The sequence below is a fragment of the Saccostrea cucullata genome, unplaced genomic scaffold (assembly GCF_032062105.1).
Source record: "Saccostrea cucullata isolate Sc308-1 unplaced genomic scaffold, CSIRO_AGI_Scuc_v1 ctg8986, whole genome shotgun sequence".
Taxonomy (NCBI): domain Eukaryota; kingdom Metazoa; phylum Mollusca; class Bivalvia; order Ostreida; family Ostreidae; genus Saccostrea; species Saccostrea cuccullata.
The window spans coordinates 3896-75984 of NW_026937255.1; the positions used below are offsets into that span (position 1 = coordinate 3896).

Genomic DNA, 72089 nt, shown 5'->3' on the forward strand with positions numbered 1-72089 from the left:
ATTTCATACAGAAATACCTTAAATGTATAGACTTATTGTACTTATAGATTAAATATATAGATTAACCCCTTTGTAGTAAAACATTTTTAACCTCATTTTCTTGCCTATTCTCTCATACATTTTCTAATTTGAGTATTCTCAAATTATTGATTACATAAGCAAACAAATTTAAGACAAAACCACAATATATGCTGAATACCCTGAAATGAAAATATGCAAGATGTGTAACACATCATGTACAACTTTAAAGTCTACAAGATTTTAAGCTAACCCTATTATACAATAAGACTACTTTTTTTCAAAAATATAAAAAAATCTCCACAAAAAAAAGTATTTATGCAAAAGATGAATGTTATGCTACACTTTTAAAATACATTTTACATGAATCACATAAAGAACATAACATCTTTTCTTTGTGGTTGTTTTCCTTTGGAACATCTGTGAACAGATATTCTGTTTTGTCTTTTTGATACATAAAAAAGCGTCCAAAATCATTTGAAATTGTTATGTACTGTTAAACCCTGAGACTCAGATTGAACAGTAGAGATCATTTTAAGAGTTTCTGGTGTATGCTCTACTTAGAATTTTTTAATAATGTAACAAAGATGAAACTCATAATTTGATTTTTAATCAGAAATGATAAAGTCATTAGGTTTCCACATGCTTTTCTGACACATCATATACATTTATTACTCTACTAGTATGTCTTTGGTAGGAAATCAACAGAACTTATCATTCCATGTAACAAAAATGAAACATGTTAGAAATTGAAAGATATTTTTGTGTACCAATGCATTATATTATACAAGACAATCTCTTTCTTTCCCTGTGATGAAAAATTCTCTCCTACATATAAAATGTAGATGAACTTATTTGGATGATGCCATTTTCACATGCTAATAAGAAACTAGTTCAACTAAACTAAAAAGACAATCATTAAATTTTACAGATAATAAAGGAAAATATCAAGACAGAAAGTCCAGGAATTGAAATAACTAGTTATCATCTAAAGATGTATATGTTTGAATTTATTTTAAATTCACATGCAAATGATATGCTGACATTTAATCTTTCAAACTTAAAAACTTTCCATACTTTTGAATGAAGATCTTAAAATCTATAGGAGTCTACCCCATGCCTACATGTATCTATTTATGACTGCAGGTATGTAAATCACCATGAAATGTTTCAAGTCAGTAATATTATCTTGTAGGAAAATGATCCAAAAATCTATAGAAAATCTCCTATCCATTCTTCACTTAAGATGTAAAGTTTGAAGGTTACAAATTATTGACAAAGGTAGTTATCTCAATAATCTCATGCTTTGACCTTGAATATTGTCCTATACAACTAAGTGCATTACTCCAAACACTATATGTGTAGTAAGAATAAAATTTATGGAATAATAAAAATATTCAACATATTATCACAGATTATAGGACACTTGCATCTTTATGGGGGTCCTATTGAGACCTATTAAATTCAAAATAGGACAAACACAAACAAAATGTATTTACAGTTCCAGGAAAGTAAAAAAAAATACACCAAAGCTAGCTTCTGAATGTGTCATTTTTAGGGGGTTGACTTTTAAGATGTCACCGTCTTATAAAACGTATTCTTGAAAGTAACCCCTACGAGAACCCCTAGCAGAGGGTCGGACCCCTCCTTTAGGGAAGAGAGCTTTTTTTGTTGGGAGGAGCCATGGCTGCAACGAAACAAGGAAGATAACTTATGGTGTTGTTGTTATGGAAACCTGACGCAATCATATTACGTCACCGGAGTGGAATTTCCCGTACTTTCTCTTTATGAATGAAAATAATGCATTCCGAGTAGACGTTCGGGAATTCTCTACTATGTCAAATCAATTCTTGTATGAAATGTTGACTATCTTGTATGAAAGTGACTGAAATTATGCTTTTAATATGAATATTGACTCAAAATAATATAAGTTTCATACATGTTTCATAGAAGAAAATGAACTTTTCATTCAGGAAATGAATTTGACTGAATTATGACGTCATTATGACGTCATGACACCTGTCAATCAAAGCAGACGACAGAATTTCGCTTTGTCATCATGTCAAATCAATTCTTGTATGAAATGTTGACTATCTTGTATGAAAGTGACTGAAATTATGCTTTTAATATGAATATTGACTCAAAATAATATAAGTTTCATACATGTTTCATAAAAGAAAATGAACTTTTCACTCAGGAAATGAATTTGACTGAATTATGACGTCATGACACCTGTCAATCAAAGCAGACGACAGAATTTCGCTTTGTCATCATGTCAAATCAATTCTTGTATGAAATGTTGACTATCTTGTATGAAAGTGACTGAAATTATGCTTTTAATATGAATATTGACTCAAAATAATATAAGTTTCATACATGTTTCATAGAAGAAAATGAACTTTTCATTCAGGAAATGAATTTGACTGAATTATGACGTCATTATGACGTCATGACACCTGTCAATCAAAGCAGACGACAGAATTTCGCTTTGTCATCATGTCAAATCAATTCTTGTATGAAATGTTGACTATCTTGTATGAAAGTGACTGAAATTATGCTTTTAATATGAATATTGACTCAAAATAATATAAGTTTCATACATGTTTCATAGAAGAAAATGAACTTTTCATTCAGGAATTGAATTTGACTGAATTATGACGTCATTATGACGTCATGACACCTGTCAATCAAAGCAGACGACAGAATTTCGCTTTGTCATCATGTCAAATCAATTCTTGTATGAAATGTTGACTATCTTGTATGAAAGTGACTGAAATTATGCTTTTAATATGAATATTGACTCAAAATAATATAAGTTTCATACATGTTTCATAGAAGAAAATGAACTTTTCATTCAGGAAATGAATTTGACTGAATTATGACGTCATTATGACGTCATGACACCTGTCAATCAAAGCAGACGACAGAATTTCGCTTTGTCATCATGTCAAATCAATTCTTGTATGAAATGTTGACTATCTTGTATGAAAGTGACTGAAATTATGCTTTTAATATGAATATTGACTCAAAATAATATAAGTTTCATACATGTTTCATAGAAGAAAATGAACTTTTCATTCAAAAGTTGATGACTCGTGTCAATCCATGACCGACTTGTTTTGACACCTCACAAGACACATGATTTTAGCCCACAAAACCAATGGAGTAGATACAAGGATTAATGGAGGAAGTCCAAACTAAACTCTTGGAAGACATTAAGGCTCATTATGAGAGTAACTTTCTAGTGTTTGTTTATTACAAAATTATGTATTATGATAAAAAAAAAGATTTCACTTTCATTTGTTGTGCCTTACTGTCCCTCACTCAGATCAGAAATGATCTGTTGGTTTTGTAGGTCTCCTTTTTATATAGACTCTCAGGTGTAATTATTTTTTAACTTGCAGAGGAAAAAACCAATAGAGAATTTTGAATTAGGAATAATTCAAAAATCTCGTTCTTTATCACTGAAAAAAAAAAATCTAGGTCTGAGGAGCTTGCTTAACAATAGAAAACACCAAATTTGGGTTTTGTCTTTTTTATTTATAGTTAACACAGAAATATCCGTTTGGACTGTTGAATCTCGCCTCGACAGATGGGGCAAAACTGAAAGGAAGGAGCACACAAGGCACAGCAGCATACGTGTCCACAAGGTAGAAAAACGATTTGTAATTCCTCGTCTAAACAAATGTGACATTTTCCTCGAGCCTGGACGTCTGGTTCTGGGTTCAGTAGAGGTTTAATCTCAGGTAAAGGTTTATATCCCTGCTTCTCTAAGTCCCCGACAAATATACTCATCACCCAGCTTCGTCCTTTATACTGATTGATGTAAGGACAATTGGGGTTCCAATAAGCATGTTCTGCATAAGGATCCTCCTCAAGATCCCAATTCTCTAAAGTCATTCCACAATGAAAACAGGTAGCGTTATCTTTCACTCCCCTGTAGTAAAACCCAGCTCGAGCTAGGTCTGGTATTTTTCCTGAGAGAAGTTCAGGCCACCCCTGCTCAAAAGTAGCTTCTCTCTTTGAGAGCTGAGCATACTGGGGAAAACGCATGGGTTGGTCTGGCTCGCGATTCCCCATGATTAGAAATGACCTTTGATTTTGAATAAGAATACCTTTTATAGAGAAGAAAAAACAACAACACATAAAACAACAATTCAATTTTTTATTTAAAAAAGTCAAACATATCAACATATCAATAACCATAAGGTAAAGTGTTATAATTCTCTACAATTTGTCTCTTGTCATATACAATTTTAACTATTTTCTCTGAAGGTTTATTCACGACCTCATAATCACGGGTCCTCTGGATTTTGCTGGGATAGGGGACTTTTACTTCCTCTATTTCTCCCTTGAGCATTTTTTCTAAAGTCTCTGGGCACACCAACTGAGAGGTTCGATGGTTGAGAGTGACCCCTTTGCATTTAAGGGTCTCGGTTCCTTTGTCCGTTCGGAAACCATAATTTTTAGGACCTGCCGACATGAATTTGGTGATGTGATCCCCGTCTAATTCGTCGGTCCATTCTCCTTAACTATGACCCAAGGTAGGATTAAAAGCTCCTTCCTTATGTTGGTAAATGATACTGTCCGTATCGAAATAAAGGCCCCGTTCTTCTAAAGGTTGTAAAGTCTCGTAGAGATGTAAGCGGGCATAGGCGGTGGTAAAACAAGCCAGGATCACGTTTCCAAAGGGACATTCTTCGACGAATTCCTGTTTGTCTTGAAAATTCACTAGAATCTTGTCTTCAATGGAATCTTCTTTATTGACTAAGAGTCGCACACCCTTGATGTTGAGAGTCGAATTTTGTAAGAGTTGATGTAATTCCTCTACTTCGTCCAAGTATCTGACTTTGGGTAATAACAATCGTTGAGCAAATTTTCCCCACAGACAATTTAAAAAGAGTTTAGCAATGGTTCTTCTCACTGGATTCTTCTCGATACTGATCCTATCCATCATGAATCCTTCTTTGTCGTAGATTTGTCGAATGTAATCTTGTTCTTGTTCTGAGGTCTTACAGTCGGGGGGAAATCCGGACGCTTCCTGTTTGATCTTGAGGAAGGTATTGATGTACTTTTTAAATAAGTCTTGACTGCTTTCTTTGAAATGCCACACTTCGTAGATTCCCTCTAAGGTATACCCCATGTCCAGGGCTTTATGTAATTCGCTCGTCACCCAAGTACCCGTGAGACTACGTTCCCGGTCGGTGTGTTGACATGGGTGTTGAGACGTAGAGTCTTGTTGTTGGGCACACGTGCGACATAAGGGAAATAATAACTTACCTCCCGTCCGATAAGGTAATACGGGGTGAAAGAGGCCTCGGGGTGGTAAGACCCGGCAGTGAATGAGACCGAAATAACTTCTCACGTCCTGGAAGTCGTCTGTGATGATCTCGGGATGCCCTAGGGGAAAAGGTCTGTGTTTCAACACGTAAGGGTATAAGGAACACACGTCCACGTATCTCATGTCCCCTTCTTCACAATATAATTTAGTGGCATTGGTCCGGCCTCCGTACAGGGCTTCTCGAGGTTTCAAAGGATCCGGAATGTCCAGATCTCGTACAAATTGCTGTAAACTCTCATCTTGTTGCACTTCGAAATCGTGCTCCCAGATACTACACACGTTGTACCCCATGTCCTTTAAATCCGCAGTCCTTCTGAGGGTTTTCTCGTGTAATTGTTGGTAAGTAAATTGGGTCCGGTGAGGATGAGTTTCCGTCTGTAAACTGGGATAGCAAGTGGGGCATCCGTGCCAATAACATCCGTAAAATTCGTAGACGGTACGAGTCGCTTCCTGGTATCCGTCGACGGTATAATTTCCGATCGGGACTTCGCCTCCGTTTCTGGCATGTCGTATGTGACATCCATTCTGATGACTCATCCAGGTGAGCCATCGACAGGCTTTGGCCGAATATTGTCGTGCCGGTTCATACCCGAGGTTCGGAATGATGGCAATGGTGTCTTTAGGCATGAAATTTCGACGGTAGGCTAAATTAACAGCACTGGCAAACGTGAATGGATTCCTGGAAAGGGTCCACGTTGACCAACTTCTTGAGGGTGCTTCTAAAATGTGCACAGCATTGGCGTAAAATGTCGACGTCCGAGATACAATACCCTACAAACTCTTTCTGGAAATCAAACACTTTTCCCCTCTGTTGGTCGTACCATTCGTAAAGAGCTTTTCGTCCACTGGTAGTCATTTCGTCCGGTTTGTAGAAAGCTGCCGGTGGATAAGGTCCCACGTAATTCTGGTTCTGTTCCGTATTAAAAAAGTGAGGGAAATAACCTTTCTTCAATTCGTTCAATTCGAAAGCGGAGGGCATCTTGGCCAAAGGAAACGTTAAGAAACTATACGAGTCGATGAATTTGAGTCCACATATTTCCATGGACAAGATCTTACTCCCGTTCATGATCACGTTAGGTTTCAGGGGAGAAGAATGCACTATGTAATTCAAAATGAATTGTCCGTCGTATCCTTTGAAGTTATGGGCGATGACGATGGCCCCGTCGTGTACTAAAGTGGAATTCTTAGTACCTGTAGTGGGTTGAAATAACCAGTCCATGAACTTCTTTAAGGTGTCTGGGCCTTGAAATAGGTGCTGACGGGGTCCCATGTGATGACAATGAGGACAAGGTCGGTCTATGTCTAAGCCATCGCAATGTTGACAGACGCGATGTGCCACACACAGATTAGGAACGTGAATGCCCGATTCCTGAGTGCATTCGAAATCGAAATAAATGGTAAACTCTAAGGTGCCTTTTCCCTTCTTCTTCTTCTTGGGCTTCAGTTGTACGTAGCACCGATGATCGGCATCGACGATTTTCTTACAGATCTTACACTGTTTCTGATCTCCGCATTTGTGATGAGGAAATAATTTCTTAGGCATCCAGGACTGACACTTCTCGCATAACCCCATTAAATTGCAGACAGTAGTGGTGGTTTTCTTACCATGAGGTTTTAAATGATTTTCGTAGCAGGTCCTGTTCTTAAACATTCCATGGCATTCCTGGCATTTAATCTTGATCCCTTCATCGGGACAATTAGGGTGATGTCCTTAACAAAAGGTACAGCGATGAGGGCATTTGGAGCGATGGTCTGTGACATTCCTGTACCCCACGTCACAATGATCACAGTAATATTGGTTCCCCGTTACTCCCGGCATCGATATGATGGCATCGCAATGACGGTTGTCTAACAAAATGTTCAAACAAGTTCCATCTCCCCAGCCTTTGAAGATGCGCTCTAAACAGAGTTTAGTCGAAGTAGATTTGAACTGAAATATTTTCAATCGATACTGAGGAGCTAATACCTGTTGTAATTTCGTCCACTCTGCAGATCCACAAGCTTGAGTGATATCACACCCGGCCTGTTCCATGAGGGCTATGGCTTCTCGATTCTGATCTAAGGATTCCTTATCTCCTTTCCGCATACGGAGCCAACGTTTTTCCCATTCCGGGTCTGGATGATCGGGTTTCTGACTGTGTAATCGAGTGACGACGATGGCTCTAGCCAAACAAAATTTATCATGGGGATTGACGATCCGAACGATGGATTGTTTATTTTTCTTGAAAGTTTCTTTATCCACTTGTAAATGTTTGGTTCTGTCTCCACCACTCCCATGGGGATTCTCGATGTGTAACAGATCGAATTCCGTGGAGCCGTCGCCGATTTTGAACTCCTTTTTGGATTGTTGCACGTCTTGTATTTCTTTTAAAATGACGTCTTCGTTTAAATCTTTACATTGCATAAACTCGTACGAAATGTCTGATTCCAGAGAATCGTGATGAAGGTTCAGACGGAGGTAATCGTTAGGATCACACTGCATTTTCGATTTGAAGTCTTGTAACATGTTTTTGAATAATCGCCGAAGGAAAGCTGTGTTTTCTTCTTCTTCTGGAAATTCATCGAAATGATCGACATGTCTATTTTCATGCGCTTTAAATTTTGGAGAGGTCCTTTTTTCAGCTAGTCTCATGTGATAATACTCAGAAATGGGTTTAGGTGGCAAATCTATTTCTCTCTCGGTACTTTTTCGTTTCAATATTCGTCGAGCCTGTACCTGTTTTTCTCTAGTAGAATCCATGTCTATCAGATGATGGCTCTGAGGGTAAAATGAACCCAAAGTCGGAGAAAAACCGTATTTATACAGTGGATGACGTCATAATGCACAGGTAAGTTTTTTGCACACGGCACTTTATAGAGGATGCAAACAGGTATATAAGAAAACACAGGTAAAACGTATATTTCTTTTGCACACGACCCTAATTTTTTGCACACGGCACTTTATAGAGGATGCAAACAGGTATATATATAAGAAAACGCAGGTAAAACGTATTTTTGCACACGGCCCTAAAATATTCCTATAGTATATAAACCAGCGCTGGACATTGAGGATCATTCTGTGTGAGTACTAGGAAGTGAACACAGGTAAAAAAATGGAGCACGCAAAAAATGTGATAGAGGAAACGGAGTATCGTTGGTTTATTGAGACTTTAAATGGTATTGACAAGGAAGGACATTGGATGATAACGCCACAAGAAGTCATACAGGATTTTATGAATTTTAAATTCCATTCCACAGAATCTAAGCAAAGAAAACTTGGTGAAAGTTTTTGGTTTGAAAGCAGAAATAAGTTTCATGCTGCAGATTGTCCTAAGACAACAAACTTACACTTCACTTTTATTCAGGGGATGGATGGTACTACAAAATACAGCTGGTCAATCGAGGGTGATCATGGAATTGTGGATAGAAGTTTCTGGTAGAGAAATTCAGAAGACTGTCTTCAAAATTTGTTCGAGGGACCCTGGAAAAATAGAAAACTTCCAGCCAGTTATGAATTCTACCTGAATGCTCGTATGCCTTTTAAGACTGTCTTCAATATTACTTGTCAAATTTGGGGTATAACAAGTGATTGATTACAGATCCCTGAAAAGGCACAGAAGAAGAAACAGAAAATGTAAATTGTATGTATTTTTTTTCATTGTGAATAAAAATTGAATAAAAATCAAAATCTGTGTTCTTGTTTTCAGTAAAAATCCAGGTTGTTATTGTTTTCAGTAAAAATCCAGTTTGAACCGGTTATAGGGCTGTCTAGACTGTGAAGCGTGACGTCATAATCACATTCTTGTAATGTTTTGCACACGGCGCATTTACCTGTGTCCATAAACAAAACGTAGTACCAACGTACCAATGTAAACACAGTGTAAACAACTCCGTATTTAGGGGATAGGTTAGGGAATAGGGTTAGAGGGCTAAGGGGGTTAGGGTTAGGGGTTAGGGATAGGGATAGGGGGTTAGGGTTAGTTAGGGCTAGGGTTAGGGGGTTAGGGTTAGTTAGGGGGTTAGGGTTAGGGTTAGTTAGGGCTAAGGGGGATAGGGATAGTTAGGGTTAGTTAGGGTTAAGGTTAGGGTTAGGGGGTAAGGGGCTAGGGTTAGGATTAGGGTTAGGGTTAAGGCTAGGGGGCTAGGGTTAGAGGGGTTAGGGATTAGGGCTAGGGTTAGGGGGAATTAGGGTTAGGACTGCACTCAGTTGACCCCCTTATCCCCTCCACCAATCAGAACTGATCACGTGATTTCTCTCAGCCAATCAGAATCTTCCCCTATCTAGGCCCCTTATACTACTTTCCTATCTGGTTTTCTTCTCTCCCAAGTACTTCTCCTTGGTAAAACTGGTACAGGTTCTTCTTCTTTATCGTCAGAACTGGACTACTAGCTTCAGCATTTTCCGGCGGTTGCTCCGCCTCTGCCTGTACTGGCTGTTGTTTTATTACTCTCCTCTGCATCATGATGCTGTATTTCTTCTCTTTCCTGTCTCTGTTCTATCTGATCCATCTGTTCTATGGGTCTCTGTACTGTCTGCTCTCTAGGGCTATGTACAATCTGCTCTTTAGGGCTCTGTACTCTCTGCCAGCTCTCCTGATCTCTGTACTCTCTGCTTTCCTGGGTGTTTACTAACATCTTCTTGGATGCTAACCTCAGGGATCATTGGACCGGTACCGGAATAAATTCAGTTACCGACTCTTCATCAGAACCAGCATCTCTGTCATCTTCTAATTCTCTAATCTCGGGTGTTTTTCTTGACCCTGTTCTTGTTTCTTCCATGTTTGCCTTGTCCTTGGTCTAGGAGTAGATTTGGAAGGTGATGATGATGATTCTGCTAAACTGGCTTTATATGAATCTAGATGTCCAATTGGGAGTTGGTTTCTGTGTAATGTCCGAGTTTTTCCTTTTGTCATTTCTTTCTGTACTTTACTTACTGGAAATTTTGGATTAGGATGTTCAGTCACTCTTCTTCCCATTTATCGGCAATTTTGTGTTTTCCATCAAAAGCTACAATCTTTACTAGTACTCTTATCATCTATCTGCATTTCTACATTTGTTTTTCTTCTATCATAAGTGTCTTTCTGTCTTTCCTGCGATTTTTTGGTAATTCTGTTCACTAGTTTGTAAACTGCTTTCATATTTTCTTTCAAGTTACTGATGTATTTGGATACAGATTTCTTTTCTTCCTTCTGTAAGCAAAGTCGATGTCTATCGGTATTTTTTGTTCACGTCCAAACATAAGGAAATATGGGGAAACGCCATTTGACTCGTTCTTGATGGAGTTATACGCATGTACTAATGGGTTAATATACAGCTTCCAGTTCTGTTTCTTTGATGGTTTCAGGGTTCATAGCATGTTCAGTAAATTTAAAGTTCTGTTATACCTCTCACATTGACCGTTGCCCATGGCATGGTAAGGGGTTGTCCTTGACTTTTTCATCCCTGTAATCTGGCATAATTCTTTTATAATCTGGCTCTCGAAATTTGCTCCTTTGTCCGAGTGTACTCAGGTTGAATTCCATAGTAGGTGATAATATTGTTGTTTAACGCCTGTGTTGGAATCGCATGCACAAAACGACTGAAGTAATCAGTTATGACAAGTACATGTTGATACCCTCCTTTACTTATTTCAAATGTCAAGAAATCCATGCAGTTCTTATGGATAAGAATTGATGTTAACTAATGGTGTCTTTTGGTTTGTTGCTTTCGTATGCAAACATCTGTTATAGTTCTTGATCCAGTTTTCAATGTCTCAGTACATATCTACTCAACAGAACCTGTCTTTGACTAGAGATTATGTTCTTTCTCTGCCTGGATACAAACTTGTTATGTAATTCCATCAAAACTTTGAATGTTCTGGGTATTACTAATTGCTGATTCAAGTTGTTTCCCTGTAAAGAATATTATTGATTAGTCCAAGTTTGTTGAAATTTCTAACTGATGCCTGTGAGTCAGGATGAAATGGCAAATCTTCAAGTCTAGGTTTCTTTCGCAGTTTTACAAGATGAATCCAGGATTTTAGAGTTGGGCCACTTCTCTGAACACTGTACCGATGTTAAATGAAAAGTAGTATTTAAATTGTATCTTTTATCTTGTTTGCTAGTTTAAGTAGTTGGAACTATGTTGCACGAGACTTTTCCATCTACTGTAAACAAAATCTGTTCTTTGTAGACGAATTTTTAGAGTAACTTGTTTAAACGGATTTTAACTTAGTATAAATAAGACGAATCCGTGAGTTTTAAAGAAGATTATATTTGAAGATGTAAATTTATCTATTCATTTGGAATTTAATTAGGTTAAAACTGTTTGAAATTGTTAAGAACTTTAAGTGATTTAGTTTGATCACATATTTCCATAATTTGGGAATCTGATCATATTAATTTTTGATTATCGAAAGTAATTTATTCAAAAAGTCACATATCCAGGGTTAATCTCTGAGTCAGACTTATTTGAGTTCTGATTTTAATTTGGGAGAAATTGTTAAAAAAAAACAGAAGGAATTAATTTTATGTTATTTTGAGGAGGTTATGAATTTATTATCTTGTTAAAAGGGACTATCGAATTCAATAAATTGTGGAACTTAAAACAGACTCTTTAATTTTGTTTCTTTGGTACCTGTATAGTACTTGGTGTCCAAAAATTAATTAAATAAAAATAAATTAATTTAAACGTCAATATCTGAACTGCACTATCCTGACATCCGACAGTTCAGAGTATAGCGTCAGCACGTTACAATATCATTTGAAGAAGACCCACATTTCAAAAGCAACATTGCTTGAACAGAATATTCTTAGATGTTCTTCAAATCTTTCCCAACCTAAAACCTTTTTTTTTATGAATTAAAGAGGCTATTGCATAGATTATTATACCTTATAAATAGTAAAATCAATTATCTAGTCATCCTTCTTTTATGTATTTACATACATTCATTGATCTATTTAACTTCTATTCATAACATTTATTTTATTTTTTCAGCATTTTTGTTAATAATACCCTTTATCATTTTCAACGCGTTTTATAGCAATCAGCTAGAAGTTTGAAACAAAATTCTTAATGTTTCAAGGGAGCATCTTGAGATCATCTTCTCAAAGTCATTTTAAAATGGAGTAAATGTGAGGGGAACTAAGAGAAAAAAAAAGACCTTCTGGAAATGCAAGCTATTGGAAAACAGGAATACCAAATACCAAGAGAAATCCTTGCAACAGCAACCAGGCTCAGCAAAAGGTTTTCAAAAACATCATATAAAAGAAAATTTTATTTTATTTCTTTAAGAGATATGACCCCAGTTTACAAAAGTTTGGGACAACCCTCGTACATTGACAATAAAACCGATGCCAGGACTTTTGAACCAAGGGATATAGACGTTGGTCCACAGGAAAGATTTTAAGCTGTGGAGTAAAAACCTCAAACAGCTAACATCAGAAAGAAATTCAGATATTCCTGACAAGCTTGTTATATTAAGTACAACAATTTCAATCAATGCATTTAAGAAATTTTCATCTTACATTAAATAATTGAATAACAAATAATTTTTTAGCTACAGGCCAATGCTTTCAAATCAATATAGTTAGGGGCTATTCCGGGAAAAAAATGCATGGGCAGGGTGGACGACACATTTTATATTTTTTCGTAGTTGGGACTGGGTTGTCCTAACCCGATATATTTTATTCAGATCAGTGATTGCATTTACCCTCAAAAATAATAAATTGCAATGGACTTTTTCATTTCGCAAAAATTAGTTTTTTTTTTGTTTTTTTTTTTTTTTAATCAAATAATCCTAAACAATATAGTGATTTTTATTATTTGGTCTTAGTTCAATCCACATTTCAGAAGTCAATATACGAGAATAAGTGGAATAAATATCTTAACATAGATGATAAATCATTATGGAAGAATATAGTATACATTTCAAAAATTTTCAATATGTATGACAAAAAGATTACAGAATTCAATTATAAACTGCTTAATTGTCTGTTAAATACTAATATAAGTGTTAGTCAGTGGGATAAAGATGTATCACCAATGTGTGAGTTACGCAATGTATCAGAAGATAGTGAACATCTTTTATTTTCTTGTACAATAACAACTTATTTGTGGAGAAAAATTAGTATATTTTTAAAATTTAACGTTTCATGGAAACGTATTATGTTGGGATTCTATGGTGAATTAACAGAGAAACATGTATTTTGAATAATCTTATCGCATTTATTTGTTTTACAATCTATAAAATCCTAAACAATTGTAAAAATATTTTGATTTAAAGTAAATGTAGAACGTAGAATCAACCAACCGGAGACAACTATAAAGACTTTTGGAGAAGAAGTCAAAACATTAAAGCCAACAGACGGACATACAGGCGGACTACAGACAAAATGCGCTCAGAAAAGCTCAGGTGAATTTAGAACAGATATAAATTACTGTATGCAAACGTTGGAATATATACCATATCTAAGTGAACCTTTCTTCATTATTTCAGAACAACTCTTTACACATATTTCATATCCCTGAAGGACAACCATTAACCGTCAGGTGACGTGAAGTTCCATCTGATTCAGCTCTTTTCCTATGCCCATTTCAAGTTTACATAGTATGGCTTCCTCCAGAAAATGTGCTCTGCAATTGCTTTAGAAGAGGGTTTAACATGAAATCAATTTGGGTCATCATCGGAACATACTATTATGGATGCCACCACGTTTGCCCACAGGAAAGATTTCAAGCTCTGGAGAAAAAAACCTCAAACAGCTTACGTCGAAAAGAAATTCAAATATTCCTAACAGGTTTGTTATATTTAGTACAACATTTCAATCAATGCATATTAAAAATTACTTTTACAATCGCAAAGAATGTGAAGAATGAAAGTAAATGTCGAAACGATCAAACCAGAGACAAGGGTAAACAGCTATATAAGACTTCTGGAGAAGTCAAAATAGTGAAAAATTTACAGACGGACAACAGACTTTCAAATGTGATCAGAAAAATCACTTGAGCGTTTATCTCAGATGAACTTATTAATACTCAACCCATTCCCACTTTTACAAACCATTTAACAGATAAATCTCTTATTTTTGTGTATTAAAGTAAACGCACGGAACGAATATTCTTATTTACGATCACTATTTGAGTTTTTTACTAAAAAGATAAGCTGGAGATCAATCTCCTTTTACCGATCAGGAGTTTACCAAAATGACAGAGCTTACTTTCACAGCTCGAAGCTGCAGTCTTTAATGAGATCATTTGATACATCAACAGCAACACCACATCCTTACAGAGACCTATTGAGAAATATTGGTTTGGACAGTCCAATTTGTGGAATGATCCATCCACGCATGGCTTTAGTGGATATGCTAAGCAAAGATTCGAGAACGTTTCCAGACATTCTGGAAGAACTGCATGTACAATTTTCTATTACCAATAATGATGAGAAAAAAAAATGCCATAATAAAACAAATTCACCCCCACCCCACCTTTATCAAAGAATTATTGCAATTTTCACTATACATGTATTATCAAAAGAGCCCGATCCTAAAATCTAGAACCCCTGACCCCGGGTTCTAGAAAATCTCAGTTTTGGAATAGGCAACCTTGCTCATCATCGTTACATTGATGTTTTTAAATTAAAATACTAAGGAGCAGAGGTTTTTTTTAATCTATAGAGCCATAACCCAGGAGCAGAGAAGATTTTCGAAGAAATAATGCATTTTCACTATATACTCTCTTAAAGAATTTTGAATTTCTTGTTTAGTAACCATGGCAACACCTTACATAAAAAACTGGTGCACTACATTTTGCATCTTGGTTTAGACAATTTGTGTGCCAAGACATTAGGTATATTGAATTCGGATCGAAACAGTAGGAAAAGTAGCTTTTCAAGGAATTTACAGTCGATTCTATTTTAGTAACGATAAAATTCCTAACACAGTCTTCCTAACCCCCTAGAAAACACTAGAAAAGGGACTTAATGGAAAATTAAAATGATATAATTGATGAATAACCCCACCCCCTCTCCTCCCCAAAAAAGCTCTGGGATCTGGGAAAAAATTAAGACACCAGAACAAAAAAAAAAAGAACAAAATAAGAATTAAGGTACGCAATAGATAACGGTCCTGAGAAAGCTGCAAAATATTTTTCAGAAAAAAATGTAGCGTACAGGTAAAAATAAATGAATGTTCGATAACAAAAATTCGCCAGCAGAATTGACGGAAACTTTCTATATAGCCCTTGAATGAAGTTCTCCCTAATTAAACAAGCTAATTCAGAGAATTCGTGTCCCCCGCTTAGGGAAAAAGTCGGCTCCCCCTGACTGAATTTGTAGAATTATTAAATGTATACATGTATACTGAAGCAAATAAAATACATGTATGTCAATATGTATATAAAGATGCTTATTCTTCATTATGTGCATAGAAGATTTTTTTATATGGAATTTTTATAACACTGTAATGATGATTTTATAACCTAATAAATTTTTCATTTCACATGCTGAATACTATCATTTAGTAAAAAAAAAAAAGTATTTGAAAAAAAAAAGAAAAGAAAAAGAAAGGCTCGACCGAGAACGATCCCGGGACCTCTCACATTTGAAGCGAGAGACATAACCACTGGACCACGGAATCGCTTTACCTGGTGTGAAGTATATGCGGAAGTGAAGTCACATACATGTATATATTCATGTTTTCATGTTCAGTATTCTCAAAATTTTACACAATTCATGGTGTTTGATTTATTTAGCCTTTATTAAACAGTTCTAATAGATGTAATAAGAACATAAAGTCCGCCGAGAACCTGTTTTATACGCAATAACTCTCCTCATGCCCCTGCGCTAAAAATAGCGACATGTAATTAATACTATAAATACTAATAAAACAAACGGGGCGGGGCACTTTGAGAGGGGCGAGAGACGTCCTAGGGAGTTTTGATATAAATTACATTGCATAAGCTCAAAATCTTCTTGAAATATCGCCCGGAAATTATAGTATTACACACAGACAGAATGTATAAATTTACGACCTTGAACTTTGACCTTTTGACCTCAAAATCAATAGGGGTCTTTATTAGGCCACAGGGAGTTGTTATATAAAATTTCATTGCAATAGCTCAAATGGTTCTTGAGATATCGTGTGGAAACGAAAGTGTTTTAACAGACAGAATTTGCTTATTTATGACCTTGACCTTTGACCTTTTGACCTCAAAATCAATAGGGGTATTCTTTAGTCCATAGGGAGTTGCTATGCTAAATTTCATTGCAAAAGCTCAAAGGGTTCTCGAGATATCGTGTGGAAACGAAAGCGTTACAGACAGACAGAAAGACGGACGGACGGACAGACGGACGGACGGACGGACGGACAAACCCAAATTAATATCCCCCACTTTTCAAGCGGGGGACAAAAACAAAGTTGGCCAAAATTACCTTTTTGATTTGGATCAAACTTTGTGTAAACATAAAAAAATTGAGAGAATAAGGTGGTGTATTTATTATTAACTTTCCGCAATAGAACGTTTAAACTTTTATGATCCGCTGACGTTGTGCAACGCGGGCAAGGAAACACTTGTGGCCTTTAACTCGACATTTAGATATATATATTTTGACAACATTTTAATTGTAAATTAACAATTTTATATCGATTCATATGTCAACCGGATACATCTCACCGAGATACACAGTCTTATACATCTGTTTCATATTTAAGATTTTTTATTATGTTAATTGTATTCTTACAAAAAGTGTTATGATAAACGTAATGACCTTAACTTTTCAATCGTCAACTTTCAAAAAAAGAGAGTCCTACTAAACAGAGAACCAGCACCTTATGGGTCTCTGAATAACCAAAAAAGAACTCTGAGGGTTTTTATTTATTTTCTATGAATTTAAAATAGCAATTATTAACGTTCAAAAAAAATTTAAAAAGGACTACTTTGTCACGTTTTATGTTTAATTTCTACGGATTACTATCGCCCGCATGGCGCAGTGGGTACAACGTCCGCTTCGGAGTTGCTTAGTGTTTGGTTGATCCTTACGTCACGGGTTCGAACCCCACTGTTCAACATGGAGACATATCCTTCGGATGAGTCCATGTAGACCGAGGTCCTGTGTCGCAGAAGTTGCTGGCACGAAAAAGATCCCTTACTAATGCAGAGTAGAGGACACAATTCGCAGTTCTCCCCAGGTAGCGTTTCTATGAGAGTGAAAAATTCGAAAGAGGGATGTTAAACAACATATAAACAAACATCAACGGATTACTTAAGTCTGAAGACTTTTTGAAATAAGTGTAATAAGAAATTTATGTTATTACCATGTTCATATCAGACTGAATAATTAAGAGTTGTACATAGATTAAGAATTAAAATTGAATAATTTAAATTTGTTTGTATTCTCTCCTCTCATTGGTTGATTTCCAAAAAGGAACGCAAATTATTTTGTATAATCTGGTTTGGTATGGGGTCACACCCCCTTGACGACCAGCTTAATCATCTTATCCATGCAATTCATTTCCAGTCCTCGGAATCCATGGAAAATTACAGATTTAATAAATGTACCTTGAACTTCAAACAGTTACTCGATCATACCTAATGTAAATAAACATCATGGCTGCTAGATCTGTGCATCATTTATTACCTCCCCTCGCTTTCCATCACTTCCGTTACTACGGTTGTATTATTGCGCGGTAAATTTGAACTCATAAAAAGCAACACACTTTTATATCCAAAGTTGTTTAATTATTTTGAAATTAAATTATGAAGAATGACTCTAATTCTTGGCAAAATTATCGAGTATAATCTGATTTGGATAAGTTTACGCCTTTTTTTATATTCCGCTTCGCGGATTATAAAGCGTAAACAGGCCCAAACTAGATTATACTCGATAATTTGGACTAGAATTAGAGTCATTCCTTAATTAAATGCGAAGCGAGAAATATTTCTAAAATCGAGCGATTACATTATTTTGCTGCTAAGCAACGCTTCAGAAATTCGTTTCGTTTATTTTGTTAAGATTTTCAGCAATATTGTCAATGGAAAACACTCCGAGAATAACCCTCTTTGTGATTTTATTAATAAATAGAATACTATAAACAAAGAAATAATGAATTCAATAATGCATATAATTAATTTTAATTAACTAAATAAAGATTGTGTTCTTTGGGGATCCTTTAAGTTGGGCCGTTGCATGTTGATCATGTCATCATGACAGGGTGTTCACGTGAGCAGCCATCTGAGGAAGAAATTTCATGTTCAGTGTAAAATAAAAAGAACATGCTCATAGAGAAGTGAATGTTCTTCGAAAATACAAACTTACATCTACTTGTGAACAGACACAAGTTTAAACAAGAGGCCCACGGGCCTTATAGGTCATCTGAGTATCATGCAACATTCTAGGAACTGAATTTGGTTCGTGTTTTAATCCAAAAGCTATGAAATTCACAATTTTAAAAGAGGCACCACTGCTTACCAAAGAGCAGATTTCAAAGCATTAATTTATTTTTTAGACAAAGTACCCCCCCCCCCCGGGTACCCCTGAGCCAGGGGCCCTGAAATTATCCATTTTGATAAAGGTACCTTTCTTCATCATGAGGCCAGCATTTTTCTTATTTATAAATTTACTTACGAACATCAGAATGAAAAAGTCGCGGAGGAGGAGGAAATAAAAAGATTTTTTTTTGGATAAATTAATTATTGACATTTGTACATTCATCTTTGCTTCTTTTTATATGCTATATAAAACAAGCTCCTTGCCACTGGACACATAATGTTTACAAATAGGAACATTTAATTGTTTATTTCATCATATGCCAGTTTGGGCCAGTGATATAAACTTTGTGATGTTGATCAAAATATATTTTTAAATTTAATTCTTTACAACTCTTTCAATACATCTTCATATATTAATATGTGTTAGGTGAATGTGTAGACATTGTTCTTAAATATACCTGATGCCTAAAAATTATAATTCCTTTCAAAAAAATAGACAGGGAATATATTGGGGAATAGGGTAAACATTTTTTCAATTAAGTGTAAAGTAATTTTTCTGGCTGTTACAAACGATATAACTGCTTTTTAATAGCTGGTTTTTATTTATTTCTTTAGGCTATTTTTTATTTCTTCCTCAAATGAACTTAACTTCTCCCATAGTTTTATTCATTACATCTGATGCATAAGCAACCCTTTTCTGAAGAATGGTGCTTAGACCTGTAAGCTAAAACAGAGATCTAAACAATGTCGCTGGCAATAGCTACCACGGGCAGTTTTAAACCTGTGGGAGGAAAATAATTTACAGACAGATACTTTTGAGTACGAATAGATATTTATCTCACCAGCATGTCATTGTGCAACAAAGTCGTCAGCATTTTATTTGTCCTCTGAACGGGTGAAACGTTTTGAATGGCACTCCTATCGATAAATTTTTATACCAAACCAAGCTATGGTGCTGCTATGAACTTTGCAGATCTATTTACCCGCCATGTTCAACTTAAAACCGGAAGTACGAGTTCGTAAATTTGAAATCTCGATCCCGACTCAAATTTGACATGGGAAAGAAAGAAATGTTTTATTTTTTTTTCCTGAAAATTCATAAGCTTTGGTGGCGGGTTTGTAAACCTAAAAATAAAGAAATACTGGCCTTAATTATGTAATTAGATCATTGGCATATTCTCCAGGAGCAAAGGAAAATATGTTCAAAGAATTCATGCATTTCACTGTATAATCATTAGAGCCCCACCCTAACACCAGAAACCCTGACCCAGGGGCCCTGAAATTCACAAATTGGCAAGAGGCATCCTTATTCAACATAACTATGTACATGGTTAGTTTATTTAATGCCCAGGAGTAGAGAAGACGATTTTTAAAGAATTAATGCATTTTCACTATATAATCATTAGAGCCCCTACCCTAGCACCTCAGAACCCCTGACCCCAGGGACATGAAATTCACAATTTTGGTAGAGGCAGCCTTATTCAACATAACTATATACTTTAGTTTATTTAATGCCCAGGAGCAGAGAAGAAGATTTTCAAAGAAAGAAAGCAATTTCACTAAATATTTTATTTAGCCCCGCCCTAGTACTAGAGCCTTGACCCCAGGACCATGAATTTTACAATTTTAGTAGAGGACTCAAAGCTGATTATAATCATGCAAACAGTTTAACTACTTGATGTCCAAGAGTAAAGAAGAATATATTTAAAGATTACATTAATTTTCGTGGTTTTGGCCCCATCCCTCAGGCCCCAGGGGGGCAGGGACCATGAAATACACACTTTTTTCCCCTTTACCCATAGATGATTTGTGCCAAATTTGGTTGAAATTGGTTCAGAGGTTTCAGAGAAGAAGCCGAAAATGTTCAAATGTTAACACACGACACCGGACGAAAACAGATAGCAATAGGTCACTTGAGTGACCTAAGAGTAGAGAGTGACCTAAAAAATAGGTCTAAATGGAAAGAAGTCGACATAGAAGGCTTGCGAATATACAACGACCAAGCTTCTGTACCACTTTACTTACATTGCACGAAGAAAACAGGTTGCGTAAAGGGGACAAATAAACCGAATGACAACTTCACCAGACTATTCACAAACTCTTTGTGTCGCCTCTGGGGCAGAGAGGCACCAAGGGATCAATTTTCCCGGCGTCTGTCTGTCTGTCTGTCCGTGTGTCACACCTTGTATCTCAAGAACTGTAAGAGATATGGACATGATAATTTGCACATTTATTGGCTGGCACTATGGCATTTGTAAATTGCCATGATTACCAACCTCATGACCCTTGTCCTTTGACCTACTTAAAATGCTTATATACACTATATTGTTGATACATAAGGGGTAGTTCTATACTATTTAGCATGTGCAGATTTTCATAAAACCTGATGAAAAAATACAAGCGTTACAATTCACTTGACCTTGACTAGTAACCTACTTTACAGAGAAAACCCCGGACAATTTCATTGAACTAAAGACTTTTTAATTTTGAATATCATAAAGGCATCTATATCATATAAATGCCTTTTTCTTAATGTGAGGAAAATTTTTGCAGTCGGGTTCGGTATACTCATCCTTTTTTATATGCACTTCAAACGGAAAGGTAGCATTCATTTTTACTCTTAAAAATTTCAAAAAAATAATCACAATCCTGATTTAATTTTTTTTTTTTAATTGTGACATTTTTCAGGGTTAATAACGAAACACACAACATTTTTGGATCATAATAAGAAAACTTAATAAAAATGTTATTTATAGTGTTGTTACGGTAAGTCAAAGATCGAAAAATGGATGAAAGATAGTGTTAATGGAAGAAAAGTACGTAAAAGCTTTCAACTGGGTTCTGAAAGAGTTGATGGAACTTATGGAAGTGGTGAAGAAAGAATCTAGACCTTCCTACATGTAAGCAGAACAGATGAATATTTTATCAAGAATCTTGTGTTGGAAATATTTACCGAAGAAATAAAAACATACCGGTATCCTGAGGAAGCTATTAAAAAAATCAATGCATGGAATATTGTTGAAAAGACGAGAGGCATTTACAATGGAGCCAACAAATTTAAGAGTTAAAACTATAATGCTACTTCAAAAAGTCAAATATGGATGTAAATATGAGCTCGGAAAACGCAATGAATTGCGACAGTTCATTCTGTTAAAAAAAAGGAAGGTAATTACGCTGATTTGAATCACACTGAAAAAGAAGCTTTGAAAATTCATCATATACATGTATTATAGTTTGAGCAAAAAGTCTATTGTAGTATTTGTATAATTTGCTTTAAAGTGTGAAAAATTGGCACTTTCCTATATAATCCTATAGTAAATGTGCCTGTAATTTGAGACGGTCCCTTAGATTTCCCCCAAACTTGGCATGCACACTGAAGTCAATGCAAGTTATATATGGTATGAAAATAGAGTTTTTCTACTGTAGTTTTCACACAATAAAACCCCAGCGAGTGTAATTTTTAGGTCACCTGAGTAACTCAGGTGACCTATTCTATCCGTTTTTGTCCACCGTCGTCCATCGTGTGTTAACATTTGAACATTTTCAGCTTCTTCTCTGAAACCATTGAACCAATTTCAGTCAAATTTGGTATACAGCATCTATGGGTGGAGGGGAACAAAAATTGTGAATTTCATGGTCCCCGCCCCCCTGGGGCCTGAGGGGTGGGGCCAAAACCACTAAAATTAATGAAATCTTTAAAAATCTTCTTCTTTACTCCTGGACATCAAGCAGGCAAACTATTGGCATGAATGTAATGAGCAGTGACTCCTCTACCAAAATTATGAAATTCATGGCCCCAGGGTCAGGGGTTCTAGGCTAGGGCGGGGCTCTATAGATTATATAGTGAAAATGCATTATTTCTTTGAAAATCTTCTCTGCTCCTAGGTATTAAATACACTAACTAAGCATATAGTTATGATGAGCAAGAGTGCCTCTTCCAGATTTGTGAATTTCATGGCCCCAGGGTCAGGGGTTCTGGTGTTAGGGCGGGGCTCTATAGATTATATCGTGAAAATGCATTATTTCTTTGAAAATCTTCTTCTCTGCTCCTGGGTATTAAATACACTAACTAAGCACATAGTTATGATGAGCAAGAGTGCCTCTTTCAGATTTGTGAATTTTATGGCCCCAGGGTCAGGGGTTCTGGTGTTAGGGCGGGGCTCTATACATAATATAGTGAAAATGCATTATTTCTTTGAAAATCTTCTTCTCTGCTCCTGGGTATTAAATACACTAAATAAGCACATAGTTATGATGAGCAAGAGTGCCTCTTCCAAAATTGTGAGTTTTATGGCCCCAGGGTCAGGGGTTCTGGTGTTAGGGCGGGGCTCAATAGATTATATAGTGAAAATGCATTATTTCTTTGAAAATCTTCTTCTCTGCTCCTGGGTATTAGATAAACTAACTAAGCACATAGTTATGATGAGCAAGAGTGCCTCTTCCAGATTTGTGAATTTTATGGCCCCAGGGTCAGGGGTTCTGGTGTTAGGGCGGGGCTCTATACATAATATAGTGAAAATGCATTATTTCTTTGAAAATCTTCTTCTCTGCTCCTGGGTATAGTCCGATTCCGCAATGGTTATTTTGCGTAAAAAACCGTTTTCGAGTTTGTTATTTATAATGCGCATGACGCTTCCGGGGAGTTCACGCTTTAGTGCACTGTAGGAAAACACAGGTAAGATCAACGCTATTTATAGATAATAATGACATGGGACGTTTAAATATTATCGACCTACGTCGAGGCAGAGGGTTTCATACCTTGCCGACCTGATATTTTCGGGATTTATAAATCATTGTTTAGTTTAAGAAAAGTATTGTATGTACATCACTACATGTGTATTCATCATATTATAATTTTTTTCAGCATGGGTAAAAAGTATTGCTGCATTTCACTCTGTCACAACACGTCAAATACCGTCCAACAGGACGGTACTAAAGTAATTCTGCACAGATTCCCAATGTCACATAAAAAATTGCACATCAGACGTCAGTGGGTAATGAAAGTGAAAACTGTCAGGGCCAATTTTACCTTAAATGATAGTTCCAGAATTTGCAGTGCCCATTTTGAAACCCCTTTCACGGGTGAATCAATTCCAACCATTTTTCCATCAAAACCAACAAAAGAAGTGAAAGAAAGAAGACCACTGACAAGGCACACCAATTCTACTAGCAACATTACTAATTCAGAGATTGGTTCCAGTGACAGTCCTTATCCTGATGAAAAAGGTACATCAGTTGACTGCAATGAAAATGAACTTGTTAAAGAAAATACCTTTGAACACAATATTTTAGCTGAAACAACAAACAAAGCACATAAAAGTACCAGTACAAGTCCCTACAACATAACATTGGATGTGGGAGTACAAGCAGGTCACTCGTTCTGCTCAACCAATGATGCTGCTGTTCAGTGTGATTTGCCTCGAATGGTTTATGAGGACATCAGGGACAGTGATGAAAAAGTTCGCTTTTATACAGGCTTCCCTACATTCCAAGTTTTATGGCTCTTCTTTTTAACCCTTCTGAAACATGGGGCAGATAAACTAAACTACTGGGAAGGGGAAAGACGCTCAATGGGGGACAAAAATTATCATCAAGATGGCCATCAAAAACCAGGGAAAAAAAGATTTCTACGGCCCATAGATGAATTCCTACTAACATGCATGAGACTCCGACTCGGACTGAATCAAGAACTTTTAGCCGATATTTTTAGAACTTCAAAAACTAGTGTATCAAGAATATTCAATACATGGGTGAACTTTATATATGATCATACCAGAGGTTTAATTGCATGGCCTACAAGGGAGCAGATACTTGCTAATTTACCTAGACACTTTAATGATCACTCAGATACTCGTCTAGTAGTTGATTGCACTGAATTTTTTGTGGAAAGGCCATCATCTCTTGTAGCTCAGTGGTTAACTTGGTCCGAGTATAAGCATCATAATACGTTCAAAATACTTGTAGGGGTAACACCTAATGGGATGGTATCATTTCTATCTAGGTTATGGGGAGGGAATGCATCAGATAGGCACATAGTTCAAAATGATGACTTAATACCTAAATTGTCCCCGGGTGATGTTATAATGGCAGACAAGGGCTTTACCATAGAAGATTTACTGCCTGCAGATATTGGTTTGAATGTTCCTCCTCGGGTGTCAACTAAAAGTCAAATGTCTTCATCAGAGTTTTTTAAAACTGCTCATATTGCCTCAGCTAGAATAGTAGTAGAGATGAAAATGGAGCAAATTAAGAATTTTCAAATTCTAAATTCTGTATTACCACTCTCAGAGGCACATCTGTCAGAACAAATAATTGTTATATGTGTGTCGTTAACTAACTTGCTACCACCTCTTCTACAGTAAAAATAAATTTAATATGCAGTTACTGTTCCATACTTGTACAGAATATTTTTGCCTATGATACATTCAATACAGCAGTTGTGAAAAGTTTTTTATTTACTAGGTAAATTCAATATGAGGCTTTAGGATTATTTGTTATACATCATGAGCTTATATATCATCTTTATTTATATTATAATATGTGTAAATTGAGCTAAAGAAATTAAAGTTCAACTGTCCAACATATAAATGTTTAAATATGCAACATTGTTCAACATTGCATCACAAAACTTCTATTCATTATATCAGTTTAGTTCAAAATTATCTTAAAATTGGTGTAAATTTGTAATCAAGTGTAAATCTGTTCATTTCTGTTCAACATATGGAGAGCTCTGCTGTGTTCTGTACAAGTTTAGAATTCGAGTAATAAAGATGACAAAATGTTGTTTTTTTGTTTTAATTTAACATATATCCAACTTCATGCAATCAATATAAAGAAATACCACGTTTAACTCTACTGGTAAACAGTTCTGGTACAATTCCACTAAGATAGAATGCTTTCAATTTTGGTAACATATATTTCCAAATTTCAGGTGAAAAAGTTATTCTTTGAACACTAATTCCTCTCTTTGTCCATACAACAAAGTCAACCCATTCAAGTTCATAAATAGCTAATTGTCCTTGTATTTGATACATGTAATTATGTTTTTCTTTCAGAAACAGTTTTTCATTGCTTTCTGTACAAAAAAATTTTTCATCCTTGCCACATTCTGTAGGTTTCATATGCCTCCATGGATTTTCACTTTTTAACGACCCGTATGGACATTTAACTTCAAGTAACCCAGTCCCACAATCATTACAAATGACAAGGCCATCAATACTTGCACCTATATAAGGATATTTTGGATTAACAAGCAGACCTCTTGATTCAATCTGAACTTTCTTGCACTTTTCCATATGATTCTGAACATAATGTTCCACAGCCACAGGTTCATATTTACGACCATACTTTAAGCTTTTTACAGTATCTGGAATGCTTACATACCCTCGGATTTTTTTAACAAGATTGTCAGGCCTGGTAGTTAAACGTTTCACAACCTCACCCATAACTGAGGCTGTAACGAGACAACTTCTTGCCTCTCTCCAGTTTTGGTTGATATGTTGACCCCTTGTTCCTTTTTCCAAATTCAAACTTACTTCATCAGTAACCATTAAATTTGAAAGAAAATTATTAAAAGTATCTATACAGTTCTTGGAATTTAAGTCCACATGATCTGCGTACATGAAATTTGGAATGAAAAGATTTAGAAAAGAACTTATATCTGCTGGTTTTGCAGTAAGAGTTTGATAAATCACACTTTGGGGATATAGATCTTTCAAACCATTTAAAATCTCGGTTTAAAAAGATTTCACTGTCATCTTGGCATGGTCCAGCTTGGTAAACACCAGGATAAGGCTTCACTTTTTCCACCGGGTTTTCTTTATCAGTTTTATAAAAGCTGATATCACATACTCGCTTTGGACTAGGTTTCCTCAACAGCGGTCTGGGCCGATCCCATCTGCATTCATTACTTGTGCATGCCCTTTTAGTTTTTACTAATGTGTGCAATAAGGCACCAATATGCGCACAAAGTCCTGCTGCTCCTGCTTTACAATTACACTCAGCCTGAAGAATATGCCCTGATGTTTTCACAGTACAAATATGTAATGAATAAAAATTTGCAGTTTTACCAAAGTTTCCAATAATAACATTTTGTCTCATTGAAGGCATACAGTTGCATCTAATATAACAATATTTACATTCTTTGTTTACTTCATTAAATTCAATGTCCTTGACGAATCCTTCATTACTCAATTTCTTTGCCTTCTTCATTTGACGTTCAAAATTTGTTGTTCCTCCGGTTGGATTTTTATGGTATAAAAAGTAGGCATCAATATCTTTGATTGAAATATCAGGAATGTCTTCACTTTCAATAGATTTCCAGTCTTTGGACAATGTTTGCACTGGAACAATAGATTCATCACTCTTTGAAGGAAAATCATTGGTATCGCTAGCTTCATCCGAGTCTATACCATTACTCATTGCCCTGTAGACTCTGTTTATAAGAACATCTTTGTTTCCAGACCTCTTCAGTCCTCTTTGTGATAACCATTCCTTCAGTTCTGCCACTCTTAATGACTTCAACTCATCCAATGAGAGATGCTTATCTGCATCATGGTACTCACTCTCTACGTCTGATTCTGAATCAGATGACATGACTAAAAAAAAAAAAACACACATTGAATTAACATGGTTTTTCTTCATTTTCAACCCTGTATCTTCTGACAGAGTTCAATCAGGAAATTGAAACAAATAACATTTTTTTGTGTATTTATTTACCATCTATATGTTTTTGAGAAATTTTTTCCAGGTTTACACAGTGTTATCTACTTTGTATTTACTACATTTAGACTAATTTAAGGACAGGAAAACACTTTTTACAAGTTTTCTGGTTTCATAAATTTTCACAATTGAATGACTAATCAGTTAATCAATTATATATTTGATGATTTTATATAACTTCTACGCATAAAATAAACAACTTGGAATTAACATTTCTTATGCAAACTGCGTTAAAACATGTAACCAGAATCCTTTCTTTTCAGCATCGACCCCCCCCCCCCATTCGTCGTTTCAAACAAACGAAGCTTCTTTTGATCAACACCATATGAAATGCTTAAATACACTTTTATTTAAAGGAAAATAGGAAAAACTCACCTGTATTTCAAGCCAGTGAGCCGCTTTGTTAATTTGCACCTGATAAACACATGGCTACATAGAAATTGGAACTCCCCGGAAGTAAATATTGCGTCAAAAGTAACATCTAAACTGTCGACGGAAATTTTTACGGAATAGGTATTGCGGAATCGGGCTATTAAATACACTAAATAAGCACATAGTTATGATGAGCAAGAGTGCCTCTTCCAAAGTAATGAATTTTATGGCCCCAGGGTCAGGGGTTCTGGTGTTAGGGCGGGGCTCTATAGATTATATAGTGAAAATGCATTATTTCTTTGAAAATCTTCTTCTCTGCTCCTGGGTATTAGATAAACTAAATAAGCACATAGTAATGATGAGCAAGAGTGCCTCTTCCAAAATTGTGAATTTTATGGCCCCAGGGTCAGGGGTTCTGGTGTTAAGTCGGGGCTCTATTGATTATATAGTAAAAATACATTTATTCTTTGTAAATATTTTTCTTTGCTTCTGGGTTTTAAGCCAATGATCCAAGTATATATATATTTATGATGAAGAAAGGTGCATCTAGCAAAGTGGTTTTTAATGCCCCCAGGGTCAAAGGGGGGGGGGGTCGTTACATAGCCTGAAAATAAATTAAAGCTTTGAAATCTGCTCTTTGGTATTAATCAACCATTTTATGATAAAATTTGCAAAATTTTGAAATATATGGCCCTGGGTCAGTGGTTCCTTTGGGGTGACGTACACAACTGGTTATAAAGTGGAAGTGCATTTTCTCTTTGTTACTCTGATCTACCTCTGGGTATTAAGTAAATAGAGTAAGCATGCTAAGTTAATAATTATGATAAGCAATGGTGCCTCTTTCAAAATTGTAAATTGTGAATTTCATGGCCTCAAGTTTAAACACGAACCAAATTTAATTGTTTGAAAGTTGTTACACAATACTCAGGTGACCTAGAAGGCCCGTGGGCCTCTTGTTGTAATTTGCCTCGCGTTGCTCTGTGAGACGTTGTATAGTTACCACATATTCCAAACAGCTTGTCTGATGAAGGGAATAAGATTTTTCTCTGTTTGATAATTGATCATCATTTTTCCATCATTCCACCATTCGACACTTTTAAGGATATTCATCATGTATGCTCATGAATCTATTCAGAAAATGTATGTTTTATATTGTAGCCAAAAAGGATTTTATATTGTAGCCAAAAGAGTTGAAACTCGCTGCAGGGACCAAAGTGGAAAGACCGTCCTGTCTACAGGATAAAAAAAAGTTTTTCGAATTCTTCCCCACAGCAAGAAAAACTTGATGTCACGCAGCTGAAGGACCAAGTCCATGTTGTGGACTCTAAAAAGTGCAGCCTGTGTTGAGGGAGAATTCATTGGCCTTTCGGACTAGGTGAATTGGATGTGATGGGTAGGATTACAGAAAATTTGTAATTACTGGTACCATTACCCTAGATTAGAGCAAAAATATCGCACGCTCTTTCCAGACTGCAGTGGTTCTGTCCAGCCATCTAAAGATCCCATCAGGCCCTGGCTTTGAAGTAAAAACTCACACTTCTTGTTTTTCTTGTTAACTACTTGTTATTGTTTTTCTTTACTGAAATATATAAGCATTTTATCTTTCTTATAATGAGTGAGTGATTGTATGTTGATTTACTTCCCTTTCGAAAAATTTTCACGCATAATTATGGATACGCCAACACTTGCTGGTGTAGTCCGAAAAATTGCTGGTGGAGAGCTGCAAATATCGTCCTATAATCGGCACTTAAGGCCAGTGAGCAAGGAGGGATCTTTTTCGTCCCAGCACCTACTGCGACACGGGACTCGGTTTTTACTGTCTTATCCGAAGGACCGGTCCTCACGACCCACAGTGGGAATTGAAGGATCAACTCCTTACTTCGCGACTCTAGAGCAGACACTCTGAGCACTGCGCAACGCGGGCGACAGCTTTATTTGAAGTTTGTAGGTCACCTGAGTCACTTAAGTGACCTATTGCTATCCGTTGTCGTCCGTTGTCGTCCGCCGTGTGTTAACATTTGAACATTTTCAGTTTCTCTGAATTCGAAACCACTGAACCAATTTCAACCAAATTTTGTATACAGCATCTATGGGTGATAGGGAACAAAAATTGTGTATTTCATGGTCCCCTGTCCCTCAGTGGCCTGAGGGGTGGGGCCAACACCACGAAAATTAATGAAATCTTTAAAAATCTTTTTTACTCCTGGACACCAAGCAGGCAAACTGTTAGCATGAATGTAATGAGCATTGAGTCCTCTACCGAAATTGTGAAATTCATGCCCCCAGGAACTAGTGCTAGGACGGGGCCATATAGATTATATAGTGAAAATGCATGATTTGTTTGAAACCTTCTTCTCTGCTCCTGGGTATAAAATAAACTAAGTACATAGTTAGGATAAGCAAGAGTGCCTCTTCCAAAATTGTGAATTTTATGGCCCCAGGGTCAGGGGTTCTGGTGTTAGGGCGGGACTCTATTTATCATATAGTGAAAATGCATTAATTCTTTAAAAATCTTCGTCTCTACTCCTGGGTTTTAAATAAACTAACTACCAATTTGCAGAATACGTTTATCAGCACACGTTATTATTCTTTATTTGCTTAACACATACGTATTGTTACATGCAAGTATGCAGCGTAATATGGAAAAAAAAACCAGATTGGTTTGGTATGGCTCTTCTATACATTAGGAAACAGCGCCTAGTTTACATAATGAATTCACTTGGTATGGCGCGTCTATACATGAAATATAATAAACTTTGTGACATATAATAAATACAAATATAGATAGGAAAAACGAAGAATGAATCACATCTTTTCATTTCTTAACTTAAAAGCTAAATTCAAAAATTTCCCGAAATTACAAAGTTCAGAAAAGTTTTGTACACTCAATAATTGAACTAGTTTGAATGCAGATGTTTTTTTCCAGTAATAACTTTTAATATATTTACTTCTCAGGTCGTTGTATAGGGGACAAATTAAAACAAAATGAAATTCGTCTTCTATGATGGTTTTACAAAATTCACAAAATCTAAATTCCTTCACAATATTTCTATGCCTGCCAGTTTCAATTGCCAAGTAAATTATGGGAAGACATTCTTATTCTACTTATTTCTTTTTTTTTTATAAAGAGTAGGTATTGACTTTCTTAAATAATATTGCAAGGCTAAATAAACTACAATGTGTCTGTAAAAAATACATTTTGTAGAACAATTAATTCCTGCCATGAGATTTTGTATGAAATTATCTGTTATTCTTTGTTTAATTATAGGAAATTGTTTATAAATCCTTTCTTTGTCTTGTTCAAGCCAGATAAATCCGAGTCCATTCTCATGAAGTTTTTGTTTGATATTTACAACCTAATTATCAGAGTGTCTGCCGGTATGTTAACATTCATTGATTGATTGTATACTGTTTTACGTCCCTCTCCAGAATATTTCACTGATATGGAGACGTCACTATTGCCGGTGAAGGGCTGCAAATGAGGCCTATGCTCGACACTTACGGCCTTTGAGCAGGGAGTGATCTTTATCGTGCCACACCTGCTGTGACACGGGACCTCGGTTTATACGGTCTCATCGGAAGGACCGCCCCATTTAGTCGCCTTTTACGACAAGCAAGGGGGTACTGAGGACCTATTCTAACCCGGATCCCCACGGGGCTTAGCATTCATTGTATAAATATTTATAACACATTTACAAGATACAATTGTCAGTTTTTAAAAGCTTGAACCAAAATTTAATGAAAGAAAAAGTGAGCTAGCTCACATACCCCACGCTCCCCCATAACTTGATGGTGAAACACATAATGAAAGGCACAGTGCACTTTAAATACATAGTATAGATCAAAAAGGGCAATAATTGCAAAAAATCTTCACATCAAAATGTCTTGCATATGAGGACATTTAAATGTGGAATGAAGTTTCTAGATAAATAATGGAATCAAAATTTCTTGGCAATATACAAATCCACACATTAATTTGAAGTGGTGGGGGGGGGGGGAAATTTTCTTGAATAATAGGCAAAACTCTTTGGGATAAAATAATGGAATATGTCCTAAATATCTGCATAGGTTGACGAAACTATGTACAACAGTTTAAGAGGAGTGGTGCAGACATACTGTTCATCTCTATATTCAAAATATGGCCAAAAAGTCTAAGTTGGAAAGTGTGGAAATTCCCGGAAAAATAAAGGAATCGGAATTTCCTGGTAATATGCACATCTACATATTGTGTCCTAAATATCTGCAAAGTTTAACGAAATTCTGTGCAGTGGTTTATGAGGAGTTGCACTGACAAACTGTTCATCTCTATATAAAAGGTATGGCAAAAACCTAAGTTTTTAGTGCGGAAATTCCTGGAAGAAATAAAGGAATCGGAATTTCCTGGTAATATGCACATCTACATATTGTGTCCTTAATATCTGCAAAGTTTGACGAAATTCTGTGCAGCGGTTTATGAGGAGTTGCGCTGACAAACTGTTCATCTCTATGTAAAAGGTATGGCCAAAACTCGAAGTTTTTAGTGCGGAAAGTCCCGGAAAAAATAAAGGAATCGGAATTTCCTGGCAATCTGCACATCTACACATTGTGTTCTAAATACCTGCAAAGTTTGACGAAATTCTTTGCAGCGGTTTATGAGGAGTTGCGCTGACAAACTGTTCATTTCTATATTCAAGGTATGGCCAAATGCCTAAGTTAAAAAGTGCGGAAATTCCCGGAAAAAATAATGGAATCGGAATTTCCTGGTAATATGCACATCTACACATTGTGTCCTAAATACCTGCAAAGTTTGACGAAATTCTGTGCAGCGGTTTATGAGGAGTTGCGCTGACAAAAAAAGAGGACTGACTGACTGACTGACTGACGGACTGACTGACTGACGGACCGGTCAAAAACATTATACCTCACGCAACTAGTTGCGTGGTGTATAAAAATACGAACAATTTTCATTTGCAGTCTACCAGTTTCAACAAAAATCATGGCAGTATTTGTACTCCTTCTAACACCTAAAACATATTTATAGTGTTGGCAAATCGGACGATTTTTAGTAACCGGTTACTCGCTTAATCTTTCGATCGAGTACCCAGTTACTCGGATGATTTATTCATTTTTATATTTATCATTTATCTCATCCTTTTCTTACCGATAGAAATAAAACACAAACATATTGTGAATGCTTAAAGGTGCCCATGCACGCACTATCTTGAATGAATTTTGATACTGTATTTGTAATTGAAAAATTAATTAAATCAGACACGCTATTTTACAATTGCATTCATCACCTTTTACTTTTCGACTCCCGATGTATTATGTCATGATCAAGCAGAATAATTATTTAGAAATTTGAAGTCACAACCGTACACAATAACTCCAATTCACATAAATTACATTTTACAGGTATCGAATCAGCTGTTCTTTTAAATACTTTCAAGTTACTAGTATATATGTCTTTGGCGACATCTTGTAAAATTTTTAATGAGGTAATTAAACCCGGGTCTTCAAAACTTGTATAACCTGCTGGCAATCAAAGCTACCAATTAACTGTGAAAACTAATCAAAACGAATCGGTCGTATTAGTTAAACACTAGTTCATTAAATCTAACGGTAAATAGAATTAGAGAAATGCTTATGTATATGCTTATAAACAAATTAACATTTTATTTTTTTAGTTATTTACTTTTTAAGATGTATTTTTACCCGAGTAACCGAATAGCAGTTTTACTAACCGATACTCGCATCGTTCGACGGTTAACCGGTTAACCGGGTACTCGTTGCCAACACTACGATATTCAATAAAGTCCAAGTGCACTTTTTCAATATCACTAGCATTGTGTCTACCCCATATTTCACAACCATAATTCATATTGCTTGCATCATAAGTATCAAAAAGTGAAAACATTGTCTCTGTATTTAGACACATTTGGTTGATTTTTGATTTCATTAAAAACATTGCTTCTCTACCCTAGGATGCCAGCTGTTTTTGTGTATTATTAAATTTTCCATTATACAGGTAATTCAAAAGTACACCGAGGTACATAAATTGGTCAACAACTTCAATTGATTCACCATTTAAATGCCATTTTTCTTCCTTACGTATTTTACCTCCGTTTCTAAAAATAACAATTTTTGTTTTTGATATATTAACAGACAGATTCCATTTCGTAGAATAATCATATAACGTATTTAGCATTCTTTCAAGCTCATCTATCGATTCTGCAAAAATAACTATATCATCTGCATACATTAAACCAAATAAATTTAATTCTTGTGAATCAACCGGTACATTTTCTTGTTTTAAAAACTCTTAATTCAAAATCGTTTACATATAAAGAGAATAAAATAGGAGACAGAACCTCTCCCTGCAAAAGGCCGTTATTGTTCTTAAGGACACACGAGACCTTCCTCAATTACAGATAAATTTCCATAAAACTTCATGCTTGATCTATTTGCATATAAACCTGTTTATGCCCAAAAAATTGGGGTATGTCACCAGGCTTTATATAGAGTTACAATAAATTGGATAATCCTTATTATAACATGCAAAAAAGTATTGAATGCTATTTATAAAGTCATAGTAGATATTTTCCATTGAAACTGTATATCCAGATGGAAAAGTATGATAAAAAATGAAATTTATTTTTTGAAAGCCATGTTTCCAGGCTATTGAATAAATTTTCTAATGATAGTTATTTTTTATCATTGTAACTGATTGAGTTATCTCCCTTTGATATGAAAAAGAAATGAGAAACAAATGCAGTGGAATAGAAAGTGTATTTACATCATCATGATATCACAGATAATTGTTCAAATTAGAAACATGTAGTCATTACATGTATATTCATATCACAATAGTCATTACATGTATATTCATATAAGAAGTGGTCCGTTACCTTTCATAAAATACTGATTTAATGACTTGATGATTTTACCATTGGATGTCACTCTGACCTTACCCATGTTTTTCTCTGACAAAATAGACTTTACACCATACTTCTTATTCACCTTTGACAACTTCCGGTTTTAAAACGAGGCTCTCAGCGCAAACAAATATGTCGGCGTATCATTGTTGTGTACCACTTTGCACGAATGATTCTCGTTATGACGAGAAGAACCTCTTGTCGTTCCACCGCTTTCCAAGTGACAACGAATTAAGAAAAGAATGGATCCTCAAAATTCGCCGTGATATAGGGCGAAATTTCCAGGTAAAGCATTCATTTGCATCTGTACTATTGTAGGCCTACATCAGTACACTGTACTTGTCGATCATTTATGTTGGATATTGCATATAAACAAACATGACAACCACGAACGAGTTTATTTTTAGTTGAAGAAATATGGACTATTATAATTTATTTATATACGATGCGGCAAATGTATTAATAGTTTATTATTTAAATAAAATCTACATGTATATTCTGATCATGTTTACACGCCTACTGCACATGCATTGCAGAGTTACAAAACTTACAATACAATGTAAATGCACATGACCACGATACGGCGAAATTAAAGACAAATACATCATGAAGATAACAGTGGTCAGATATAGACAGGTAGAGCACAATACCCCTATAAAGGTATCAAAGGTATTTAAAATACCTTGATCAAGGTATTTTATGTAATGAAAATTCAAAAAAATTCTTTAACAATTAATTACTGAAAGTTGAGTTCTGAGTTGTTGTCAGTGTGTCTACTTGTGCATGAAAAACACTCTGGTGTCATAAAAAAAGCATAAAATAACGTCTCATCACACGACACGTTTTTCTACTGATTTGTGTGTTTGAGTACTTTACATGCATGGGTGAATTTACTGACAACTTAGAACTCGACTTTCAGTAAATAATTTTTAAAGAATTTTTTTGAATTTTCATTACATAAAATACCTTGATCAAGGTATTTTAAATACCTTGATAGAGCTATATAGCAATCTTTAGCAAGCTATATACCTTTATCGGGGTATTGTGCTGGACCTGATAGATACATATATATACACATTGTAAGCTGACTTTGGAAGGGGTGGGGACAGTTAGACACTCAAATACACATGTTAGAAATACATTTTTATGGAAATCAATAAGTGCTAGGTTAAGCTATTTGCATGTGTGCTTAATGAATTTTTATTTTCTGTATTCAGATTACAAATAATGCCCTTGTGTGTTCCGCACACTTTGAAGATGCGGACATAAAGAAAACACTGGCAGGAAAGAGAAAACTAATCCTTGGTGCTGTCCCAACAAAATTTGCTTGGACAAAGACGCCTGCAAAGCGCTTGGGACCACAGCGCAGATCAGTGTAAGTTTTGTATAAATGAATTTATGTAAATTCCTGTTTGTATGGACAGGTATAGCTGCAGAACTAGTTCTAGAGGCATTTTTCAAATTAAATGATAGATCTATAATGAATTTTCTTATAGAATTACAACTCTGTAGTAAATATAAGGCAAGCTTAAAAAATTCATTGTTTGCAGTTGCCGACCCATAATTTCTAGAGTGGGTAAGTAAATGGGTTTTTTTGTTCTTGAAAAAAAGATTATATTTTTCAAGTCTTTGTTAGAACAGTATGACATTTAACTCTGGACACGACATAGTCCAGACTTTTTACTACCATTTCTAATTATGATATCAAAAATATTTTTATATCACTTGGTGGGATTTCTTAGCAGTACAGGGACCCCAGGGTCTCATGTTGAACTCACAAACACCTCCACTTCTAAAGATAGGAAGTCCTAAAACTCAGAATCCCATGGGAGAATGGTGGGATTTTCAGTCCCACCAACTATCCCACCATTCTCCCATGGGAGAAAAAATGTCTGATGGGATATTTTCTCCTGTGGGATTTTTTCTCCCACAAATTTGTTCAAATGGGATAAATCCCACGGATATTGACAATCAAACCATATCTCCCATTTATTGAGAAACATGGAATATATCCCATAAATTATGACAATGACAAATATCTCATCATGATATATAGAATATATTCCTACTATAACAACGCATTGGTGAAAATAATTCATTGTCAATATCCGTGGGATTTATCCCATTTGAACAAATTTGTGGGAGAAAAAATCCCACAGGAAAAAATATCCCATCTGACATTTTTTCTCCCATGGGAGAATGGTGGGATAGTTGGTGGGACTGAAAATCCCACCATACTCCCATGGGATTCTGAGTTTTAGGACTTCATATCTTTAGAAGTGGAGATGTTTGTGAGTTCAACATAAGACCCTGGCATACTGCTAAGAAATCCCACCAAGTGATATAAAAATATTTTGGATATCATAATTAGAAATGGTAGTAAAAAGTCTGGACTATGTCGTGTTCAGAGTTAAATGTCGTACTGTTTTAGATATATAAAATACATGGCTACTGTCTTCAAATATAAGCAATATTTGGACGAGGGTAAGAAAACTTGATAGAAGGCAATACTTGACGAGCACGTTTTCGACCCGAGCCCAAATATCGCTTATATTTCAAGACAATGACCATGTATTTTGTTTATCCTGCCAAATATATTTACATCTGACCTCCAAAATAAACTATTTTCAACCCAATTTAGACTTATCACTGGAGTGGAAACTAGGACACCTTTGGGTTAGGTGCATTTCCAGTAGATTAGTAAGCAACTGCAAACAAATTTCTATTTTAGGCCTAATGAGCTTTTCAAATCATATTGATTATTCATTAAGTATTATGTAATGCGGTATAATTATCTTGTATTTTAATTTAAAGTTCATGTAGATTAGTTAGGTTTTCACAAGCACCTAATTTTTTTTTTTTAATTTACAAGAATAAGTTGATAAAACTTTTTTTTTCACGTTATTATTCAGAAGGAAATTTCTCAGTTTGATTTTTACAGAATATATTTAGAAAGAAAATTGAAAATTAAATGATTTAATAAATTATCATGTCCAAATTTTCTCAACATGTAATTAGCACAGAAAATCTGTACACTGGTACTGTGTATGCATGTATACTTTCAAAATGCCTGATATATATATTCATAATCATGTTTAAATACAACTTGATGAATTGTGTGTTGTTTTTTATTTCAGAGTCAAGATTGAAAAGGGTGAGGGTGAAAATGTTATGGCATCAACATCTGCGAGTAATGAACATGATTGTGTACAAATTCCACTGGCAACATTTGACCATGACTATGTTGTGCAACAAGAATCCGATTCTTCAAAACTTGAATCAGCGCAAGCAGAACTGAAGCGACTTGAGCAGGAGAACATAGCTCTAAAAGAAGCAAAGTTTGGATTAGAACGATTTCACAATGACGACAACATGATTAATTTCTACACAGGATTCAAAGATTACCAAACATTGACAGCTGTATTTAGTGCTCTCAAACCAACAGCTATGACAATGATTCGATGGACTCAGATGCAGAGACAGGGAGCAGATTTAGAAAAAGTAAAAAAAATAACTTTTAGTTTCGAAAGTCATCATCTGTCCCTGATTGACGAGTTCTTTGTCTTCCTCTGTAGAATTAGACAAGGCTTCCCCGAACAAGATCTAGCGGTCAGATTTTGTGTGTCACAAACATCTATAAGCAGGATTTTGATCACATGGTCAAACTACCTGTATGCTATGCTCGGCAGTTTGCCTCTATGGCCTTCAAGAACTGTAGTAAATAGGAACATGCCAGAGAGTTTTAGACTTACATACCCATTTACCCGTGTGATACTTGACTGCACAGAGATAAAAGTACAGACCCCTAGCTCAAAGGTTCTGAACTCACAGATTTACTCAAACTACAAAAGCCACACCACATTCAAGGGACTTGTTGGTATTACACCGTGTGGAACTGTTTCGTTTGTTAGTTCTCTATACACTGGAGGGATTTCTGACAAAGATATCACGGCCAGATCGGGAATACTAGATCTGCTTGAAGAATATGACGACGTCATGGCAGACAAGGGATTTTTAATATCTGACCTACTGCAAGCCAAAAACGCCGGCCTAGTCATTCCTCCTTTCTTAGGAGCAAAAGGGAAGTTTTCCAGAATTGAGGTTACTACAACCCATGAAATCGCACGTCTGCGAATTCATGTCGAGCGGGCAATCAGAAGGATAAAGGAGTACCACATTTTTGACGGAGTAATTCCCTTGAATCTGGCACCATCAATCAACCAAATTTGGACCGTGTGTGTTATTTTGACAAATTTTCGGGGAGCATTATTTTAAAACATTGCTAGATATGTGTTAAAATGTAATGTGTTTAATATAATCATATCTTATGAGTTTACATGCATTAGCATTTTTGCAAATCAATAATTAAGAACCCTTATCTACACTGCACACTAAAGAGTTCTGATTCTAAGGTATTTTTCTGCAGTTAGAGTGTACTCTCTGCCCTTGGAAGTAAATTCTAAAAAATAGAAATTTACACAATATTACTCAATTTGTAATCAATTCAAGTATTCTTAACATTTTAAAAGGCCATGCTAAAACCCTCGGAAATGAAAACAAAAAAATGTCGGAAATGATAACAAAAAAAATGTCGGAAATGAAAAGTTGATAATTGCTCAAAATTCCGGAAATGAAATGCAGCCTAATTAACAGCAATATCTATTCACTGATACTGTGTTGTCTTTGAACATTTTTCCCGGGGGTAAATACCACGCACCATACATTGAAAATTAGATAGATAAGCACCATATTAACTCCTTTATGCAATTAATTTTTCTCAATGTCCAAAAATGTTTTTGCACTGTGTAGAGAGGGTCCTTAAATCAATTATTCAAAACCTGATGAATATTGAAAACCTGATCATGTACAGTTATGTATGTAAAATATTTTATATTTCAAACTGACTCATACAAAGACAAAAACATTTATATTAATTTTGTTTATTGTTCTGAAATGTATTATTAATAATTAAAGATTTAATAAAAGAATACATGTTAACTTGTGTCAGTGACATATTTACAAAAGTGATTCGTGAGGTTTCTGTATACCATGTATACAATGGGGAAAAAAATTTGTTAAAATTTATCTTCAAATCAAGGATTCTACAAATAAATTTTACATTTTAAAAAATGCAAACAATTTTAATGAAAAAAATAATAGTTTTGCATTGATCCTACATAGTGAAAAATGATTTAAAATTAACTGCTGAATTGTTATAACATAAAATAAAAATGAATATATTTTATATATATAATCTGTAAATGGATTCATATGTTCATGACTACGTTACAATTAATATTATGATAAGTGTGACACATTTAGTAAATAATATTAGTAAGTACTACAATTATACATATATAATTTTTCTACACTAACAGAAAATACATGTATTACATGGATGTATTCGTTCAGATTCATGTCGAATAACATTCCCAACACAATGTACATGCTGCTTTCACTGTTTAATCCTTGTGACATATTTGTGGAAGCATTTCCTCAAAATAGAATTTATCCAAAGAAGACTTCATTGAATCCCATTTGTCCTGATCAAAAGATATTCTCTCCATGTGAAAATCATTTCTACACTTAACAAAGAAGTCGCACCATTTCAGTCCAGTTAGTGCCATTTGACCAATGATCTGGAAATAGTAACCGTGACTGGTCCTCAGTTTAAATGAATGATTGTTCTTGTTTTGTACAAGATATTTACACTCTGTGAACGAGTCTTTGCTTGGACATTTTATTTCAAGGAGTCCATACTCTGGAGTTGCATTTGGATCAAACACTTTTCTATCTGGTGATGTGCCGAGATATGGAGCGCTAGGGTTTATCACAAACCCACACAGATACACACTATTGCCCGTTATCTCACTATAGGTTTTTGCAGCAACTGGCTCATTTTCTATGCCGAATTTCATCTGAGCTGTCATTATGTTTTTGGACTTGAGAAATCTGGAAGCAAGTGCTGCAAAGTCTGCTCTGCGTGAACATACATCCTTAAACACTGAAGATGTAATTCGGTTTTTTCTAACATCATGCCAGGTTTTGTTTTGACTCTGAAGTCTTGTTTGCTCCTCAACTTCTTTGCTGGTTGTTTCAGTGATGTGCATTCCTAGTAACATGTTCAGCTGGTTCTCAGGCAAAACTGTATTGTAGGACTGTTGTAAATTTGGATATGGAAAATTTGGATAAACTACATCTGGATGATTAAGTATGTCCGTGATTGTCGAGTTTAATTTCTGTTGGTATGACAATGGGCATCCAAAGGGTACTGGACCAAATGTTGATTCTACTGTAGATGTTGAAGTGGACGGCAGAATTTTGAGAATCTAGAGAAAAAAATCACTTAATATAAGTATGTGTATAACATAGTACAAAATACAATATTTTTCAAAATAAATGTACATGTATTGTACTGTAATTTTATAAACTTTTGCTAAAATTGTTACCTTTTTAAATAACACAATTCTTTTCTAATACACAAATGTAATTAAAATTTATGCAGTTAGTTTGGTACATGGTACAAGTGATTTATGGTTTTAAAACTTTAAAAAAATTGGTTTACCTGTGCATCACTTCCAACAGACTTCAAGTTCAGCATCAACTGCTGAGAAAAGTCAGATGAAATGGGTTTCTCAACAGGGCAGTAAATGTTGGGCAGAATGCCTTCAGTGACCCTCTTTTTCTTTTTGGGGGGCGTACCCTGTTGTGGTTTGATTTTAGAAATTTTCAAACTATCCACAGATTTCGGAGCAAGTCCTTCCACTCTACTTGGAATATGCCATGTCTGTGGCAGTGATGTCCTGCTCTGGACTGGTGGAACAGCTGTAAATGTGTAACAAATGTTATAGATGCATATTAAATACTGTTATTGTAAACTTTACAACGTGTGACTTTCATTGTACTGAAATATTATGAGCTTAAGATTTGTACAAACCTGCAAGTCCAAGCTTCTGGTAATGAGATACCAGGTAGAGAAGACCTAAAGAATGGCTGCAGTGTCCATTCCCTGCTTTGCACTCACATTCTGAACCAATGATTGTAGAGGCATCTGCTGATATTTTCACCTGGATATATATGAATTGATTTGTAATATTGGATTCTGTCATATGATATAAAATACTTCTTAATAAGTAATTTTCAATGAAAACAATATGCATTTCCTGTTTTTATATTAAGATTTTTTAATATTTAAAAAAATAAAATAAATGTAAAATGTCTGTAAAAGTTTACTAAATGACTGTATAGTCTGTAATTTTATACTAATTAGTACATCGACTCAATTTTTCCAATTGATAGAATCAGTCTTTAATTAAATGCTAGACTTGGTGAAATGTCAGGGATTGCTATGAATGGTAACAATGCACATAAATCAATCAGGGATGCATATACTAAGTATTTAAGTATTAGTATATACTTCCCTGCATCAACCAATCAATTAACGATCAATCAGTAATCAAATTTTGACATAGTTTTAATGTTGGTATATATACATGTATTTATATATATTTACATCAATTGATTTTATATAGCTATAATGAAACAGAATCATTTTAAAGCAAATCAATCATTACAGTTTATATGTCACTATTTATTCAGATCAAACATTATATTAATAGTGTTAATACATGTATATATGTGTTCATAAATAAATATTGTAATGCTAAATGAAATTCCAGAGAAAAAAAAACCACAAACGGACAAAGTAAACACAAGTTCAAACATCTATAAACACTTTGAACACCATCAAACCATTTGAGTATAAGGTGGGTTGTTTTTCCTCATGGATGGATATGCTTTTGACCTGATAAAAATCGTCTTCCCAACAGCCTGGACTTTATTTAAAAGTTGAAACATAAAATCTCCTCTAAATAGATTACTAGTTATGTATATATCTGTATATTGATTGATTGAGCGATCAATACATACTGATTATTACTGCATGATCATCGATTTTTCTAATGTATTCAGTCTGGAGTGGTTAGATCTAACAATCACAGTTTATGAGTATTATAAGTGTCAGGGGTTTGCAATTGAAAAAAAGAAGTATTAGTCCCTGAGTGGCAGCAATAAAGTCACTAATCCAAATTCCGGGGGGGGGGGGGGGGGGGGGGTTAATTACAATCAACATAAAAAAAAAAAAAAAGATTATCGTTGAAAAAAATAGTCAGGGTTAAAAGTCAGTCTTTTTAAAATCAAAGTTTAATTCTCACTTGTAAAATTGAATCATGTATTAGTTAACAATTATGATAGATAAATAAAAGGAATTTAAGTAATTTTTTCTGAATTCTGTGCACTGCACTAGTGCCACTACCTCATCTAAAACGAAGTGAAATCATTTTCTTTCATCTTAAAATTATTAAATACACTGGAAATACATTTTATGTAATAATATCACATATCACTCATCTTTAAGTTGATTGAGTGATCGTAAATACTTTAATCATGTTATTGAGATATCAGCCTTTATTTACCTTAAACATATGAATGGAGGAAATTCGGATTAGGAAAAACACTATCGTTTTGGGAAGTAAATAAGTCTTGAAGTGCTGCAAACTAGATAAGATTATGGAGATTTACAAATAATAGGAGCATGTTGTCTGGAAAATTTTCATTGGTTGGGAATTTAATAGCAAAAAATGAATGAAAATGTCGGCAGTGACTTTCTTACATTGGTATTTTACTAGTCAAGGGGCTACAAGCATGCAGAAACCCACTAGCCCGAGTGCCTGACCCCAACAAATAGTACCGATGCTAACTGCACACTCCTGAGTGTGTACAATCAAGAAATGGCTTGCAGAAAGATCAGACTAAATATATGCATGTAAGATAGAGATATATAATAGATCACAAACCTTCTACGTTGTGTATGTATCCTTCGATGAAATTAGAATAGCCCTTGATTTGTTTCGCTCTTGGTATGCGAGCTATGCTGTTGGCCCATTCATCAATTTTATTCTGCGAAACGCAAGGCACAAGACTTAGATTTTGGCTCCATTCATTTAGTTTCATTTTACGCACCTCCATGTTTGCGCTGTCAGCCTCGTTCACGTTTCAAAATGGCCGCGACGTGAATAACAAGTATTCACAGGATCTCTGTGATGAGCAATGCAAAGATGGTCATAGTGAAGACCAGAAGCTGCAGTTTTGTTAGCTGTAAATTTAGATAAAATATTTTCATCTACAAGATGTTTCAATGAAGAAGCATTTCTACTCAATAAAATAGCATATTTGTCATTCTCGATAACAAAATCTACACTAAAGCTGTGTTACAGCATCATGGCTCTAGAAATATCAAGGTGAAGCACAAGTCGCTGTAGAGCTTGGGAATCCGCTAAAGCGTCATGGGCGTCATAATGTGCTGTGCATAAATCTTTCATAAGATCCACTTGTTTGTAAGACTTTCTGTTGGGAACAGCTTCTCTAAATAGAGGTAGTGTGTCTACGAAACCAATAATGAAGTCACTGGCTCCTAGTCCCACTTGATGCATTGCACGGATTATAACAATCGACTCGAATTTTGCATTGTGAGCAACTAACACTATGTTGGAAAATTTTTTCAACCATGTAATAAATGTTTCTATACCATCCTTCGCATTCTTACATGGCACCTGTACTCCATTCTTGAACATAATATTCTCCTTCACAGCAATACCCGATACAGCAGTGGCAGAGGGTGGAATGGGTTGTGTAGATGGAAGGATATACTGTGAAAACGATTTCTCAGATGCATATGCACCAATCTGGGTGACTTCACAATATTTACCTATAAAATCATAAGGAAAAAGGAATTATAAATCAATATGTCACAAACAGACAACATACACTTTTTCATTACAAATTTATAATTCTGGAAGAAATGAAGCAGTGGCATTATTATTATGAAAACAATACTTCAGTTCCATGCATTACTTCTGTAGTCAATATATGAACACTCGCCAAGACCTGTAGTTTCCAAATCAAAATAAACAAATGTGCACTGGTCATGAACAATACGAGTAGACTGGGGTTTTCTCAGAGGTGGCGGTATCTCTGTAATGTTTTCCATGTCTCCTTCATTGTTGTTTAGATCAACACGTTTTTTATGTTGTTCCCTCCCTAATCTCTGATGACTCTTGTGACTTCTGGGAGTCTATTTTCTTCATTGCCCTGTTCTTCTTGTAAGCTGGTGTATCTTCTTTTTCCTTGTCTCGTTTCCTTTTCAAGTCTGTTTTCTTTGCACTGGAACTAGTGACTTGTCCAGGAGAAAGAAGCAACTTCTCATTTACCTGTAATGAAAGAGGGTATATTCAAAATGATGTCTTCTTTACATGGAAATACACGTGTTTATTGTATTGTCTTGTAGTAATGAAATATACAAATTACTATACTACATGTATATACCTGTATTACATATTGATGTCCTAAATTTTTCTGTGCCACAGCAGCAGCAATGCGAAAGTCATTACTCTCGGATCCAGAGTAGAAAGTGGACTTTGGTGTTTTACTTGCAACTGTATTGTTGAAACTCTCATTTGCCTGTGTACTTCCTAAGTTGATTAATTTTTCAGCCTGTAAAATGTAGAATCCACAGAGAGATAACAGATCAGATTTCAAGTGCTGGTTAGATAGGTAACGATGATATGGAAGTTGCTGTGGCTTGTAGGTTTCAGGTGAAGAGAGAAATCCACACCAGGTATGACAGGTATGACATAGGCTGTGGTCTCCATAGACATGTGGTTTTATGGCCTCTAGATATTTCTTTAGACTGCTCAAATCTTCTTGATTTTGACTGATGCAGTATTTGAAACACTTGCTGATATGATTTATGATTTATGGTTTTGGTATTTAGTTCTTTGTAGTTCTTGCTCTTCTTCAAGTCATATAATTTATTAGTAAATTGTTTCATTGTATGGTTTTTATCACTCTGTTTCTTTAGGGCTGGGTTTACCTCCAGGCGTGCTCTTGCAACAGTTGTTGAATCATTGTCCATGATAACAGTGCTGACATTCACATCATTTTGGCCATGTTCTTGCAACATCTGGTTCCATGGCTTTTGCACTTTTGGACCAGTTCTTTCGACAGTCATGGATGGGTACATCCTTTCCAGATTTTTCAGAGTTGTCGCATACTCTACAATAGCTGTTGCGAGTTGCAAAATTGACAATTTTCCCCGTTTCATTTCCGATCATTGCAGCATGACCTGCAAAATTTTATAAAAAATACATGCAATAAAAGAGTAATATCACAACTAAATTACTTTATGAAGATAAAATGTACTGTGTTACATTTTACTTATTGCCAGTTTGCCATACACTAATCAATCTATTGAAGTTGGACTATGAAACAGTGGAAGATGTATTCAATTTTTATTAAAAAAACATATCCCTTATTATTTTATTAACATCCACTAAAGAGATAAAAATGTACTACATGCCAGAAATGCCACAAAGTGTTACATATTATACAATTATGGACTTCAGTGAAGGTCGATATGTGGTTATAGGGACTCATGGCAATTGATATTGACCGAAGGCACAGAGAGTGATATCGAAAGAGCAGGCGAGGTTGCTATCATTTTCTGTGTCTGAGGTCAATATCAATTGCCATGAGTCCTTATAACCTGTCATAAATTTGACCATTCACTGAAGACCATAATAGTTATATTATATAATCACTCAAATTGAATGCACTCACACAGTCGTAACAATGGATTACGTACTACATAACTTTAGCGCAACCAAACGGCATGTTGTGTGATATTGTTTTATTTTACTGGAATGTTTAGAAAATAAATTATATACCTGACATACTGATCCTCTTTTCTGCCACCCGTCATCAAATGATACAGACAGCTCATTAGGTGTACTGTAAAACAACATAGTTCATTTTAGTGTATGTAACCTTGATTTTCCTATTTATATTATAAGCATTGCAAATATTATTAAAAAAAATGTTTGATAAAAATACCTGTCACAGTACACAGGTTAAAAAATGTTCAATATATTTCTGTTACTACAAAAGTAATTTGGTACCTTGATGATTCCTTCTCGGCTGCAGCCATATCGTCACAACTCTTTTTGGCCACTTCTTCTAATCCTTTCCTACTTCCCTTTCTGTTTTCTTCAAGGTTTTGTGGCACATAGATGGAATATTAAGTACACTTAATGGCATTGATACTTTCTTCTGGCCAATGCCTGCATGAAGCATACCTATAAAATATAAACAATTTTATATACTGTTCTTTTTACAACATAATAACATTTAAATTTTTGTAATTTATAATATATCTGGTGGTTCAACTAGTATACCATTCAAATATCATATAAAAATATGTCCTTAGAAAAAAACTGCACTACATTTTTGTTTGTAGTACATGTACATATAAAATTTAATTATCTATATACAAAGCCTACCAAGAGCCAGTTTTGTGTTGACATCAAATGCTCTTGATGGATGGTCATTGTCTACACGTGAGTGTCTCTTTCCTGTTGGAACTCATACCACCATATCACAATTCACACACTTTATTTTCTAACATTGATGCCAGTCCATATCTGATCTCACCACAAATATTTGTGAAGTTCAAAGGATGTCTGCAGAATTCACAACCTTCAAGCAACTTCTCAATGACGTACTGAATTTCAATAATCCTTCTCCCTTCGTTCCACTTTATCGTTACATCATCACCAGTGTCTTCACAACCTATCACGATTTCCTCTTCTTCAATGTGTGATGGCACTGACATACAATAATCATGCTCATAAGGTACATATTATGGCAAATCGATGGAGTGACAAGTCTCTGACAGAACAAGACCTGCATCATCATGACCTTTAATAAATGAAATGCACAGTTATACAATAATATGCAGGATATACATGAAGGTGTTTATACGTCCGTATGAACCATATATGAAAGAGAATCGAAAACAAGAAATCATAATCAAAATTTTACTCACTTGGCTGCAGAAGTATCTCTCCTTGGTTTTTCCGCTGTTTGTTTACTTCTAATGCCCGTATCCTTCTCAACTTTCCTTCGGATATAAATTTCCTAACTTTCCCGCGAACTTGTTCCTCCATGTTGTAAACAAAGTAATAAAATTACCTCCAATTACAAAAAGCGCATAAAGGGACATAATAATTTCTTAACATTCAAACCAATTCTGGAATTATTCCGGTTTTTCGTAGTGGAAATCTTCACATTGCGGAGATAGAAAAAAATCTTTGGAAACAATGGAAGATACGTCGCGTCTGACCTTAAATAATTCTGATAGCATCCCCGCATATTTTACACAAAATTTCATACTAGAATACATTGTCTTGATAATGCCAAGTAATTTTCCCTTAATTCCATACAGAATAAGTTTGTGCCATAATTGTGCGCTTTGTACAGTATCAAATGCTTTTGTATAATCAATAAAACAACAATAAAGTCTATTTTTCTTTCTTAATGATTCATTAAATAATTATTGTATGTATACAAAATATTGCTTCAGCTGTTCCCCGTTTAGGCTGAAATTCGAATTGTGCATCTGAAATAACACAGTTCTTATTTGACCATTTTAACAATCTTTGAATTAAAACAGTAGTAAAAAGTTTGCAAAAGCAATTTAGAAGACTAATACCTCTGTAATTATTTGTATCGGTTGCATCACCTTTTTTAAATGCAGGTACAAGAATGGACTTTGTCCACATATATGGAAAAAAACCAGAATGAAATATTCTGTTAAATAAGTTATAAATAATAGGCAGCAAAATAGTTTTAAATTCAATGAAATACACATTAATAATCAAGTCTGTTCCGTTAGGCTTTTCTCTCTTTAACTTAGTAAGTGCGTCAAGTCAACTAAGTAAGTGCGTCAAGTATTTCTTCATTAGATATGTCACAGTCAAGTTCTTCGAAATTGGTTGTATCGTCGTCACTCGGTATATCACTGACACTTGCATTAACGTTTGTTCCAAGCTTTCTAAATTGTTCATAAAATCGATAAGTATGTACATAGTTATAATGAGCAAGCGTGCCTCTTCCACAATTGTGAATTTTATGGCCCCAGGGTCAGGGGTTCTGGTGTTAGGGCGGGGCTCTATTGTTTATATAGTGAAAAATGCATTAATTCCTTGAAAATCTTCTCTATTCCTCGGTCTTAAATAAGTTAACTAAGTAGATAGTTATGATGAGCAAGAGTGCTTCTTCCACAATTGTATATTTTATGGCCCCAGGGTCATGGGTTCTGGTGTTAGGGCGGGGCTCTATTGATTATATAATGAAAATGCATTAGTTCTTTGAAAATCTCCTCTACAGCAGGCCCCGGGATCACGTTATATCTTAAGCTTAGGTCAGAATCTTCATATACTGTACTTAAATTTTATATAAGGCGAACAGATCAAAAATGTGATGCGTTTCATTTTGATTCATGCAAATGTTGTGTTAGCAAATTTATAGATCAATTCGATAATTAACAAACATTTTAGAGGCAATTGAAAATTTGAATTAAGTCTTAGGTCTGTTTCATGATCCTAGGGCCTGGGTATTAAATAAACTAAGTTCATAGTTATGATGAGCAAGATTGCCTCCTCAAAAATTGTGAATTTTATGGCCCCAGGGTCAGAGGTTTTGGTGTTAGGGCGGGGCTCTATCGATAATAAAGTGAAAATGCATTAATTTTTCAAAAATATTCTCCTCTGCTCCTGGGTATTTAATAAACTAAGTGCAAAGTTATGATGAGCAAGAGTGCCTCTTCCAAAATTGCGAATTTTATGGCCCCAGGGTCAGGGGTTCTGGTCCGGTGGTAGTACGGGGCTTTATTGAATATATTGTGAAAATGTATTAATTCTTTCAAAATCTTCTTCTCTGCTCCTGGGTATTAAATAAACTTTATGATGCCTCAACCAAATTTGTGAATTTCATGGCCCCTGTGTCAGAGGTTTTGCGAATGCCATTTGGTGTGGGGGGGGGGGGGGCTCTTTTGATTTTATAGTGAAAATAACATTAATTCTTTGGAAATCTTTTCCTTTGCTCCTGGGTATTATGCTTATGATCCAAGTATATATATTTATGATGAAGAAAGGTGCATCTAGCAAAATGGTTAATTCCATGCCCCCTAGGTCAGAGGTATCGGAGGGGGGATTACATAGTCTGAAAATTAATTAATGCTTTGAAATCTGCTCTTTGGTATTTATCAAACCATTTACGATGAAATTAAATTTATGATAAAATTTCCAAAATGTTGAAATGTGTCCCCAGGGTCATTGATTCCTTTGAGGTGGGGTGCACAACTGGTTGTAAAGTGGAAGTGCATTTTCTCTTTGTTACTCTGATCTACCTCTGGGTATTAAGTAAATAGAGTAAGGATGCCAAGTTTATAATCATGATAAGCAATGGTGCTTCTTTCAAAATTGTGAATTTCATGGCCTCTGGTCTAAAACCCAAACCAAATTCATTTGTTGGAAAGTTGTTACATGATACTCAGGGGACCTATAAGGCCCGTTGGCCTCTTGTATGAATTAAAATGATAAATTAAGTCATTATATAATATATTGCAGTCATTATATCCAGGGCATAATCTGATCAATCCTAGCCCTCTAGATCTTGTAGACCCGAAGGAAGCAGGCGTTCACAATCAAACTTTCCTGCACAAAATCTCCGCTCTCTCGTTTTTACACTGAGAGACTCAATTTATCCAAGACATCCATCCAATCTGATTAAAATCCGATCCTTTGATCCGCTCACTTAGATCGCTACACAAGGATCTGAAGAAATCCCATTCAGGTTCATCTCCGGGTGACCTTTGAATTATCCAATCAAATGTTCACTTTGGAGAATTGGAAAGTATCTCGGAATTCAGTTACAGAGGGGAAAAGCCCGATGATACACGAATGGAAAAACCGTGACCTAGTTCCTGTAGCCTGTCAAGAGAAGAACCAAAGTCTTTTCTGTACAGTAATATAATAAGTACTTGCTTTTATCTTGTTTTTTAGCTCTTTGTTTTGTACGAAACGATAAGATCTTCTCCGCAGCTACTTTCACTTCTATATTCGTTTTCGCGAATGTCGCTTAAGTACGATCTCTCTGATTGGTCAAAATTTTCATGAATATTTTTATTAGAAAGGTCACCAGGAGATGACCCTGAATGGGGTTTCTTTAGATCCTTGTGAAGCGATTTATGTGAGCGGATCAAATGATCTGATTTTAATCAGATTGGACATCCATCAATAATAGTGGACATTTGGTCCGCAGTACTGAGTTCCCGAAGAAATGTTCCTGTGTCTGAAGTGAAAGAAAATAAGAGAGATTACACGATAAGTATAATTATTTTGGTTCCTGCTGACAGAGCAGGTACCAATATTGTCTTGTAATGTCCATTTTAGAGGAAGCGGACCCCAAAAGCTCCCTTTGTAAGAAGGAGATTCTTCCAAAATCATATGTCCGTTTTTTTAATATTCTATCATCCAAAATGATTTTGAAATACCATATCTATATTGACTTATTGTTTCACTTTATAAAAAACGTAGTGGGTTCCAGTAAATGTGCGACCAAGTCCCTTTTTTTTTTTACTCCTCGCTAAAATATTAACAGTAGCATCGTCGCAAACCACGGCCAAAATGTACGTTACTCTCCCATTCTGATAGGAGAGAGCTTTAGGCGGACTCCGGACCGTGGCTTGAGTCGATGTAACAGTAGTGAAGGGGAAAAATATGCAACAATATATTCGAGAAGTTATATATCAGACGTTAATCAATACTTAAAAAATGTCAAAGATCATTCAAAAAATTTGAAAACGCAAAATTTCACCAAATCTAGCCATGTGAATTAAAAGCTGAAACTGCTTTATTTTAGTAAACAACGCATTTAATATCATATAGACCTTTGGTGATTGATGTCTATCAAAAATGACGTAATTTTCTGGCAGTTAAATACATTATGACGTCACGAAATGCGTCAGTTTCCTCATATTCTGCACAATCACTTTTTCAATACTATATAAATACACATATGAAACATCAGAGCCTGCTTCATCCAGTTAGAACAATAGCTGCTAATGCTACCATTGAGTTCAGAGGGGCTTTGAAAGGAAATGTGAATGAAAAATATAAAGTGCTTGATGAAAAACTTGCATATTCGAATATTTTAAAGTCTATTCTTTTTGATGAAAAAATTCACTGCAGCTCACCATTTTGCACAAATATGCAACGGTACAGATTTATAGAAAAGCATAGGCTGTCCGTCCCCATTTATTTAATTCGCTTAAGTGCAGGTGGATCTACAGGGGGGGGGGGGGGGGGGGGGTAGTGGCCAACTTTTTTTCAAGGCCAACTTCCTTTCACTTCAAATTTATTTGCATGCAATGCTAAATTTCCTTGATATCACTATACTGTGGTGAAAAGTGGGGGGGGGGGGGGCAACCAACCTTTCAATGGACATTTTCAATAGAAAAGGTAATGTTGGGGGAAAAAGTGGGGGGGGGGGGGGCAGCCCCCCCCCCCGTTGCTACGTGCCTGTCTTCACAGCTGTTAATGACTCAGTTCTTCAGAGTGCTAATCCATTTAGACATCTAAGCTAAGGTTCTTGCCAACATAGAAGAGAGAAAACCTATCCTGTTGAAATATACAGATGGCGGAACAGATCAGGGGAACAATTTAGAAAGCGTACGTTTTGCAAAAATATGCCTGTTTCGAGAAATGAACTTGGTTATAGCAATATCATCAATAGCAACTACATAGCTGCAGAAATGTAACTCTCTGCTTAAGAGAATTCGGTCAAATAGAGCAGAGAGCAACAGATCCAAACGTTGTAAAAAAAAATCGTTAAAATAGTATCTGTGGATTCGAGATTTACGTCGTTAGGGCGATGAAGATATGAAGCGATGGTGGAATAAAGATGATGTGATTTCGCAACAATGCAGTGACGATGGTGCCGTAGCACGATGGAGCAATGATACGATCACGATGAAGCGATATTCACTGTCGCTTCATCGTTTTATTGCACCATTGCCATCGCGCTATCGCTTCATCCATATCGCGCCATCGACCAATTAGTCCCAATGGTGCGATAAGGAATTGCATGGCCATATCGAGATTCCAAAATTATCGGAAAAGTTACCATATATTTTACACATGTTCGTATTTACGGGAGACTAATTTTTACAGTATAATTTAGATGTTTTAATCCTAATATGTTGACGGTGCGACCGTTGGAGCGAGCGCAGCACTAAAATCGAATGTACGGATTGTAAAAAATAGGCTAAATGTAAAGCTAAATTTCATGTGTAAATTACTGGTAAGTAAGAAAAATTATTCTTTATACATAAAGTAAGCTCTTAGAAATGATAAATATAGGTGTAACAGTGTTGGAAACAAATTAAAACCTCGTGTAGAGAGAATGACATATTTGGGCCTTCTGTACGAGTGACTGGTTTGCATACTAGTCGGTTTGGGCACGAGTTGACTAGATACCCTTTCTGTCCAAAAAAAAATCTGACTACATAGTTTAAAGACTACATATAAACGGAGAAATTTCCTGTTATTTATGCCTCAGGTACCTGGAATTGACCCCACTGATAGGTCGAATCCAACAGACCTTGATTTTCTGACTTGAAACAACAAATAACGGTAATAAAACTTACCTGTCGTAGTTGTAAGGGATCATGAAGCGAAAATTTCATGGGGTGAAATCGCCTGTCACCGCCGATGCCAAGCACGCGCTGTACTGAGGAAGATGAAACACGTGATAGACGCCATGATTGATTTGAAGAAAGAAAACACGCAAGTTTGGTACATGTAAGCATTGTACAAAATGAAAGTATAATAGGAACTTACCTTGTATTTTAGATATGCTGTAAATGACTGTGACTTCAAAATTATTTTTCTGCAGACAATATCGGGTGATAAGTATAGAGTAACGCTTGGTGAACCTTATTATAAAATAACAAATTTAAGAGGAACTTAAAGTAACTAGACATTCCAAATTTTTCTTCATGAAATAACTACGAAGACTTGACAAGGTGTAGAACAGTGAACAGTGAAGAGGATGATGGACAAGTTCAACTGATTTGTTGAATTTAAAATTTGTAACAGTGGGTAGGGCAGTTGAGGTTTTTTTTCTCTTTGTGAAATCAAAAATAATCACAGGGGGATGGGGTGTATCTAGGGTCAGTTTCTGCTTTATGGAGATATAATTTTGAACAACCCTGACATGTACTTGAAAACACAGGTGGGGGGGGGGGGGGGGGAGGGTAGAGTACAGTATTACATTTATTTGCCTTTGAAACCTAAGGTGATGAGAAGAGGATATAGACAAGTGTGACAGAATCTCTTGATTTAGCTAAGCATGAAGTAAAATACCAAAAAATTTGATAGACAATTATTACCCCTTATGGGATAAGGACCCAAGACCTGACACAAAAGGTAACTGACCTAGCCTTGTTTTATTTCTAGTTAATGTTTAAAGTTTATAAGATATATATGCACCGTCATCATATGATATTAAGAGATTTTAAAGCCCGTTATGCATAAATTATCCCATGTTTCCCACTTCGTTGATGTCCCTGGCACACTATAGTAAGTATACAGTGATTCCTTATATTTCCATTTCACTGTGAGTTCGTAAAGCAACGCCTGAGCGAAGAGAAAATTCGGACAACTGCACATTCATTCGTCAGATTTCTTTTTCTCAGTAACTTTGGACCCACTATGCATCGCTTGTTAAAGCTACGTTCTAACGAGAATAGCAGCAAAAGTTCAATTAAAAGTTAACACACCTTGATAAAAAAAAGTTGATTTAATGGATAAATATTAAAGATAAATAGTAAACGAAACGTTCTTCATTTACTTTCAGCACTGTTCAGGCTTCTTTTTGGTAATGTAACTTACATACGACGTTAGTTGATGTCAGAGTCTAGACGCATCAAATGGCACGTGCGGCTGGACGAGCCTGATCTGAATTATAACAAAAATACTGACATAACGGTCGCATGGTCAACATATTTTTATCCATAAAATAATAAGAAATAGCTAAATCAAGAGATTGTGCTGGGTCTAAAAGACATATAATATAGAAATATTCATTTTCTTTTAAAATCCCAAGTGTGATCTATTTCCTCAACCTCTTCCTCTGAACTTGCACACAGATCACTTGTTTCATTTTTTTTGATGTCATTGTGGATGGTGGAACATGGTTTTCAAGAATATTCTTGAAAACCATTTCTCAGAAAGCAAACTGTCTGGATGAACACTATCATAAAACTGATTGTAAATAAACTTAGTATGTTTTTTCCTGTTTTTACCATTCCTGCCTTTTTTTCACAGAAATTTTAGACACATTCTTGTCAAGTCTTATAGTACTGACATTGTGTATTTGATTTAATTTACAAATTTCTAGGTTGATTTCCCTGATGTCATGTTCAAAATAATTTTGCTGGAAGTTGGTGTTGTCGAAAGAATATTTACTTGTTTGCAGGTAACCTTTTTTGAATTGAAAATCTTTAAAGTTTTGAATTGAAACAGGATAGATGGTGGCAAATTGAACAGAAGTGTGGAATGAATTTTGAATTGTATTAATCAAGTGTGTAATATTTTCTGAAGAACGATCATGATAAATTTCACAATCTGATTAAAATCCGATCCTTTGATCCGCTCACATAAATCGCTACACAAGGATCTGAAGAAATCCCATTCAGGTTCATCTCCTGGTGACCTTTGAATTATCCAATCAAATGTTCACTTTGGAGAATTGGAAAGTATCTCGGAATTCAGTTACAGAGGGGAAAAGCCCGATGATACACGAATGGAAAAACCGTGACCTAGTTCCTGTAGCCTGTCAAGAGAAGAACCAAAGTTTTTTCTGTACGGTAATTTAATAAGTACTTGCTTTTGTCTTGTTTTTAGCTCTTTGTTTTGTACGAAAACGATAAGATCTTGTCCGCAGCTACTTTCACTTCTATATTTGTTTTCCCTAATGTTGCTTAAGTACGATTTCTCTGATTGGTCAAAACTTTAATGAATATTTTTATAAGAAAAGGTCACCAGGAGATGACCCTGAATGGGGTTTCTTTAGATCCTTGTGAAGCGATTTATGTGAGCGGATCAAATGATCTGATTTTAATCAGATTGATAAATTTCACTTCCATGTTCACGGTGATTTTTTTTGGTCAAATTACAGATTCCAGCCATGAACACAATGCGGCATGGTGAGGTGTCAGGTATCGTTTTGTGAAGTGATATAACCTCGTCTTTTAATTTTTCTAAAGTTTCTCCTGGCCTACAGTTTTGGTCTGATTTCAATATAATTTTGCACAGAAGTAGACTACACTAAGATACACAATTCTATTTATCATTTTTCGATTTCGATGAACATTTTTGCCTTGGTAACTAAAGATAGAAATTTCTGTAAATACTATCAAAATACAGTTTTAGTCTGATTATGATATAATCTGGCATGCAAGTAGACTACACTAAGAACATAAAAAGACTTACATTGTAATCAAGGATCATTATTCTATTTATTACTGTTGTAAAGTTTAAATTCCCAACTGCTACTTTTCCATTGCTATAAGTAAAAACCAGTAGAGCTTCAGTCTCGACAAAGACCTCTGGTTCCAGTTCTGTATCCTCTTTTAAATGTTGAAATTTTACAATTGTTTCTTTCGCAAAGGTCTCAATTCTTTTAATCTCCCTCTCTCTGGCTGTTGTAGTTGGTGTGTGGACTTTATGGCATATTCTGTCTGCATTGGCAAGAAAAGAGGGATGCCAAGCAAAATCAGGGTCAGATTTATTTTTTCCTGTAGATTTTGCGCGTGATAAGGCTACAAACAGAGCACCAGGATTTCTAGATTCAAAGGCCCTTGTTCCAGGATGAAATACAATATATCTATTTTTCTCCCCCTCCCCAATTGTCATTCCCTGGCCCCGATGAATTGTTGTTGCCCATCCCAGTCGTAAAGGAATTTGCTTACGTTTACAGAAACGACACAGACTATCTAATTTTCTTTCTACTGGAAATATTGGTATAACTTTCGGTTTAGTGGGTATGAAGGGTGGACCACTATAATTTGGTACTTCAACCATGACAACATCAGGAAATGCAGGGGATTTTCTACCATTTAAGTAAAGAATATCTTCAACAGTACCAACTGCACCGTTAAAAAGTCCAAATTTTACACGCAAATTCACTGAAATCATAACTTTTGAATTTTTGCAAATATATATGGTGTTAAGAAGACCACCAGCATTTTCACTTCCACCAGTCTTAGAATGCGGACCTTTTGATATGGAAATAATTTTTTGCTACTGGGAATTTTTTATTCACATCGTATAATTTTGTTGCATTATGATTCCATTCTTCATCATGAGTAGGGAAAACGAAGAGTCTTTTTGACATCCGTTCTAATAATTCTTCACTATGTGTTATTTTAAGGTTGTTCCACTGAAACTGCTGCAACCACTGGACCTGACAAGGAGTTGCCTTGTATTCAAGAAGACATGAAAGGACATCTTTTAGTGTGCTCCCCTTGACGAAAAATTTCTTTAAAACAAGAGCAGTTTTGAATTCTTGCCAAACTAAAACACCATGCATTGAAGCTGGGATTTACCCTTCGAATGATATACAGGAGAATATAACACTGGTGGAAGTTGTACATCATCTCCAAAAAAACTATCACAGGAATACCACCCCATGTCTGGTCTGAAATACCAGTGCCAAATCTGCAATGAAAATCCATCCATTCAAGTGTAGTTGATCCTACTAAAGATCGTTCATCAACAAGAATGGCATGAATTCCAGAGCAGTTAGCCTGCAGAGTAACTCCTGAAATCAAATTTGCATTATTGCTTGTGCGACACAATACTTGAACTGCTTTATTAGAATTAAAAAATAAACGAATTGCTTTGATAAGGCATTAATGAGAAAAGATTTTCCAGACCCTGTAGAGCCAGAAACAACCATTCTGAGTGGCTTATAATTATCGGATTTGTTTGAAAAGGTCAAAAGTGTTCTCATGACTATTTTGAACGCAAATAACTGATCCTGATTCATATTGTCCAGGTTGACTTTTGGTATTTTGAAACATTCATTTTCATCAGTAGATTTTGAAAGATTGTTCCACCACTCTTCGCCAAGGTTATCTGGATATTTTTCTTTTGGAGCACTCCAGTCAAGGTCGGGACCTCCAAGTAAAATTTTGATGTAAATCAACAAAGTCTGGATTTGGTCGAAGGATTTCCATCCATTCTGGTTGGACCACGTCGTCATTTGAAGAATCTTCATCTTGGGAGAAATTTCAAGGTTTTTTTTTCTTTAGCCTGCTGAACATCTGCTTTAATAAAGTTAGGACAATTCTCTGATTCTAAAAATAGTTCAAACTTTTCTATCCAATTTGTTTCACTGTCTTTTATATCTGAAAAAGTCCTCCAATTTGGAAAATGTAAAAGAAGGATTGTTTTGCAATAACTTTCCTCTAAAGGCCAAGAAGCTTGAGTAGGACCATTTATCACAGGAACTTTCCCATGTTTTGAAATAAATTGATATAGAGAGGAATGATCATCTTCATGTCGGGAAAGATATTTATCAATGATAGTATTTTTTGTTATTGTGTTTATTCCAGATTACTGCAGTATCCTACAACCTGATAAACTCGCATAAGAGTGACTAGAACGGAACAGGGGTATTGAGGAAAGCTCAAAACAGGCTTCAACAGAAGAAACGTCTCTCTTAACAGTATTCATAAGAAGCTTAGTACAGAGTGATTTCGGTGTTTCACCAGATTCATCAGAGTTGTTCACCATGTCAGAAAAACGTAGCAGGCGTACCCTGTTATATATTTTTCTGTGACAAGAATTTCGTCAACAGATTGATTTGATGCTCGCTCTTAGAAAGAATCAAGGAGATGTCCCCATTGGCTCTCCAGCCTTGTGTATGAAATTTGGAATGTTGCACAAGAACTGGATGATCTCTTTCCATCTCAAGTCGCAGAGATCCATTCCTGTCTTTAACTAAAGCTGGAGAAGATTGCAGCTGTTTCATAAATTCCATTCTACAATTTTTTTCAGATTCATTGAATTTAGAAGGTTTCATGCAATAATCTGAACAACGGTGTAAATTGAAACGGTTAGATAGAAGTAAATGATCTTCTAGTAGTGATTCTTGGGAATTACTGAATTACTTAATCCATGTCAGTTTGTCCAAAAGTTTGAATAGGGGATTATTTTCTTCAGGAGGAGGAGCAGTACCCTCTGGTGGAGGCCACAAATTTTTATTTGAACTACCATTTTAATCCTTCCCAGCTGGATGATTAGCTGTGAGACCAAAATTTTCACTAGTCCACTGAGATAATTTTTCAGCACACTCTTCATCTGAAAGACCAGCTGAGATGGCATTGTGCAAAAGATTATGAGGTTCTCGATCTGATCTCCAACAAAGACCATGCCAGTGAACCATACCTCTTGACTTGGCGAACTCTTGTCTGTACCAATATGAGTCAACACCAAAGACTGGACCCATGACATTTTGAAAATATGATTGTGTTCTTAAGTCAAAGTATTTCCCAACTATATGTGTGTGTTCTTGAAGCGTTTTAAATAGTAAATTTTTGTCTATCAGATCTATTGATGAGCCTGTTGTTTGAAAGACATACATAGATAATAATATCCTGAGAGGTTTAAAGTGAAACTCTGCACAACTACCTGTAGTAAAAAAAGATGGCAGCCCCATACCTTCATTTATTTTGTACTGCACAAGTGATCGCAATTCTTTTGCCCTTTGCACCCAGTATTGTGTTGTGCCCCTTAAACCCCTCAAAAATACAAAATATTTTTCTAACTAATGTGTCACCCTTTTCAACAAGATTTTTGAGATCACTTATTGTGAAATGATTCTCTCCAAGTTTTTGCCTTATTATGTAACTGCTATTTTCAAGGACATTTTTTGGCATGATCATATTGTGAACAACAAATTTAAAATATGGATGCTTGGCAAACCTGCCATCATCGTACCATAGTAAGTGCTCAGCCCAATCACTCATTGATGTTAAAGAAATAGGTCTGTTAATGTAAAAGTCACCAGACCCATAAGGAAAAAGGGTAGGGAAAGCAAGCGTAAAAAAATGCTGAGTAGTGAATTCAGAAACAGGAATATTGCCTCTTGTTGGCCAAGAAATGGATACTGTTCCCTGTCTGTTAATTGAAACTTGCACATTATTTTCCCCTATAATCTCTTGCACAATTTTTTGTACTTTTTCTTTAACACATGTATTTGAATCAGGTAGTTGTGCAGCAGAGTGTGAGGTACCTTCAGAAACACCAATATCAATTTGTTCAGATGCGGGACCTGTATCATAATTGTGGGGGGGGGGTGTTTTCTTTAAATTGTAATGTTGTAATATCTGATATCTCACCATCCTCTGGAAGATATTGTAATCTATGGGGACTAATAATTATGAAACGGAAATTGGTTTTTGTGATTTAGTTTCGTATAAAACGTTAGACCTATGTTTTCGTCTAATTTCTTAAATACTAAAAATATTAATTTTCCAATCATTTAAGTAGTTTGTAGCTGCCTATGTACTGGGACTGACTGCACTGAGGTAACACATGCCGTGTTACAGAACTCAGGATACCTCTCTGGTGACAGGCTTGTTGAGGATTGACTGTCTTTTCTCTTGAACTGGAGGTAAGACCTGAATAAGGCACACAGTTTTGGGGGATAGGCAGTGAGGGGTCACCAATATTAGCTAATACGTAAGACCTGTATAAGGCAGTAGGCTGATGGAGAGAGAGGTGGCATACCACAGAAGTGGGGGAAGTGCCAAGATGCAGCAGTACATATAGAGTGGCAGGACCAGAGAAATTCATTGCGGGAGACACCCGTTGACCACAGTTAGTGGTTGTCCAATCAAGAACAAACCCATTGTATTTGTACATATTAGATTATAATCGTATTGGTCAACAAAAAACTGAGTTAACAGGTTAACGAACCTAAGTGTTACGCCTAGGTGATACAAGACTTATCACAAACACCAAGCTCGGCCGCGTTGCACGTTACAATTATGTCACTGTTATTAGTGGTTATTAGTTTTAATTACTGTTATTAGTTTTAAGCCATTTTAAAGCTTTTTTCAACTCTGAAAAGACGGACTCTAAATTCTCTGCATGTATCATTTTTCCCTTTTTTTAACTTTGATAATTTGTATTTCTTGAGGGAGTCTTGGAAAAATCTTAGCAGGCTCATCTATTTTTTGGGGAAAGGTAACACAATGACCTGAGGAAGCAATGCCGCCATGATTAAGCATATGGACATTAATGCAAGGGGAGAGTCTACTAATTAGTTGCTGTTCAATAATTGTAAGTTCTTGCAATTCCACTGGTAATTTGCCTTGGTCCATATTGTTTTCAGATGTAAATAATTTTAATTCATTTTGATCATGATGACAACGTGAGCAGATTTGATCAGAAGACATTTTTGTTTCAAGTCTTCTTTCTTTACAAATATTGCAAAATTGAAAGCTTTAGGACACCTGTTGCAGTTCAAAGGCTCTAATGGATTCCATGGCATTATCATATTTTGTATTGTCACTTTTGAGGGGGGATTTCTGTTTCATTTAATTTGTATTTTTAGCTCACCTGAGCCGAAGGCTCGTCGTCGTCGTTGTCGTTGTAAACTTTTCACATTTTCATCTTCATCTCAAGAACCACTGGGCCAATTTCAACCAAACTTGCTACAAAGTATTCTTGGGTAAAGAGGATTAAAGTTTGTTCAAATGAAGGGCTACGCCCTTTTCCAAAGGGAGATAATTATGAATTAGAGAAAAATTAATGGCATTTTAAAAAAATCTTCTTCTGAAGAACCACTGGGCCAGGAAAGATGAAACTCATATGAAATCGTCCTCAGGTAGTGTAAATTCAAGTTTGTTCAAATCATGACCCCCGGGGCTAGGGTGGGGCCAAAATGGCCGACCAAAGTTTTACATAGGAATACCGGTATATAGGAAAAAATCTTTAAAAATCTTGTTCTCAAGAACCACTGGGCCAGAAAAGATGAAACTCATGTGGAATCATTTTCAGATAGTGTAGATTAAAATTTGTTCAAATCATGACCCCCGGGGCTAGGGTGGGGCCAAAATGGCCGACAAAAGTTTTACATAGGAATATATAGATTTTTTTTTAAAAAATCATCTTCTCAAGAAACCACTGGGTCAGGAAGGATGAAACTCATGTGGAATTATCCTCAGGTAGTGTAGATTCAAATTTGTTCAAGTCATGACCCCTGGGGCTAGGGTGGGGCCAATATATGGCCGAACCACCAAAATTTTACATAGGAATATATAGGTAAACCTTTTAATAATCTTCTTTTCAAGTACTTCAAAGCCATGATTAGTGATATTTTTCTATTTAAATGGAATCATCCTCAGGTAGTTTAGATTCTAATTTTTTTCAAATCATGACCCCTTGGGGGGTTAAAATTCAAGCCTCTCCCCCCAGTAAACTTTCAGTTCTGATCTGATATGTGTTTTTTTCTAGCCGATGTGCTCAGATGAGCGCTGTGGCCCCTGGGCCTCTTATTTGTATGATGCTTCTGATTTGCCTTTGCAGTTTTAATCTTCGTGATTTGTATTTAACATAAGTTTCATTTTCTGCGGGCATTTCATATTTAACACCATATTTTCTACAAAGTTCTTAAAGTTTTCTCTCCTGTTCAGGTGCATGTTTAATTTTTTTTGGCTGATGTGAAATGAAAGTCTTGTTGGATTTGACGTTTTCTAGATGGTTCAGAATTTTTTTCAACCAATTTTGGGCTTTGTAAATGAAAGCTTTCATGATTTTGACTTGTACATGTAGACTGTGCATAGGAATGCTCAAAGAATAGATTTTGCTCAGACCAACTGTTGTTATTGTAATGTTTGAAATTTGCATAATTGTGGTGAGAAGAAATATTGTTTTCAACACTCTCAAGATTTTGTTGCTTTTTTTGCTTGCATGTGTCTGTCTGTTTTTGTGCAGAATCTAAATAAGCATGTAATTTCAAATTTTGGACATCTGATTCTGCATAATTGTGGTCAGAACAAATGTTATTTTAAATACACCCAGGGTTTTGAGTGTTGGGTGGTCTGGATGATTTTGTTTGTTGTGCAGATGATGAATGAGCAGACAGAGTTTCAGCATTTTTGAGAGATTTTTTATTTGACTTGCTAGTTTGTGATCCAGATACAAGAGGTGTCAAGTACTGAAAGTGTGGATTTTTTAGTAACAAATTGATTGGTGGATTATCTGTACGGACAGATGGTTGAAATGTTGAGAGCATATGAGATGTCATATTTTTTCCATTTATATATTCAAGCCATACATTGATTTGGAGTTTAAGTAATGAAACAGCAACTTCAACTTCACAAGAAGAAGCCTAATCATTCCCAAGTATCATTTGTTGAAAGTATGATAAGGAAGAATGCTGTTGAATTTCAATATTGTTTAGGAAATTCTCCCAGTTTTTCAGAATGTGATTACAAATTTCTTGCCTGTAAGTATTGTTCATGCTTAAATTTTCGTGTAAAGCAAGACTTAAGCAAGGAAAAAAGCAATTTCCATCCCCAGGAACATTATGCACATAAAACTTTTTGTCAGCGATGACAGTGCAAACTCTTCTAGAATTCATTGCACTTTGATTCATTCTGATACCTTATTATTTGCCGATACCTGACACGTTACGAATGTTTATGTGAAAATTGTAATGCCAAAATCTTGATTAAAAAACAGTGTTACTCTATACTTATCACCTTTTCTTATTTTTTTTCCACTCCTGATGACAAGAGCCTCAAGAGGTATGTTTACATCCAAGGGTCATCCACACCATGTGACCTGTGACATATATAGAGAAAAAATACTTTTTCTTCCGTTTTATTGAGAATATACATGAATGAATCGTCCCACCACCGTTTGTAAACATTGAACACATGAAATGATCACGGAGTGACCGATGAAAAGGATGTGCGGTATTTTTTTTAAATCAAAGAACAACAGACCTCTTGGATTGTGTTAATAAAGATAATAATTCCTAGACAACAGGTACCGGTGGGTATGACAAGAAACGTATAGGTTATTTACACTTTCAGGCTAATCAACCGACTCTGTTTTTGATAGTTGAACATGTTGAAATTTCGGCACACTATTAAATTTGTACGTTTCAATAACTTACGTTTCAATAATACAATATTTCATTGTGTGTTTATAGATATTGATAAAATAGTGTGCGTTTCTAGTTTTCCTCTTTTAATTTTGTCCAGTTCAATGGCCAGTATATCATTTAATATAGTATGGTGACGTAAGCAGAGACTTGCCAAAGTTTTTGAGTCCCGAGCAACAGGAAAGATAACTCCAAAGAGGAACTTTGATACCAGAGATTTTGAAAATGTTTTTTTTTCCTACATCATTGCATTTAATTTTAATTCAATTTTTTGATGTAATCTAATTTATTTATGTTTCTTCTCTACAAAAGGAGTCCTTATTGATTTTTCTCGAGATGTATTTCAGAGAAAATGAGTTTTATGTACTTTTTATAAATAAACTTTTTTCTGTAAAAAAAATGTTTTGATCGATAAAATTAAGTTTTTATGGCATTCTATGACCTTAAAAATATACGAAAGGGTAAGACAAGATTTTTGTGCTAGGTTTGAAAGCGCCTTTGGAAAAATTTTTTGAAACTTGTGAAATAATTATTTTAAAAAATCAGTATAAATTACATTTTAATCCCTGGAAAGTTTTTAAAGGTTGATATGCTTGTTAAAAAAAATGCTCAATAATATGAGAACATAAGCTTTGGGTGTGTGGAGGACCCTTAAACAACTCTCTAGCAGACGAATATTTTATTTTATAAAAGAAAACCTCGGTCAGTTACCTTAATTAAAACAGGAAATCAGCGAGGTGTGCTGAATGACAAATAAGAAATGAAAATTAAAAAAAAAAAATGGTAAGATATATATTTAAAACAATTTATTACTTGATAAAATGATGCGTATTCAAGTGTTGTAAATAAGTATCCTATTTTAAAATTAATTCCCTAAGTTCTCGTTCAACCCCCGAGAACCCTAGGTACATATGATGATGATGATGATGACGTCACATGTCAATTGCATTTTTTATTCGAGGTTATTTTAAAATCAATTGCGTCAAAAAATTCTATCAAATGAAAGTTCGAATTTTCTCTTCAAGGCCCCCGAGAACCGAACGCAGTGACATATGATGATGATGATGATGATGATGATGATGACGTCACATGTCAATTGCATTTTTTATTCGAGGTTACACATCCAGGTCGAACATTCTGATTGATATTGCTCTCGTGCTAAATCAAGACGAGGTGAGTTTTTTTGTTGTATGTGTACTTTTATTTGAATTCTCGTAAATCCAATTTTGAGAATTTTTCGTATATATTAACAAGTGATGCTAAAATAAATGTGGACTCTCTCTCTCTTTCTCTCTCTCTGCGTCGATATGTGTTAAGGAAAACATTGATGTAACCATCAATTGTCGCCCGGGAAATATATTAAGTAAACAATGAAAATGAGTCTTGATCATCAAACAAATTGATGGAAACGATAGTCGCGAATATTTTGAAAACTTGTAGTCGGATAAAAATCAATCAAAAACGATACCATTTTAAACTTGAAAACAGCCTATTGTTGCCTAATACTATAATAAGCCCCCCCCCCTCCAAAAAAAAATTGAAAACTTAATATTGACTGTTTCATGACTTTACAGAGGATAATAAATCATTGGAGTTAAAGTATTTCAAAATATACACGGGGATGTGGGTTTTTTGATAACCTTTATATTCTGATAGCTTAAACAATTAAGAGTACTTAAATTCTATAAATTGGTAACATTAAAAAGAAGATTTTCATAAATGATCTATATTTTTATTTACTTCAAAAAGTAATTTGAATTTTGCCATTTTTTTTAAAAATATTTATTCATTCAAACACACTGAATTTCTTGTAATTAGTTGTCCAAAACCCTTGTAACTTTTTCTTTAGATAAATGTCAGTTTTTGAAGATCAAGCTTTCCTTCATCAAATATATACGTGTACTGGATAATCAGGATTTTCATTAACAGTTGGAAATTTTGGTAAATAATATTTTTTTACTGAAAGAATTTTGAGAATTCATTTTATAAAAGACTGGATTTTAAAATGTTCTTAACAAAATTTGAAAGGAAACATTAAGACGTAAAATAATTTGAAAGACCAAGTGCCGTCGAATAAATCTCTCTTTTATTATTCTTTTACGTTTCTTTTTTTTTGAAAAAATGTACGCACTTGCGGAGAGTACTTGTTAAAGGCAGCTACGCGCCTGTATACTACAATAAGCCCCCCCCCGGAAAAAAAAAAATTGAAAACTTAATATTGCAAAATACTTACTGAAAATCAAAGATTTATACTGTGAATAATTTTCCCTTATTTTCTCTTAATGTATCATTTTAAAAAGTTGCTTTTGATTCAACAGGACAATACGAGGGTCATATCAAAAAGTTTTGTCCTCCCAAGTCATCCATAAAAAATGAACTTCACAAACACACTGTTATGGTTCATTGAAGATAGATACCACATTTACTGAATGAAAAAGAATTGCTTCAGTTTTTGAAGATTTATCAAGAAAATACCCTACACGTGAAAAATCTATAGTTTCATCAACAGGAGATGAAAGAAGGTAAATACAACAGCAGAAAGAAAGCTACATAAAAGCCTGTGCTAAACTTAAAAAATCAGTAAAGGAAACACAAGAGGTACACAATATTGCCATTTTCTTTGATAACAGCCGTCATGCAGAACCGTTTCTAGGTGGCTGAAAAAATTCAAAGATGGGAGAGAAACTGTTAAAACTTGATGTAGGATCCGGAAGACCAAAAACGGTTAGTAATGCAAAATACTTGCTGAAAATCAAAGATCTAGTGGAGAAAGAGGGCAGATACACTGTTAAGGACTTAGCACGAATAGTGGGATATGTAATGGGAGCAGTTTATAAAATTGTTGTTTAATTCAAGTGTTATGATTGTTTGTAAGATCTCGATGTGTTTATGAAGTTGAACATTTGAAATATAGATATTCCTCATTTACTGATATGCACATAATCAAAGAAAGCTCTGTCGTGTTTCATGTGCGAAGAAAATATTTATAAAAGAGGAAAAATCGATAAATTTTCAGACTTAGTAACAGGAGATGAAACGTCCTCTCATTATTTTCAGCCGCAGTGAAAGTTTAATATTTAAAGTCTAGATGACAAGACATGGAAAGCGTCCAGTAAAAATAGCCAAACTTTCTGATGTCAGAGCACAAGAAAAGATTCTTTATGCCATTTTCTTTGATAGGGAGGGCGTTGTGTTGCAATTTCCTATTCCCATGAAGAGAAGTATTACTCAAAGATGTACATTTTAATGTAAAATTTTGCATAAACTTAAACAGCAATACAGCCTTATCAAACAACACGTCCAAAAACTGGTATTAAAGGTCTTTACTTGTTGCACGATAATGCTCCAGCCCACAAATCCAAATAAGTCACAGATTTCTCAATAAAGGAGTTAATGTCATCCCTCATCCCGCTTACTCTCCAGATCTATCCCCCTGTGACTTTTTTTCTCTTCCCAAAACTTAAAAGACATTTAGCTGGAAGACGGCACGCTATAACTCTAGGACATCATTTGGCGCTGCAATTCATCAGTTTTTGAAGGGTCTGCCTAAACAAGAATAGAGGAAAGATTTTCAGGAGTGGATTTCTCGACTAAAAAAGTGTATACGTGTTAAAGGAGAGTACTTAAAAGGAATGAAATAAAGAAATGCAAATTATATTTTGTCCTTATTTTTTTTTATTACACTAAGGACAAAACTTTTTGAATGACCCTCGTATTTATCTCGTGATTTGAAACTTCTGAACAGTCCAATGATAAAATTATCCCAAATTCTTTGGTAGGGTTTATTTTAGCGGATTTCCCCCCAAATAATGTACATATAATTACCTTCATTTACATAATGTAACAATATACATGTGTATATATAACGTCAAAAGTCATTTAGATTTCACTTGAAAACAATACCAATTTCAAACGACTATAAAAGGAAAACTGGAAAAGATATCATTAAAAAATAAATTGTGTTATAACTCGCAAAGTCTTAACTATCACAGAATATTTATTTTCATTTATTTTGGTGACAGGGCATATTTTTGCACTTCGTGGATTTAGCTCTTTGAAGTGCAAACTGGGGAATAATTACGAGTATAATTGATCCTCAAAAGAATCTTTGAATAACTTTTTTTCAAACTCATTGAAAATTGATTTTTCAATGGTTAAGTAGAAACGTCTTTATATCAAATTAAACATTTAAAAACAAGATGACCCAAGTTCCACAAATGACTTGGGGGTAAATACAATTCTAATATATACTTTAAGTTAAAATCATTCATCAACCTATTTATACATTCATTTAAAAATAGTAATAAACCCCCTGGGAAAGAAAACGCATTGCAACACGAGGAAATTCTGACAAAATTCTGATGATGGCATTGCATTTAATTAAAGTTGCTGAAAAAAGTGCCTGATAAAATAGACTTAATTATATACTGCATGTGTTTATAAATTACAACAGTTTGTAACCCATTTTAGATATTGCTTCTGCATGAAATATTGTCAACAGTGTTCATGATCAGTTCGAAGGTCAATACCGGCTGAACCCAAACCACATCACAAGTCCTCATAACTACACCACTTTTCTCGATTATGTGTCATTTACATAACCTTACACTATAAGAGTCATTATAATTGAAAGCATTCATATACTTGTGTATATTTTGAAAATTATGTAAAACAAAGGACAAAGTAATAGAAAATGTCAAGAGCCCTTTTCTTTTTGCACATTTTGAAATACAGTGGAAGCAAGTAAAGGGAATTCCTAGATCTACCTATATAAATCTTACGTAAATTTCAAAAAGTAGTTTTAAGCTCTTAAAAGGGTCCCTGATAAACATTGTCGTGTATATCTTTTCGTGAATGGATTGAGAAGTATTTTACTTTACGCAATGTCGATTTGGATCTACGCAGGAGCTATTTTGTTTCTGCAAACAATTCGCCAAATCCAAGGTTAGTATTTTGTTATGCCGCTATGTTTTTGTCATCTCCCTCGGGAGATGACACATTAAGATTGTATGCCGGAAGTGAAGTCCTAGTGTAAGCCTCCATTAATCTTTCGGGAGTCCTCGATGTTCTACAGAGTTCCAAGTAGCCTGGAAACTGGTCTTCTTTTAGAAGAACTAGCTTAGGGATGTTCGGTTTAGGCCTATTTGAAAGCCAAGGAAAATTTAGAAAAGAAGTACGATGCTTATAAATATCTATAGTTTCGGTGTGTCGTATATATATTGATCCTCAGTACTATGCTTTATTAAGTGGGTAAGCAACACAAGGAGAATTGACAATGACGTGATTTCTATATATAGATTTGTTGACGGGAAGGGAAAACTGGTTCTCGCACAAAAGAACAAGCTTACAAGTAGATTCTGCAAAACAATGAACGAAGAGTGGTCAACGCTATTTAATTGTATGTTCATTTTTTAGTCTGTAATTGGATTTATTAACTTAATTCCTGTCAAACTTTAATGATTAGCTGCTTTTAATGAATGATAATTATTGCTGATAATCCCGTATTGTGTTAAGAAAATATAGTTCAAGGAAAGTATTTGAATTTAAGTATATTGTAAACACCCAGAACCACAAAGACCGCTAGAATGAAATTTCACGAAAAAATCGCCTTGGGTGCTCTCGCAGACGTCCATGCTTTCCATATATATATACTGCGGCCAAAAGAAACTGCGTACTTTACTGTGGAGTTTGCTGAATAAGTTATTTGGGAACTTATTTGGGGATGTAATAATCCATATATTCATTGCATTAAAATATCTCCCTTTCTGTTTAATTCTTTGGCATTATAGATACCAAAGAGATGACATTTCAGGCTTTCTGGAAACCCAAACTTGTCTTTCTTTTTTGTTTGATTTGGAAAACGAAAGTAGAACTATACTGTTGGACAAACACCACAAAATGTTTTCCCATAGACGTCCATACAAACTTGAGCCCCTCTCACTGATACATATATTGAATTTCTGGCAAATGACCTTTTTGTCGTACAAGTTCGAGATATTGAAAAACAAAACATGCCAGAAAAAATATATTGTCACGCGGCACTTTTACTTTCAATTTCCATTTGTTTACAACAAGGTGCGTTTGACACCAAATGAAAATCTCTAACCAAAGAGCACCCCTCCCTTCAAATTTTACCTGTAAATCCTATATATCTCAAAGAAACCGAAGTCTTGATTTGAGATTTTTATCAACTTTATCTCACTTGTCAAATACATAACAAGTCTGTTCTCTTATTGACCAATCACGCTCCAGGTAGCATTTTCTCCTCCGCACAACTTTGGGTGTCCAAAATGTCTGCGCCCATGTGTTTGTTTATGTAGGGCCTTTTCCTATAGAGTAATAGAAACATGAATAAAAAATGGTCAATTTGGTATTTTTAGAACACATATCCATTGCTTATCTCACCTCTTGAATATTGGGACCGACAGTTCTAGCTTAGGTAGACCATTGGCTGTTACATTTCACACCCCAGTCAATCAGACCAACATCTGTGAAACAGAAAAGATGTCTATAAATTGAAGCATTTTTTTATTTTTCTTTCAAACTTTTGAAATAAAATGATTAATCTAACATATGTTTTGATTGTTTTTCTTATTATCTCTAAAAATTTCTCAAGATAGGTCATGTTTATCATTCAGGGTAGCAGGTACCCGTTATAAATGAAAAATGAAGAAAATCAGCAATTTTTTGTAAGAAAATACTGAGTTATGGAAAGAATGAAAACTAATGTAGATAAAATAATCAATGGAAAGAAAGAGAATTTTATCTAGTTCAAATGTACAAAAGATTGAAAAGAATTTTATCAGCAATGGGTCGTTGGCATCAGAGAATCAAATACATCCCCACTGAAAATTTTGTAATTTTGAAGGGGGGGAGTGACCTACATTTTAGCCTATTTTCAGGAACATTTTATGTAATTGATGTTAAACATGTATATTCTCATAAAATGCAAATATATTTATTTGCATATCATTTCTTATTATTGACATAATTAATAAATTGATTAAATGCCAAGGGCAGATAAATCATATTGTCTGACTGAATACAGTGCTCAATTGTAAGCAAAGTGGTTAAATAACTGCACTTGTGAGGAAATTTATTTTCTAATAATCTATAAAAAGATCTAGATAACTTAAAATTAAGAGATTAACTAGTTTTTCTAAGAAAACCATACCATGGAACTCTCAATGAAAGCAAAGGGATCATCTGGAGAGTGTCCATATGTTGTTCATTGTAAGAGGGTAGGGTTCATTAATCTCTTCCTTCTTGAGAATGCATTGCTGGAATACATTTTATTTTATTAAAACATACTGATAAATGCATCTAAAAGCTTATATTATTATTATTTTTATTATTATTTACACCATCTTTTGAATTTCTTGTAAGCATTTGAGATGTAATACCTGTAAAATAATCATGTTTAAATAGAATTTACTCAGATAATTATTTTAAAAAATATGAAAGAAATTGAAAAAAATAACTGCAACTAAACATGACTCTTGTTATTCAAATAAACCAAATTTAAACAAAATTCCTTCATTTTTCAGCATCATAAGAGCACAAAATTACACCCCTCCCCCCCCCCCTTTTAAGCCGAATATCAAGATTGGTTATGGCAAGGAGGGATATTAAGACACCTTTTTCATAATTTCTTCAGTTATAATTTTGCATATTTAGTGCATTTTCAATGTATTTTCTGCAAAAATATATTGTACATTAATTCAAATTAAATTTCCTACTAGTAGTCTCTAATTGTCGCCAAAAGTATAACTTTTAAATCAACCCAGCACTGATTACATGGCTGAAACTGGCTTTGCTGCTGGATTGTGCCCCTTATGTAAAAACAAAGTAACCTAATTAGTTAACAACAGTCAAATTTTGTTATAAATTATTCAATCAACTCTGAATAACACAAATTTGAAAGAAAATTACTCAATCTGTTCCAATGTCTACACTCATAAAATACATGGATTTAAATGAATTTATCAAACTGCGAGGGGGATATTCAAATGTTTTGTGAATTGATGATGCCCATAAATATTGATATTGTGTTATTTACAATATTCACAGTAAATTTCAGCATAACTATTTATTTAAAACTATTTATATGTACATTTTTTGAAAATATGAGAGCT

The 72089-nt window shown here is 35.0% G+C and overlaps 7 protein-coding genes across 7 annotated transcripts; 2 read left to right on the forward strand and 5 right to left on the reverse strand.

Annotated features, from left to right (window-relative positions):
- Window positions 1-916: 916 nt before the first annotated feature.
- LOC134247600 (baculoviral IAP repeat-containing protein 7-B-like) lies at window positions 917-4098 on the reverse strand. The gene is made up of 2 exons (XM_062729932.1): window positions 3711-4098; window positions 917-921 (listed from the first exon to the last, which is right to left on the reverse strand). The coding sequence occupies exons 1-2, from the start codon at window positions 4096-4098 to the stop codon at window positions 917-919; spliced, it is 393 nt and encodes a 130-aa protein (XP_062585916.1).
- A 448-nt stretch (window positions 4099-4546) lies between these two features.
- LOC134247602 (uncharacterized) lies at window positions 4547-6932 on the reverse strand. The gene is made up of 3 exons (XM_062729933.1): window positions 6551-6932; window positions 6130-6235; window positions 4547-6038 (listed from the first exon to the last, which is right to left on the reverse strand). The coding sequence occupies exons 1-3, from the start codon at window positions 6930-6932 to the stop codon at window positions 4547-4549; spliced, it is 1980 nt and encodes a 659-aa protein (XP_062585917.1).
- Window positions 6933-23429: 16497 nt separating this feature from the next.
- Window positions 23430-25585, forward strand: LOC134247607 (uncharacterized). Its single transcript, XM_062729938.1, has 2 exons — window positions 23430-23477; window positions 23667-25585. The coding sequence occupies exon 2, from the start codon at window positions 23668-23670 to the stop codon at window positions 25162-25164; it is 1497 nt and encodes a 498-aa protein (XP_062585922.1). The 5' UTR covers window positions 23430-23477; window position 23667; the 3' UTR covers window positions 25165-25585.
- Window positions 25586-25684: 99 nt separating this feature from the next.
- On the reverse strand, window positions 25685-27975 carry LOC134247608 (uncharacterized). Its single transcript, XM_062729939.1, has 2 exons — window positions 27899-27975; window positions 25685-27399 (listed from the first exon to the last, which is right to left on the reverse strand). The coding sequence occupies exon 2, from the start codon at window positions 27395-27397 to the stop codon at window positions 26372-26374; it is 1026 nt and encodes a 341-aa protein (XP_062585923.1). The 5' UTR covers window positions 27398-27399; window positions 27899-27975; the 3' UTR covers window positions 25685-26371.
- Window positions 27976-34936: 6961 nt separating this feature from the next.
- LOC134247604 (uncharacterized) lies at window positions 34937-39721 on the forward strand. Its single transcript, XM_062729935.1, has 3 exons — window positions 34937-35094; window positions 36027-36184; window positions 37947-39721. Exons 1-3 carry the CDS (start codon window positions 34942-34944, stop codon window positions 39082-39084), a joined length of 1449 nt encoding a protein of 482 aa, XP_062585919.1. The 5' UTR covers window positions 34937-34941; the 3' UTR covers window positions 39085-39721.
- A 33-nt stretch (window positions 39722-39754) lies between these two features.
- LOC134247605 (uncharacterized) lies at window positions 39755-42292 on the reverse strand. The gene is made up of 3 exons (XM_062729936.1): window positions 41747-42292; window positions 41375-41634; window positions 39755-41138 (listed from the first exon to the last, which is right to left on the reverse strand). Exons 1-3 carry the CDS (start codon window positions 41967-41969, stop codon window positions 40272-40274), a joined length of 1350 nt encoding a protein of 449 aa, XP_062585920.1. The 5' UTR covers window positions 41970-42292; the 3' UTR covers window positions 39755-40271.
- A 1786-nt stretch (window positions 42293-44078) lies between these two features.
- LOC134247603 (uncharacterized) lies at window positions 44079-44857 on the reverse strand. Its single transcript, XM_062729934.1, has 2 exons — window positions 44722-44857; window positions 44079-44575 (listed from the first exon to the last, which is right to left on the reverse strand). Exons 1-2 carry the CDS (start codon window positions 44855-44857, stop codon window positions 44079-44081), a joined length of 633 nt encoding a protein of 210 aa, XP_062585918.1.
- Window positions 44858-72089: the final 27232 nt, after the last annotated feature.

What these genes read in the sequence shown, in the direction of transcription:
- LOC134247607 (XM_062729938.1), top strand. Translation starts at nt 23,668, where the DNA reads ATGGGTAAAAAGTATTGCTGCATTTCACTCTGTCACAACACGTCAAAT.
- LOC134247602 (XM_062729933.1), bottom strand. Translation starts at nt 6,932, where the DNA reads ATGGGGTTATGCGAGAAGTGTCAGTCCTGGATGCCTAAGAAATTATTT. An exon ending in GTTATTTCAACCCACTACAG is followed by an intron (nt 6,236 to 6,550) that starts GTACTAAGAATT and finishes ATCCACCGGCAG; the next exon opens with CTTTCTACAAACCGGACGAA. An exon ending in TTCCAGAAAGAGTTTGTAGG is followed by an intron (nt 6,039 to 6,129) that starts GTATTGTATCTC and finishes GACCCTTTCCAG; the next exon opens with GAATCCATTCACGTTTGCCA.
- LOC134247604 (XM_062729935.1), top strand. Translation starts at nt 34,942, where the DNA reads ATGTCGGCGTATCATTGTTGTGTACCACTTTGCACGAATGATTCTCGT. An exon ending in ATATAGGGCGAAATTTCCAG is followed by an intron (nt 35,095 to 36,026) that starts GTAAAGCATTCA and finishes TTCTGTATTCAG; the next exon opens with ATTACAAATAATGCCCTTGT. An exon ending in GGACCACAGCGCAGATCAGT is followed by an intron (nt 36,185 to 37,946) that starts GTAAGTTTTGTA and finishes TTTTTATTTCAG; the next exon opens with AGTCAAGATTGAAAAGGGTG.
- LOC134247608 (XM_062729939.1), bottom strand. Translation starts at nt 27,397, where the DNA reads ATGTCATCTGATTCAGAATCAGACGTAGAGAGTGAGTACCATGATGCA.
- LOC134247605 (XM_062729936.1), bottom strand. Translation starts at nt 41,969, where the DNA reads ATGCATATTGTTTTCATTGAAAATTACTTATTAAGAAGTATTTTATAT. An exon ending in CCAGAAGCTTGGACTTGCAG is followed by an intron (nt 41,635 to 41,746) that starts GTTTGTACAAAT and finishes ACACATTTACAG; the next exon opens with CTGTTCCACCAGTCCAGAGC. An exon ending in CTGTTGGAAGTGATGCACAG is followed by an intron (nt 41,139 to 41,374) that starts GTAAACCAATTT and finishes TTTTTTCTCTAG; the next exon opens with ATTCTCAAAATTCTGCCGTC.
- LOC134247603 (XM_062729934.1), bottom strand. Translation starts at nt 44,857, where the DNA reads ATGGAAAACATTACAGAGATACCGCCACCTCTGAGAAAACCCCAGTCT. An exon ending in TTCATATATTGACTACAGAA is followed by an intron (nt 44,576 to 44,721) that starts GTAATGCATGGA and finishes ATGATTTTATAG; the next exon opens with GTAAATATTGTGAAGTCACC.
- LOC134247600 (XM_062729932.1), bottom strand. Translation starts at nt 4,098, where the DNA reads ATGGGGAATCGCGAGCCAGACCAACCCATGCGTTTTCCCCAGTATGCT.